Raw genomic sequence first — 72,089 nt, 5'->3', positions numbered from 1 at the left:
AAAAAAAATTTTGAACTTTATAAAAATTTTTTAAAATATAAATAAAAAATAAATTAGGGGAAAAAATAAAAATAAACGAAAAGAAAAAAGTAACAAAGTAAGAAAATAAAAAATTAGCGAATCAAAAAAATATAAAAAGACAAAATGAATAAAAATGAAAAAAACTTTTAGTTTAGAATGTACAAAGAAAAACAAAAAAAAAAAATATAACAAATAGAGGACAAAGATATAAAATATGAAAGATGAAAAATAAAATAAAAGTTAATAAAAAATAAAAATAAAAATAAAAGAAAGTGCACAAAAAAAGAAGTTTGAGGTTTTAAAATTATAAAGAAGAAATAAAAAAAAGTGTGAACAAAAAGATTTAACAAAAAGCAAGAAAAAAAATAAAAAAGGAAAATACAAAATACATAAAATAAATTTTGAGAAAAAAATGAGAAAAAGAAGAAAAAAATAAAAAGTGAAGAGGCAAAAATATGAAAGAAAAGAAAAAGAAAAAAATTTATAGAATATTTTAAAACAAAGGAAAAAGTGAACAAAAAAACATGAAACCACATAAAAAAAAGAAGAAAAATTTGAAAGGAGAAAAAGTTAATGAAAAATTGTAAAAATGCAATAGAAAATAACTGAGAATGATAAAAGAAAAAAAGATAGAAAAAGAAAAAATTCCAAAACTTTATAAAAACTTATGAAACTATAAACAAAGCAAGAAAATAAAAAATAAAAATAAAAAGAGAAAAAAATGAAAGCAAAAGAAAAAAGATAAATAAAGCCCAAAAAAAGAGAAAAAAGAAAAATACAACAAAAAATAAAAAAAGTAAGAAAATAAAAAAGGACAAAAATTGAATAAAAATTTCAAAAATGAAATGGAATGACAAAATGAAAAAAAAATAGTTTAAAAAATACAAAAAATTGAAAAACATATAAGGCCTAACAATATAAAAGGTCATACAAAAAATTAAAAAAGAGAAAAGTTAATGCAAAATAAAAAAAGTATGAGAATTTAAAAATGCAAATAAGAAATGAAAGGAAATTTGCAGGAAGAAAAAAAGAAAAGGAAGAAAAGAATAAAAATGAAAAGACGAAAGATTTGGAATAAAAGACAGAAAAATAAAAAATTTTAAAACAACGAAAAAAGTAAAACAAGAAAAAATGAAAGTATATGAAAAAAAAAAACAAGAAGAAGGAAAATTGTGGAGGGAAAAAGTTATTAAAAAATTTCAAAGTAAAAAAAAAAGTAAAAAAGATTCAAAAAATAAGAAAAAAAACTGAACTTTATAAAAATTTCCTGAAATATAAATAAAAAATAAATGAAAAGATAAATTAAGGAAAAAAATAAAAATTAACAAAAAGAAAAAAGTAACAAAGTAAGAAAATAAAAAAATTAGGGAATCAAAAAAATATCAAAAGACAAAATGAATAAAAATTTGAAATATAAAATGGAAAAAACTTTTAGTTCAGAATGTACAAAAAAAACAAAAAAAAAATATAACAAATAGAGGACAAAGATATAAAATATGAAAGATGAAAAATAAAATAAAAGTTAATAAAAAATATAAATAAAAATAAAGGAAAATGCACAAAAAAAGAAGTTTGAGGTTTTAAAATTATAAAGAAGAAATAAAAAAAAGTGCGAACAAAAAGATTTAAGAAAAAAAATAAAAAAGGAAAATACAAAATACATAAAATAAATTTTGAAAAAAAATGAGAAAAAGAAGAAAAAATAAAAAATGAAGAGGCAAAAATATGAAAGAAAAGAAAAAGAAAAAAATTTATAGAAAATTTTAAAACAAAGGAAAAAGTGAAGAAAAATAAATGAAAGCACATAGAAAAAAGAAGAAAAATTTGAAAGGAGAAAAAGTTAATGAAAAATTATAAAAATGCAATAGAAAATAACCAAGAATGATAAAAGAAAAAAGGTTAGAAAAATAAAAAATTCCAAAACTTTATAAAAATTTATGAAACTATAAACAAAGAAAGAAAATAAAAAACAAAAATACAAAATATACAACAAAAAATATAAAAAGTAAGAAAATAAAAAAGGGCAAAAATTGAATAAAAATTTCAAAATTGAAATGGAATGACAAAATGAAAAAAAATAGTTTAAAAAATACAAAAAATTGAAAAACATATAAGACCTAACAATATAAAAAGTCAGACAAAAAATTAAAAAAGAGAAAAGTTAATGCAAAATAAAAAAAGTATGAGAATTTAAAAGCGCAAATAAGAAATGAAAGGAAATTTGTGGGAAAAAAATAGAATAGCAAGAAAAGAATAAAAATAAAAAGACAAAAGATTTGGAATAAAAAACAAAACAATAAAAAATTTTAAAACAACAAAAAAATTAAAACAAGTAAAAATGAAAGCATATGAAAAAAAAAGCAAGAAGAAGGAAATTTGTGAAGGGAAAAAGTTATTAAAAAATTACAAAGTAGAAAAAAAATAAGAAAATAAAAAAGATTCGAAAAATAAAGAAAAATTGAACTTTATAAAAAATTTTTAAAATATAAATAAAAAATAACTGAAAAAATAAATTAAGAGAAAAAATTAAATAAAATACCAAAAAAGGAAAAAATAAAAATAAACAAAAAAGAAAGTAACAAAGTAAGAAAATAAAAAATTTGCGAATCAAAAAAATATAATGAAACAAAATGAATAAAAATTTCAAATATAAAATGGAAAAATCTTTTAGTTTAGAATGTACAAAGAAAAACAAAAAAAAAAAAAAGCAAAGAGAGGACAAAGATATAAAATATGAAGGATGAAAAATAAAATAAAAGTTAATAAAAAATATAAATAAAAATAAAAGAAAGTGATAAAAAAAGAAGTTTGAGGTTTTAAAATTATAAAGAAGAAATAAAAAAAAAGTGTGAACAAAAAGATTTAAGAAAAAGCAAGAAAAAAATAAAAAAGGAAAATACAAAATACATAATAGATAATACATAAAATAAATTTTGACAAAAAAATGAGAAAAAGAAGAGGCAAAAATATGAAAGAAAAGAAAAAGAAAAAAATTTATGGAAACTTTTAAAACAAAGGAAAAAGTGAACAAAAAAAAAAAATGAAAGCACAAAAAAAAAAAGAATAAAAATTTGAAAGGGGAAAAAGTTAATGAAAAATTATAAAAATGCAATAGAAAATAACCAAGAATGATAAAAGAAAAAAAGATAGAAAAATAAAAAATTCCAAAACTTTATAAAAATTTATGAAACTATAAACAAAGAAAGAAAATAAAAAATAAAAATAGAAAAAGATAAATAATTCCAAAACTTTATAAAAATTTATGAAACTATAAACAAAGAAAGAAAATAAAAAATAAAAATAGAAAAAGATAAATAAAGCACAAAAAAACAAAAGTACAACAAAAAATATAAAAAGGACAAAAATTGAATAAAAATTTCAAAAATGAAATGGAATGACAAAATGAAAAAAAAAATAGTTTAAAAAATACAAAAAATTGAAAAACATATAAGACCTAACAATATAAAAAGTCAGACAAAAAATTAAAAAAGAGAAAAGTTAATGCAAAATAAAAAAAGTATGAGAATGTAAAAACGCAAATAAGAAACGAAAGGAAATTTATAGGAAAAAAAAGAAAAGCAAGAAAAGAATAAAAATGAAAAGACAAAAGATTTGCAATAAAAAATAGAAAAATAAAATATTTAAAATAACGAAGAAATTAAAACAAGTAAAAATGAAAGCATACGAAAAAAAAGAAAGAAGAAAGAAAATTGTGAAGGGAAAAAGTTATTAAAAAATTACAAAGTAGAAAAAAATAAGAAAATAAAAAAATAAAAACAAAAAATTTTGAACTTTATAAAAATGTTTTAAAATATAAATAAAAAATAAATGAAACATTATATAAAATACGAAAAAAGGGAAAAATAAATAAATAAATAAAGAAAAAAGATAAAAAAGCACAAAAAAACAATAAAAAAACAATAAAAAATAAAAAAAGTAAGAAAATAAAAAAGGTCAAAAATTGAATAAAAATTTCAAAAAGGAAATAGAATGACAAAAACAAAAAAAATAGTTTAAAAAATACAAAAAATTGAAAAACATATAAAGACCTAACAATATAAAAAGTCAGACAAAAAATTAAAAAAGAGAAAAGTTAATGCAAAATAAAAAAAAGTATGAGAATTTAAAAACATAAATAAGAAATGAAAGGAAATTTGTAGGAAAAAAAAAAAAGAAAAGCAAGAAAAGAATAAAAATTAAAAGAAAAAAGATTTGGAATAAAAAACAGAAAAATTAAAAATTTTAAAACAATTAAAAATGAAAGCATATGAAAAAAAGCAAAAAGAAGGAAAATTGTGAAGGGAAAAAGTTATTAAAAAATTACAAAGTAGAAAAAAAAATAAAAAAAAATTTTGAACTTTATAAAATTTTTTTAAAATATAAATAAAAAATAAATTAGGGGAAAAAATAAAAATAAACGAAAAGAAAAAAGTAACAAAGTAAGAAAATAAAAAATTAGCGAATCAAAAAAATATAAAAAGACAAAATGAATAAAAATGAAAAAAACTTTTAGTTTAGAATGTACAAAGAAAAACAAAAAAAAAAAATATAACAAATAGAGGACAAAGATATAAAATATGAAAGATGAAAAATAAAATAAAAGTTAATAAAAAATAAAAATAAAAATAAAAGAAAGTGCACAAAAAAAGAAGTTTGAGGTTTTAAAATTATAAAGAAGAAATAAAAAAAAGTGTGAACAAAAAGATTTAACAAAAAGCAAGAAAAAAAAATAAAAAAGGAAAATACAAAATACATAAAATAAATTTTGAGAAAAAAATGAGAAAAAGAAGAAAAAAATAAAAAGTGAAGAGGCAAAAATATGAAAGAAAAGAAAAAGAAAAAAATTTATAGAATATTTTAAAACAAAGGAAAAAGTGAACAAAAAAACATGAAACCACATAAAAAAAAGAAGAAAAATTTGAAAGGAGAAAAAGTTAATGAAAAATTGTAAAAATGCAATAGAAAATAACTGAGAATGATAAAAGAAAAAAAGATAGAAAAAGAAAAAATTCCAAAACTTTATAAAAACTTATGAAACTATAAACAAAGCAAGAAAATAAAAAATAAAAATAAAAAGAGAAAAAAATGAAAGCAAAAGAAAAAAGATAAATAAAGCCCAAAAAAAGAGAAAAAAGAAAAATACAACAAAAAATAAAAAAAGTAAGAAAATAAAAAAGGACAAAAATTGAATAAAAATTTCAAAAATGAAATGGAATGACAAAATGAAAAAAAAATAGTTTAAAAAATACAAAAAATTGAAAAACATATAAGGCCTAACAATATAAAAGGTCATACAAAAAATTAAAAAAGAGAAAAGTTAATGCAAAATAAAAAAAGTATGAGAATTTAAAAATGCAAATAAGAAATGAAAGGAAATTTGCAGGAAGAAAAAAAGAAAAGGAAGAAAAGAATAAAAATGAAAAGACGAAAGATTTGGAATAAAAGACAGAAAAATAAAAAATTTTAAAACAACGAAAAAAGTAAAACAAGAAAAAATGAAAGTATATGAAAAAAAAAAACAAGAAGAAGGAAAATTGTGGAGGGAAAAAGTTATTAAAAAATTTCAAAGTAAAAAAAAAAGTAAAAAAGATTCAAAAAATAAGAAAAAAAACTGAACTTTATAAAAATTTCCTGAAATATAAATAAAAAATAAATGAAAAGATAAATTAAGGAAAAAAATAAAAATTAACAAAAAGAAAAAAGTAACAAAGTAAGAAAATAAAAAAATTAGGGAATCAAAAAAATATCAAAAGACAAAATGAATAAAAATTTGAAATATAAAATGGAAAAAACTTTTAGTTCAGAATGTACAAAAAAAACAAAAAAAAAAATATAACAAATAGAGGACAAAGATATAAAATATGAAAGATGAAAAATAAAATAAAAGTTAATAAAAAATATAAATAAAAATAAAGGAAAATGCACAAAAAAAGAAGTTTGAGGTTTTAAAATTATAAAGAAGAAATAAAAAAAAGTGCGAACAAAAAGATTTAAGAAAAAAAATAAAAAAGGAAAATACAAAATACATAAAATAAATTTTGAAAAAAAATGAGAAAAAGAAGAAAAAATAAAAAATGAAGAGGCAAAAATATGAAAGAAAAGAAAAAGAAAAAAATTTATAGAAAATTTTAAAACAAAGGAAAAAGTGAAGAAAAATAAATGAAAGCACATAGAAAAAAGAAGAAAAATTTGAAAGGAGAAAAAGTTAATGAAAAATTATAAAAATGCAATAGAAAATAACCAAGAATGATAAAAGAAAAAAAGTTAGAAAAATAAAAAATTCCAAAACTTTATAAAAATTTATGAAACTATAAACAAAGAAAGAAAATAAAAAACAAAAATACAAAATATACAACAAAAAATATAAAAAGTAAGAAAATAAAAAAGGGCAAAAATTGAATAAAAATTTCAAAATTGAAATGGAATGACAAAATGAAAAAAAAATAGTTTAAAAAATACAAAAAATTGAAAAACATATAAGACCTAACAATATAAAAAGTCAGACAAAAAATTAAAAAAGAGAAAAGTTAATGCAAAATAAAAAAAGTATGAGAATTTAAAAGCGCAAATAAGAAATGAAAGGAAATTTGTGGGGAAAAAATAGAATAGCAAGAAAAGAATAAAAATAAAAAGACAAAAGATTTGGAATAAAAAACAAAACAATAAAAAATTTTAAAACAACAAAAAAATTAAAACAAGTAAAAATGAAAGCATATGAAAAAAAAAGCAAGAAGAAGGAAATTTGTGAAGGGAAAAAGTTATTAAAAAATTACAAAGTAGAAAAAAAATAAGAAAATAAAAAAGATTCGAAAAATAAAGAAAAATTGAACTTTATAAAAATTTTTTAAAATATAAATAAAAAATAACTGAAAAAATAAATTAAGAGAAAAAATTAAATAAAATACCAAAAAAGGAAAAAATAAAAATAAACAAAAAAGAAAGTAACAAAGTAAGAAAATAAAAAATTTGCGAATCAAAAAAATATAATGAAACAAAATGAATAAAAATTTCAAATATAAAATGGAAAAATCTTTTAGTTTAGAATGTACAAAGAAAAACAAAAAAAAAAAAAAAGCAAAGAGAGGACAAAGATATAAAATATGAAGGATGAAAAATAAAATAAAAGTTAATAAAAAATATAAATAAAAATAAAAGAAAGTGATAAAAAAAGAAGTTTGAGGTTTTAAAATTATAAAGAAGAAATAAAAAAAAAGTGTGAACAAAAAGATTTAAGAAAAAGCAAGAAAAAAATAAAAAAGGAAAATACAAAATACATAATAGATAATACATAAAATAAATTTTGACAAAAAAATGAGAAAAAGAAGAGGCAAAAATATGAAAGAAAAGAAAAAGAAAAAAATTTATGGAAACTTTTAAAACAAAGGAAAAAGTGAACAAAAAAAAAAAATGAAAGCACATAAAAAAAAGAATAAAAATTTGAAAGGGGAAAAAGTTAATGAAAAATTATAAAAATGCAATAGAAAATAACCAAGAATGATAAAAGAAAAAAAGATAGAAAAATAAAAAATTCCAAAACTTTATAAAAATTTATGAAACTATAAACAAAGAAAGAAAATAAAAAATAAAAATAGAAAAAGATAAATAAAGCACAAAAAAACAAAAGTACAACAAAAAATATAAAAAGGACAAAAATTGAATAAAAATTTCAAAAATGAAATGGAATGACAAAATGAAAAAAAAAATAGTTTAAAAAATACAAAAAATTGAAAAACATATAAGACCTAACAATATAAAAAGTCAGACAAAAAATTAAAAAAGAGAAAAGTTAATGCAAAATAAAAAAAGTATGAGAATGTAAAAACGCAAATAAGAAACGAAAGGAAATTTATAGGAAAAAAAAGAAAAGCAAGAAAAGAATAAAAATGAAAAGACAAAAGATTTGCAATAAAAAATAGAAAAATAAAATATTTAAAATAACGAAGAAATTAAAACAAGTAAAAATGAAAGCATACGAAAAAAAAGAAAGAAGAAAGAAAATTGTGAAGGGAAAAAGTTATTAAAAAATTACAAAGTAGAAAAAAATAAGAAAATAAAAAAATAAAAACAAAAAATTTTGAACTTTATAAAAATGTTTTAAAATATAAATAAAAAATAAATGAAACATTATATAAAATACGAAAAAAGGGAAAAATAAATAAATAAATAAAGAAAAAAGATAAAAAAGCACAAAAAAACAATAAAAAAACAATAAAAAATAAAAAAAGTAAGAAAATAAAAAAGGTTAAAAATTGAATAAAAATTTCAAAAAGGAAATAGAATGACAAAAACAAAAAAAATAGTTTAAAAAATACAAAAAATTGAAAAACATATAAAGACCTAACAATATAAAAAGTCAGACAAAAAATTAAAAAAGAGAAAAGTTAATGCAAAATAAAAAAAAGTATGAGAATTTAAAAACATAAATAAGAAATGAAAGGAAATTTGTAGGAAAAAAAAAAAAGAAAAGCAAGAAAAGAATAAAAATTAAAAGAAAAAAGATTTGGAATAAAAAACAGAAAAATTAAAAATTTTAAAACAATTAAAAATGAAAGCATATGAAAAAAAGCAAAAAGAAGGAAAATTGTGAAGGGAAAAAGTTATTAAAAAATTACAAAGTAGAAAAAAAAAATAAAAAAAAATTTTGAACTTTATAAAATTTTTTTAAAATATAAATAAAAAATAAATTAGGGGAAAAAATAAAAATAAACGAAAAGAAAAAAGTAACAAAGTAAGAAAATAAAAAATTAGCGAATCAAAAAAATATAAAAAGACAAAATGAATAAAAATGAAAAAAACTTTTAGTTTAGAATGTACAAAGAAAAACAAAAAAAAAAAATATAACAAATAGAGGACAAAGATATAAAATATGAAAGATGAAAAATAAAATAAAAGTTAATAAAAAATAAAAATAAAAATAAAAGAAAGTGCACAAAAAAAGAAGTTTGAGGTTTTAAAATTATAAAGAAGAAATAAAAAAAAGTGTGAACAAAAAGATTTAACAAAAAGCAAGAAAAAAAAATAAAAAAGGAAAATACAAAATACATAAAATAAATTTTGAGAAAAAAATGAGAAAAAGAAGAAAAAAATAAAAAGTGAAGAGGCAAAAATATGAAAGAAAAGAAAAAGAAAAAAATTTATAGAATATTTTAAAACAAAGGAAAAAGTGAACAAAAAAACATGAAACCACATAAAAAAAAGAAGAAAAATTTGAAAGGAGAAAAAGTTAATGAAAAATTGTAAAAATGCAATAGAAAATAACTGAGAATGATAAAAGAAAAAAAGATAGAAAAAGAAAAAATTCCAAAACTTTATAAAAACTTATGAAACTATAAACAAAGCAAGAAAATAAAAAATAAAAATAAAAAGAGAAAAAAATGAAAGCAAAAGAAAAAAAGATAAATAAAGCCCAAAAAAAGAGAAAAAAGAAAAATACAACAAAAAATAAAAAAAGTAAGAAAATAAAAAAGGACAAAAATTGAATAAAAATTTCAAAAATGAAATGGAATGACAAAATGAAAAAAAAATAGTTTAAAAAATACAAAAAATTGAAAAACATATAAGGCCTAACAATATAAAAGGTCATACAAAAAATTAAAAAAGAGAAAAGTTAATGCAAAATAAAAAAAAAGTATGAGAATTTAAAAATGCAAATAAGAAATGAAAGGAAATTTGCAGGAAGAAAAAAAGAAAAGGAAGAAAAGAATAAAAATGAAAAGACGAAAGATTTGGAATAAAAGACAGAAAGATAAAAAATTTTAAAACAACGAAAAAAGTAAAACAAGAAAAAATGAAAGTATATGAAAAAAAAAAACAAGAAGAAGGAAAATTGTGGAGGGAAAAAGTTATTAAAAAATTTCAAAGTAGAAAAAAAAAGTAAAAAAGATTCAAAAAATAAGAAAAAAAATTGAACTTTATAAAAATTTCCTGAAATATAAATAAAAAATAAATGAAAAGATAAATTAAGGAAAAAAATAAAAATTAACAAAAAGAAAAAAGTAACAAAGTAAGAAAATAAAAAATTAGGGAATCAAAAAAATATCAAAAGACAAAATGAATAAAAATTTGAAATATAAAATGGAAAAAACTTTTAGTTTAGAATGTACAAAAAAAACAAAAAAAAAAAATATAACAAATAGAGGACAAAGATATAAAATATGAAAGATGAAAAATAAAATAAAAGTTAATAAAAAATATAAATAAAAATAAAGGAAAATGCACAAAAAAAGAAGTTTGAGGTTTTAAAATTATAAAGAAGAAATAAAAAAAAAGTGCGAACAAAAAGATTTAAGAAAAAGCAAGAAAAAAATAAAAAAGGAAAATACAAAATACATAAAATAAATTTTGAAAAAAAATGAGAAAAAGAAGAAAAAATAAAAAATGAAGAGGCAAAAATATGAAAGAAAAGAAAAAGAAAAAAATTTATAGAAAATTTTAAAACAAAGGAAAAAGTGAAGAAAATAAATGAAAGCACATAGAAAAAAGAAGAAAAATTTGAAAGGAGAAAAAGTTAATGAAAAATTATAAAAATGCAATAGAAAATAACCAAGAATGATAAAAGAAAAAAAGTTAGAAAAATAAAAAATTCCAAAACTTTATAAAAATTTATGAAACTATAAACAAAGAAAGAAAATAAAATACAAAAATACAAAAATACAACAAAAAATATAAAAAGTAAGAAAATAAAAAAGGGCAAAAATTGAATAAAAATTTCAAAATTGAAATGGAATGACAAAATGAAAAAAAATAGTTTAAAAAATACAAAAAATTGAAAAACATATAAGACCTAACAATATAAAAAGTCAGACAAAAAATTAAAAAAGAGAAAAGTTAATGCAAAATAAAAAAAAGTATGAGAATTTAAAAACATAAATAAGAAATGAAAGGAAATTTGTAGGAAAAAAAAAAAGAAAAGCAAGAAAAGAATAAAAATTAAAAGAAAAAAGATTTGGAATAAAAAACAGAAAAATTAAAAATGAAAGCATATGAAAAAAAGCAAAAAGAAGGAAAATTGTGAAGGGAAAAAGTTATTAAAAAATTACAAAGTAGAAAAAAAAATAAGAAAATAAAAAAATAAAAAAAAATTTTGAACTTTATAAAAATTTTTTAAAATATAAATAAAAAATAAATTAGGGGAAAAAATAAAAATAAACGAAAAGAAAAAAGTAACAAAGTAAGAAAATAAAAAATTAGCGAATCAAAAAAATATAAAAAGACAAAATGAATAAAAATGAAAAAAACTTTTAGTTTAGAATGTACAAAGAAAAACAAAAAAAAAAAATAACAAATAGAGGACAAAGATATAAAATATGAAAGATGAAAAATAAAATAAAAGTTAATAAAAAATAAAAATAAAAATAAAAGAAAGTGCACAAAAAAAGAAGTTTGAGGTTTTAAAATTATAAAGAAGAAATAAAAAAAAGTGTGAACAAAAAGATTTAACAAAAAGCAAGAAAAAAAATAAAAAAGGAAAATACAAAATACATAAAATAAATTTTGAGAAAAAAATGAGAAAAAGAAGAAAAAAATAAAAAGTGAAGAGGCAAAAATATGAAAGAAAAGAAAAAGAAAAAAATTTATAGAATATTTTAAAACAAAGGAAAAAGTGAACAAAAAAACATGAAACCACATAAAAAAAAGAAGAAAAATTTGAAAGGAGAAAAAGTTAATGAAAAATTGTAAAAATGCAATAGAAAATAACTGAGAATGATAAAAGAAAAAAAGATAGAAAAAGAAAAAATTCCAAAACTTTATAAAAACTTATGAAACTATAAACAAAGCAAGAAAATAAAAAATAAAAATAAAAAGAGAAAAAAATGAAAGCAAAAGAAAAAAAGATAAATAAAGCCCAAAAAAAGAGAAAAAAGAAAAATACAACAAAAAATAAAAAAAGTAAGAAAATAAAAAAGGACAAAAATTGAATAAAAATTTCAAAAATGAAATGGAATGACAAAATGAAAAAAAAATAGTTTAAAAAATACAAAAAATTGAAAAACATATAAGGCCTAACAATATAAAAGGTCATACAAAAAATTAAAAAAGAGAAAAGTTAATGCAAAATAAAAAAAAAGTATGAGAATTTAAAAATGCAAATAAGAAATGAAAGGAAATTTGCAGGAAGAAAAAAAGAAAAGGAAGAAAAGAATAAAAATGAAAAGACGAAAGATTTGGAATAAAAGACAGAAAGATAAAAAATTTTAAAACAACGAAAAAAGTAAAACAAGAAAAAATGAAAGTATATGAAAAAAAAAAACAAGAAGAAGGAAAATTGTGGAGGGAAAAAGTTATTAAAAAATTTCAAAGTAGAAAAAAAAAGTAAAAAAGATTCAAAAAATAAGAAAAAAAATTGAACTTTATAAAAATTTCCTGAAATATAAATAAAAAATAAATGAAAAGATAAATTAAGGAAAAAAATAAAAATTAACAAAAAGAAAAAAGTAACAAAGTAAGAAAATAAAAAATTAGGGAATCAAAAAAATATCAAAAGACAAAATGAATAAAAATTTGAAATATAAAATGGAAAAAACTTTTAGTTTAGAATGTACAAAAAAAACAAAAAAAAAAATATAACAAATAGAGGACAAAGATATAAAATATGAAAGATGAAAAATAAAATAAAAGTTAATAAAAAATATAAATAAAAATAAAGGAAAATGCACAAAAAAAGAAGTTTGAGGTTTTAAAATTATAAAGAAGAAATAAAAAAAAGTGCGAACAAAAAGATTTAAGAAAAAGCAAGAAAAAAATAAAAAAGGAAAATACAAAATACATAAAATAAATTTTGAAAAAAAATGAGAAAAAGAAGAAAAAATAAAAAATGAAGAGGCAAAAATATGAAAGAAAAGAAAAAGAAAAAAATTTATAGAAAATTTTAAAACAAAGGAAAAAGTGAAGAAAATAAATGAAAGCACATAGAAAAAAGAAGAAAAATTTGAAAGGAGAAAAAGTTAATGAAAAATTATAAAAATGCAATAGAAAATAACCAAGAATGATAAAAGAAAAAAAGTTAGAAAAATAAAAAATTCCAAAACTTTATAAAAATTTATGAAACTATAAACAAAGAAAGAAAATAAAAAACAAAAATACAAAAATACAACAAAAAATATAAAAAGTAAGAAAATAAAAAAGGGCAAAAATTGAATAAAAATTTCAAAATTGAAATGGAATGACAAAATGAAAAAAAATAGTTTAAAAAATACAAAAAATTGAAAAACATATAAGACCTAACAATATAAAAAGTCAGACAAAAAATTAAAAAAGAGAAAAGTTAATGCAAAATAAAAAAAAGTATGAGAATTTAAAAACATAAATAAGAAATGAAAGGAAATTTGTAGGAAAAAAAAAAAGAAAAGCAAGAAAAGAATAAAAATTAAAAGAAAAAAGATTTGGAATAAAAAACAGAAAAATTAAAAATGAAAGCATATGAAAAAAAGCAAAAAGAAGGAAAATTGTGAAGGGAAAAAGTTATTAAAAAATTACAAAGTAGAAAAAAAAAATAAGAAAATAAAAAAATAAAAAAAAAATTTGAACTTTATAAAAATTTTTTAAAATATAAATAAAAAATAAATTAGGGGAAAAAATAAAAATAAACGAAAAGAAAAAAGTAACAAAGTAAGAAAATAAAAAATTAGCGAATCAAAAAAATATAAAAAGACAAAATGAATAAAAATGAAAAAAACTTTTAGTTTAGAATGTACAAAGAAAAACAAAAAAAAAATAACAAATAGAGGACAAAGATATAAAATATGAAAGATGAAAAATAAAATAAAAGTTAATAAAAAATAAAAATAAAAATAAAAGAAAGTGCACAAAAAAAGAAGTTTGAGGTTTTAAAATTATAAAGAAGAAATAAAAAAAAGTGTGAACAAAAAGATTTAACAAAAAGCAAGAAAAAAAATAAAAAAGGAAAATACAAAATACATAAAATAAATTTTGAGAAAAAAATGAGAAAAAGAAGAAAAAAATAAAAAGTGAAGAGGCAAAAATATGAAAGAAAAGAAAAAGAAAAAAATTTATAGAATATTTTAAAACAAAGGAAAAAGTGAACAAAAAAACATGAAACCACATAAAAAAAAGAAGAAAAATTTGAAAGGAGAAAAAGTTAATGAAAAATTGTAAAAATGCAATAGAAAATAACTGAGAATGATAAAAGAAAAAAAGATAGAAAAAGAAAAAATTCCAAAACTTTATAAAAACTTATGAAACTATAAACAAAGCAAGAAAATAAAAAATAAAAATAAAAAGAGAAAAAAATGAAAGCAAAAGAAAAAAAGATAAATAAAGCCCAAAAAAAGAGAAAAAAGAAAAATACAACAAAAAATAAAAAAAGTAAGAAAATAAAAAAGGACAAAAATTGAATAAAAATTTCAAAAATGAAATGGAATGACAAAATGAAAAAAAAAATAGTTTAAAAAATACAAAAAATTGAAAAACATATAAGGCCTAACAATATAAAAGGTCATACAAAAAATTAAAAAAGAGAAAAGTTAATGCAAAATAAAAAAAAGTATGAGAATTTAAAAATGCAAATAAGAAATGAAAGGAAATTTGCAGGAAGAAAAAAAGAAAAGGAAGAAAAGAATAAAAATGAAAAGACGAAAGATTTGGAATAAAAGACAGAAAAATAAAAAATTTTAAAACAACGAAAAAAGTAAAACAAGAAAAAATGAAAGTATATGAAAAAAAAAAACAAGAAGAAGGAAAATTGTGGAGGGAAAAAGTTATTAAAAAATTTCAAAGTAGAAAAAAAAAGTAAAAAAGATTCAAAAAATAAGAAAAAAAATTGAACTTTATAAAAATTTCCTGAAATATAAATAAAAAATAAATGAAAAGATAAATTAAGGAAAAAAATAAAAATTAACAAAAAGAAAAAAGTAACAAAGTAAGAAAATAAAAAATTAGGGAATCAAAAAAATATCAAAAGACAAAATGAATAAAAATTTGAAATATAAAATGGAAAAAACTTTTAGTTTAGAATGTACAAAAAAAACAAAAAAAAAATATAACAAATAGAGGACAAAGATATAAAATATGAAAGATGAAAAATAAAATAAAAGTTAATAAAAAATATAAATAAAAATAAAGGAAAATGCACAAAAAAAGAAGTTTGAGGTTTTAAAATTATAAAGAAGAAATAAAAAAAAGTGCGAACAAAAAGATTTAAGAAAAAGCAAGAAAAAAATAAAAAAGGAAAATACAAAATACATAAAATAAATTTTGAAAAAAAATGAGAAAAAGAAGAAAAAATAAAAAATGAAGAGGCAAAAATATGAAAGAAAAGAAAAAGAAAAAAATTTATAGAAAATTTTAAAACAAAGGAAAAAGTGAAGAAAATAAATGAAAGCACATAGAAAAAAGAAGAAAAATTTGAAAGGAGAAAAAGTTAATGAAAAATTATAAAAATGCAATAGAAAATAACCAAGAATGATAAAAGAAAAAAAGTTAGAAAAATAAAAAATTCCAAAACTTTATAAAAATTTATGAAACTATAAACAAAGAAAGAAAATAAAAAACAAAAATACAAAAATACAACAAAAAATATAAAAAGTAAGAAAATAAAAAAGGGCAAAAATTGAATAAAAATTTCAAAATTGAAATGGAATGACAAAATGAAAAAAAATAGTTTAAAAAATACAAAAAATTGAAAAACATATAAGACCTAACAATATAAAAAGTCAGACAAAAAATTAAAAAAGAGAAAAGTTAATGCAAAATAAAAAAAAAAGTATGAGAATTTAAAAACATAAATAAGAAATGAAAGGAAATTTGTAGGAAAAAAGAAAAGAAAAGCAAGAAAAGAATAAAAATTAAAAGAAAAAAGATTTGGAATAAAAAACAGAAAAATTAAAAATTTTAAAACAATTAAAAATGAAAGCATATGAAAAAAAGCAAAAAGAAGGAAAATTGTGAAGGGAAAAAGTTATTAAAAAATTACAAAGTAGAAAAAAAAAATAAGAAAATAAAAAAAAATTTTGAACTTTATAAAATTTTTTTAAAATATAAATAAAAAATAAATTAGGGGAAAAAATAAAAATAAACGAAAAGAAAAAAGTAACAAAGTAAGAAAATAAAAAATTAGCGAATCAAAAAAATATAAAAAGACAAAATGAATAAAAATGAAAAAAACTTTTAGTTTAGAATGTACAAAGAAAAACAAAAAAAAAAAAAAATAACAAATAGAGGACAAAGATATAAAATATGAAAGATGAAAAATAAAATAAAAGTTAATAAAAAATAAAAATAAAAATAAAAGAAAGTGCACAAAAAAAGAAGTTTGAGGTTTTAAAATTATAAAGAAGAAATAAAAAAAAGTGTGAACAAAAAGATTTAAGAAAAAGCAAGAAAAAAAATAAAAGAGGAAAATACAAAATACATAAAATAAATTTTGAGAAAAAAATGAGAAAAAGAAGAAAAAAATAAAAAGTGAAGAGGCAAAAATATGAAAGAAAAGAAAAAGAAAAAAATTTATAGAATATTTTAAAACAAAGGAAAAAGTGAACAAAAAAACATGAAACCACATAAAAAAAAGAAGAAAAATTTGAAAGGAGAAAAAGTTAATGAAAAATTGTAAAAATGCAATAGAAAATAACTGAGAATGATAAAAGAAAAAAAGATAGAAAAAGAAAAAATTCCAAAACTTTATAAAAACTTATGAAACTATAAACAAAGCAAGAAAATAAAAAATAAAAATAAAAAGAGAAAAAAATGAAAGCAAAAGAAAAAAAGATAAATAAAGCCCAAAAAAAGAGAAAAAAGAAAAATACAACAAAAAATAAAAAAAGTAAGAAAATAAAAAAGGACAAAAATTGAATAAAAATTTCAAAAATGAAATGGAATGACAAAATGAAAAAAAAAATAGTTTAAAAAATACAAAAAATTGAAAAACATATAAGGCCTAACAATATAAAAGGTCATACAAAAAATTAAAAAAGAGAAAAGTTAATGCAAAATAAAAAAAAGTATGAGAATTTAAAAATGCAAATAAGAAATGAAAGGAAATTTGCAGGAAGAAAAAAAGAAAAGGAAGAAAAGAATAAAAATGAAAAGACGAAAGATTTGGAATAAAAGACAGAAAAATAAAAAATTTTAAAACAACGAAAAAAGTAAAACAAGAAAAAATGAAAGTATATGAAAAAAAAAAACAAGAAGAAGGAAAATTGTGGAGGGAAAAAGTTATTAAAAAATTTCAAAGTAGAAAAAAAAAGTAAAAAAGATTCAAAAAATAAGAAAAAAAATTGAACTTTATAAAAATTTCCTGAAATATAAATAAAAAATAAATGAAAAGATAAATTAAGGAAAAAAATAAAAATTAACAAAAAGAAAAAAGTAACAAAGTAAGAAAATAAAAAATTAGGGAATCAAAAAAATATCAAAAGACAAAATGAATAAAAATTTGAAATATAAAATGGAAAAAACTTTTAGTTTAGAATGTACAAAAAAAACAAAAAAAAAATATAACAAATAGAGGACAAAGATATAAAATATGAAAGATGAAAAATAAAATAAAAGTTAATAAAAAATATAAATAAAAATAAAGGAAAATGCACAAAAAAAGAAGTTTGAGGTTTTAAAATTATAAAGAAGAAATAAAAAAAAGTGCGAACAAAAAGATTTAAGAAAAAGCAAGAAAAAAATAAAAAAGGAAAATACAAAATACATAAAATAAATTTTGAAAAAAAATGAGAAAAAGAAGAAAAAATAAAAAATGAAGAGGCAAAAATATGAAAGAAAAGAAAAAGAAAAAAATTTATAGAAAATTTTAAAACAAAGGAAAAAGTGAAGAAAATAAATGAAAGCACATAGAAAAAAGAAGAAAAATTTGAAAGGAGAAAAAGTTAATGAAAAATTATAAAAATGCAATAGAAAATAACCAAGAATGATAAAAGAAAAAAAGTTAGAAAAATAAAAAATTCCAAAACTTTATAAAAATTTATGAAACTATAAACAAAGAAAGAAAATAAAAAACAAAAATACAAAAATACAACAAAAAATATAAAAAGTAAGAAAATAAAAAAGGGCAAAAATTGAATAAAAATTTCAAAATTGAAATGGAATGACAAAATGAAAAAAAATAGTTTAAAAAATACAAAAAATTGAAAAACATATAAGACCTAACAATATAAAAAGTCAGACAAAAAATTAAAAAAGAGAAAAGTTAATGCAAAATAAAAAAAAAAGTATGAGAATTTAAAAACATAAATAAGAAATGAAAGGAAATTTGTAGGAAAAAAGAAAAGAAAAGCAAGAAAAGAATAAAAATTAAAAGAAAAAAGATTTGGAATAAAAAACAGAAAAATTAAAAATTTTAAAACAATTAAAAATGAAAGCATATGAAAAAAAGCAAAAAGAAGGAAAATTGTGAAGGGAAAAAGTTATTAAAAAATTACAAAGTAGAAAAAAAAAATAAGAAAATAAAAAAAAATTTTGAACTTTATAAAATTTTTTTAAAATATAAATAAAAAATAAATTAGGGGAAAAAATAAAAATAAACGAAAAGAAAAAAGTAACAAAGTAAGAAAATAAAAAATTAGCGAATCAAAAAAATATAAAAAGACAAAATGAATAAAAATGAAAAAAACTTTTAGTTTAGAATGTACAAAGAAAAACAAAAAAAAAAAAAATAACAAATAGAGGACAAAGATATAAAATATGAAAGATGAAAAATAAAATAAAAGTTAATAAAAAATAAAAATAAAAATAAAAGAAAGTGCACAAAAAAAGAAGTTTGAGGTTTTAAAATTATAAAGAAGAAATAAAAAAAAGTGTGAACAAAAAGATTTAAGAAAAAGCAAGAAAAAAAATAAAAGAGGAAAATACAAAATACATAAAATAAATTTTGAGAAAAAAATGAGAAAAAGAAGAAAAAAATAAAAAGTGAAGAGGCAAAAATATGAAAGAAAAGAAAAAGAAAAAAATTTATAGAATATTTTAAAACAAAGGAAAAAGTGAACAAAAAAACATGAAACCACATAAAAAAAAGAAGAAAAATTTGAAAGGAGAAAAAGTTAATGAAAAATTGTAAAAATGCAATAGAAAATAACTGAGAATGATAAAAGAAAAAAAGATAGAAAAAGAAAAAATTCCAAAACTTTATAAAAACTTATGAAACTATAAACAAAGCAAGAAAATAAAAAATAAAAATAAAAAGAGAAAAAAATGAAAGCAAAAGAAAAAAAGATAAATAAAGCCCAAAAAAAGAGAAAAAAGAAAAATACAACAAAAAATAAAAAAAGTAAGAAAATAAAAAAGGACAAAAATTGAATAAAAATTTCAAAAATGAAATGGAATGACAAAATGAAAAAAAAAATAGTTTAAAAAATACAAAAAATTGAAAAACATATAAGGCCTAACAATATAAAAGGTCATACAAAAAATTAAAAAAGAGAAAAGTTAATGCAAAATAAAAAAAAGTATGAGAATTTAAAAATGCAAATAAGAAATGAAAGGAAATTTGCAGGAAGAAAAAAAGAAAAGGAAGAAAAGAATAAAAATGAAAAGACGAAAGATTTGGAATAAAAGACAGAAAAATAAAAAATTTTAAAACAACGAAAAAAGTAAAACAAGAAAAAATGAAAGTATATGAAAAAAAAAAACAAGAAGAAGGAAAATTGTGGAGGGAAAAAGTTATTAAAAAATTTCAAAGTAGAAAAAAAAAGTAAAAAAGATTCAAAAAATAAGAAAAAAAATGGAACTTTATAAAAATTTCCTGAAATATAAATAAAAAATAAATGAAAAGATAAATTAAGGAAAAAAATAAAAATTAACAAAAAGAAAAAAGTAACAAAGTAAGAAAATAAAAAATTAGGGAATCAAAAAAATATCAAAAGACAAAATGAATAAAAATTTGAAATATAAAATGGAAAAAACTTTTAGTTTAGAATGTACAAAAAAAACAAAAAAAAAATATAACAAATAGAGGACAAAGATATAAAATATGAAAGATGAAAAATAAAATAAAAGTTAATAAAAAATATAAATAAAAATAAAGGAAAATGCACAAAAAAAGAAGTTTGAGGTTTTAAAATTATAAAGAAGAAATAAAAAAAAGTGCGAACAAAAAGATTTAAGAAAAAGCAAGAAAAAAATAAAAAAGGAAAATACAAAATACATAAAATAAATTTTGAAAAAAAATGAGAAAAAGAAGAAAAAATAAAAAATGAAGAGGCAAAAATATGAAAGAAAAGAAAAAGAAAAAAATTTATAGAAAATTTTAAAACAAAGGAAAAAGTGAAGAAAATAAATGAAAGCACATAGAAAAAAGAAGAAAAATTTGAAAGGAGAAAAAGTTAATGAAAAATTATAAAAATGCAATAGAAAATAACCAAGAATGATAAAAGAAAAAAAGTTAGAAAAATAAAAAATTCCAAAACTTTATAAAAATTTATGAAACTATAAACAAAGAAAGAAAATAAAAAACAAAAATACAAAAATACAACAAAAAATATAAAAAGTAAGAAAATAAAAAAGGGCAAAAATTGAATAAAAATTTCAAAATTGAAATGGAATGACAAAATGAAAAAAAATAGTTTAAAAAATACAAAAAATTGAAAAACATATAAGACCTAACAATATAAAAAGTCAGACAAAAAATTAAAAAAGAGAAAAGTTAATGCAAAATAAAAAAAAAAGTATGAGAATTTAAAAACATAAATAAGAAATGAAAGGAAATTTGTAGGAAAAAAGAAAAGAAAAGCAAGAAAAGAATAAAAATTAAAAGAAAAAAGATTTGGAATAAAAAACAGAAAAATTAAAAATTTTAAAACAATTAAAAATGAAAGCATATGAAAAAAAGCAAAAAGAAGGAAAATTGTGAAGGGAAAAAGTTATTAAAAAATTACAAAGTAGAAAAAAAAAATAAGAAAATAAAAAAAAATTTTGAACTTTATAAAATTTTTTTAAAATATAAATAAAAAATAAATTAGGGGAAAAAATAAAAATAAACGAAAAGAAAAAAGTAACAAAGTAAGAAAATAAAAAATTAGCGAATCAAAAAAATATAAAAAGACAAAATGAATAAAAATGAAAAAAACTTTTAGTTTAGAATGTACAAAGAAAAACAAAAAAAAAAAAAATAACAAATAGAGGACAAAGATATAAAATATGAAAGATGAAAAATAAAATAAAAGTTAATAAAAAATAAAAATAAAAATAAAAGAAAGTGCACAAAAAAAGAAGTTTGAGGTTTTAAAATTATAAAGAAGAAATAAAAAAAAGTGTGAACAAAAAGATTTAAGAAAAAGCAAGAAAAAAAATAAAAGAGGAAAATACAAAATACATAAAATAAATTTTGAGAAAAAAATGAGAAAAAGAAGAAAAAAATAAAAAGTGAAGAGGCAAAAATATGAAAGAAAAGAAAAAGAAAAAAATTTATAGAATATTTTAAAACAAAGGAAAAAGTGAACAAAAAAACATGAAACCACATAAAAAAAAGAAGAAAAATTTGAAAGGAGAAAAAGTTAATGAAAAATTGTAAAAATGCAATAGAAAATAACTGAGAATGATAAAAGAAAAAAAGATAGAAAAAGAAAAAATTCCAAAACTTTATAAAAACTTATGAAACTATAAACAAAGCAAGAAAATAAAAAATAAAAATAAAAAGAGAAAAAAATGAAAGCAAAAGAAAAAAAGATAAATAAAGCCCAAAAAAAGAGAAAAAAGAAAAATACAACAAAAAATAAAAAAAGTAAGAAAATAAAAAAGGACAAAAATTGAATAAAAATTTCAAAAATGAAATGGAATGACAAAATGAAAAAAAAAATAGTTTAAAAAATACAAAAAATTGAAAAACATATAAGGCCTAACAATATAAAAGGTCATACAAAAAATTAAAAAAGAGAAAAGTTAATGCAAAATAAAAAAAAGTATGAGAATTTAAAAATGCAAATAAGAAATGAAAGGAAATTTGCAGGAAGAAAAAAAGAAAAGGAAGAAAAGAATAAAAATGAAAAGACGAAAGATTTGGAATAAAAGACAGAAAAATAAAAAATTTTAAAACAACGAAAAAAGTAAAACAAGAAAAAATGAAAGTATATGAAAAAAAAAAACAAGAAGAAGGAAAATTGTGGAGGGAAAAAGTTATTAAAAAATTTCAAAGTAGAAAAAAAAAGTAAAAAAGATTCAAAAAATAAGAAAAAAAATGGAACTTTATAAAAATTTCCTGAAATATAAATAAAAAATAAATGAAAAGATAAATTAAGGAAAAAAATAAAAATTAACAAAAAGAAAAAAGTAACAAAGTAAGAAAATAAAAAATTAGGGAATCAAAAAAATATCAAAAGACAAAATGAATAAAAATTTGAAATATAAAATGGAAAAAACTTTTAGTTTAGAATGTACAAAAAAAACAAAAAAAAAATATAACAAATAGAGGACAAAGATATAAAATATGAAAGATGAAAAATAAAATAAAAGTTAATAAAAAATATAAATAAAAATAAAGGAAAATGCACAAAAAAAGAAGTTTGAGGTTTTAAAATTATAAAGAAGAAATAAAAAAAAGTGCGAACAAAAAGATTTAAGAAAAAGCAAGAAAAAAATAAAAAAGGAAAATACAAAATACATAAAATAAATTTTGAAAAAAAATGAGAAAAAGAAGAAAAAATAAAAAATGAAGAGGCAAAAATATGAAAGAAAAGAAAAAGAAAAAAATTTATAGAAAATTTTAAAACAAAGGAAAAAGTGAAGAAAATAAATGAAAGCACATAGAAAAAAGAAGAAAAATTTGAAAGGAGAAAAAGTTAATGAAAAATTATAAAAATGCAATAGAAAATAACCAAGAATGATAAAAGAAAAAAAGTTAGAAAAATAAAAAATTCCAAAACTTTATAAAAATTTATGAAACTATAAACAAAGAAAGAAAATAAAAAACAAAAATACAAAAATACAACAAAAAATATAAAAAGTAAGAAAATAAAAAAGGGCAAAAATTGAATAAAAATTTCAAAATTGAAATGGAATGACAAAATGAAAAAAAATAGTTTAAAAAATACAAAAAATTGAAAAACATATAAGACCTAACAATATAAAAAGTCAGACAAAAAATTAAAAAAGAGAAAAGTTAATGCAAAATAAAAAAAAAAGTATGAGAATTTAAAAACATAAATAAGAAATGAAAGGAAATTTGTAGGAAAAAAAAAAAGAAAAGCAAGAAAAGAATAAAAATTAAAAGAAAAAAGATTTGGAATAAAAAACAGAAAAATTAAAAATTTTAAAACAATTAAAAATGAAAGCATATGAAAAAAAGCAAAAAGAAGGAAAATTGTGAAGGGAAAAAGTTATTAAAAAATTACAAAGTAGAAAAAAAAAATAAGAAAATAAAAAAAAATTTTGAACTTTATAAAATTTTTTTAAAATATAAATAAAAAATAAATTAGGGGAAAAAATAAAAATAAACGAAAAGAAAAAAGTAACAAAGTAAGAAAATAAAAAATTAGCGAATCAAAAAAATATAAAAAGACAAAATGAATAAAAATGAAAAAAACTTTTAGTTTAGAATGTACAAAGAAAAACAAAAAAAAAAAAAATAACAAATAGAGGACAAAGATATAAAATATGAAAGATGAAAAATAAAATAAAAGTTAATAAAAAATAAAAATAAAAATAAAAGAAAGTGCACAAAAAAAGAAGTTTGAGGTTTTAAAATTATAAAGAAGAAATAAAAAAAAGTGTGAACAAAAAGATTTAAGAAAAAGCAAGAAAAAAAATAAAAGAGGAAAATACAAAATACATAAAATAAATTTTGAGAAAAAAATGAGAAAAAGAAGAAAAAAATAAAAAGTGAAGAGGCAAAAATATGAAAGAAAAGAAAAAGAAAAAAATTTATAGAATATTTTAAAACAAAGGAAAAAGTGAACAAAAAAACATGAAACCACATAAAAAAAAGAAGAAAAATTTGAAAGGAGAAAAAGTTAATGAAAAATTGTAAAAATGCAATAGAAAATAACTGAGAATGATAAAAGAAAAAAAGATAGAAAAAGAAAAAATTCCAAAACTTTATAAAAACTTATGAAACTATAAACAAAGCAAGAAAATAAAAAATAAAAATAAAAAGAGAAAAAAATGAAAGCAAAAGAAAAAAAGATAAATAAAGCCCAAAAAAAGAGAAAAAAGAAAAATACAACAAAAAATAAAAAAAGTAAGAAAATAAAAAAGGACAAAAATTGAATAAAAATTTCAAAAATGAAATGGAATGACAAAATGAAAAAAAAAATAGTTTAAAAAATACAAAAAATTGAAAAACATATAAGGCCTAACAATATAAAAGGTCATACAAAAAATTAAAAAAGAGAAAAGTTAATGCAAAATAAAAAAAAGTATGAGAATTTAAAAATGCAAATAAGAAATGAAAGGAAATTTGCAGGAAGAAAAAAAGAAAAGGAAGAAAAGAATAAAAATGAAAAGACGAAAGATTTGGAATAAAAGACAGAAAAATAAAAAATTTTAAAACAACGAAAAAAGTAAAACAAGAAAAAATGAAAGTATATGAAAAAAAAAAACAAGAAGAAGGAAAATTGTGGAGGGAAAAAGTTATTAAAAAATTTCAAAGTAGAAAAAAAAAGTAAAAAAGATTCAAAAAATAAGAAAAAAAATTGAACTTTATAAAAATTTCCTGAAATATAAATAAAAAATAAATGAAAAGATAAATTAAGGAAAAAAATAAAAATTAACAAAAAGAAAAAAGTAACAAAGTAAGAAAATAAAAAATTAGGGAATCAAAAAAATATCAAAAGACAAAATGAATAAAAATTTGAAATATAAAATGGAAAAAACTTTTAGTTTAGAATGTACAAAAAAAACAAAAAAAAAATATAACAAATAGAGGACAAAGATATAAAATATGAAAGATGAAAAATAAAATAAAAGTTAATAAAAAATATAAATAAAAATAAAGGAAAATGCACAAAAAAAGAAGTTTGAGGTTTTAAAATTATAAAGAAGAAATAAAAAAAAGTGCGAACAAAAAGATTTAAGAAAAAGCAAGAAAAAAATAAAAAAGGAAAATACAAAATACATAAAATAAATTTTGAAAAAAAATGAGAAAAAGAAGAAAAAATAAAAAATGAAGAGGCAAAAATATGAAAGAAAAGAAAAAGAAAAAAATTTATAGAAAATTTTAAAACAAAGGAAAAAGTGAAGAAAATAAATGAAAGCACATAGAAAAAAGAAGAAAAATTTGAAAGGAGAAAAAGTTAATGAAAAATTATAAAAATGCAATAGAAAATAACCAAGAATGATAAAAGAAAAAAAGTTAGAAAAATAAAAAATTCCAAAACTTTATAAAAATTTATGAAACTATAAACAAAGAAAGAAAATAAAAAACAAAAATACAAAAATACAACAAAAAATATAAAAAGTAAGAAAATAAAAAAGGGCAAAAATTGAATAAAAATTTCAAAATTGAAATGGAATGACAAAATGAAAAAAAATAGTTTAAAAAATACAAAAAATTGAAAAACATATAAGACCTAACAATATAAAAAGTCAGACAAAAAATTAAAAAAGAGAAAAGTTAATGCAAAATAAAAAAAAAAGTATGAGAATTTAAAAACATAAATAAGAAATGAAAGGAAATTTGTAGGAAAAAAAAAAAGAAAAGCAAGAAAAGAATAAAAATTAAAAGAAAAAAGATTTGGAATAAAAAACAGAAAAATTAAAAATTTTAAAACAATTAAAAATGAAAGCATATGAAAAAAAGCAAAAAGAAGGAAAATTGTGAAGGGAAAAAGTTATTAAAAAATTACAAAGTAGAAAAAAAAAATAAGAAAATAAAAAAAAATTTTGAACTTTATAAAATTTTTTTAAAATATAAATAAAAAATAAATTAGGGGAAAAAATAAAAATAAACGAAAAGAAAAAAGTAACAAAGTAAGAAAATAAAAAATTAGCGAATCAAAAAAATATAAAAAGACAAAATGAATAAAAATGAAAAAAACTTTTAGTTTAGAATGTACAAAGAAAAACAAAAAAAAAAAAATAACAAATAGAGGACAAAGATATAAAATATGAAAGATGAAAAATAAAATAAAAGTTAATAAAAAATAAAAATAAAAATAAAAGAAAGTGCACAAAAAAAGAAGTTTGAGGTTTTAAAATTATAAAGAAGAAATAAAAAAAAGTGTGAACAAAAAGATTTAAGAAAAAGCAAGAAAAAAAATAAAAGAGGAAAATACAAAATACATAAAATAAATTTTGAGAAAAAAATGAGAAAAAGAAGAAAAAAATAAAAAGTGAAGAGGCAAAAATATGAAAGAAAAGAAAAAGAAAAAAATTTATAGAATATTTTAAAACAAAGGAAAAAGTGAACAAAAAAACATGAAACCACATAAAAAAAAGAAGAAAAATTTGAAAGGAGAAAAAGTTAATGAAAAATTGTAAAAATGCAATAGAAAATAACTGAGAATGATAAAAGAAAAAAAGATAGAAAAAGAAAAAATTCCAAAACTTTATAAAAACTTATGAAACTATAAACAAAGCAAGAAAATAAAAAATAAAAATAAAAAGAGAAAAAAATGAAAGCAAAAGAAAAAAAGATAAATAAAGCCCAAAAAAAGAGAAAAAAGAAAAATACAACAAAAAATAAAAAAAGTAAGAAAATAAAAAAGGACAAAAATTGAATAAAAATTTCAAAAATGAAATGGAATGACAAAATGAAAAAAAAAATAGTTTAAAAAATACAAAAAATTGAAAAACATATAAGGCCTAACAATATAAAAGGTCATACAAAAAATTAAAAAAGAGAAAAGTTAATGCAAAATAAAAAAAAGTATGAGAATTTAAAAATGCAAATAAGAAATGAAAGGAAATTTGCAGGAAGAAAAAAAGAAAAGGAAGAAAAGAATAAAAATGAAAAGACGAAAGATTTGGAATAAAAGACAGAAAAATAAAAAATTTTAAAACAACGAAAAAAGTAAAACAAGAAAAAATGAAAGTATATGAAAAAAAAAAACAAGAAGAAGGAAAATTGTGGAGGGAAAAAGTTATTAAAAAATTTCAAAGTAGAAAAAAAAAGTAAAAAAGATTCAAAAAATAAGAAAAAAAATTGAACTTTATAAAAATTTCCTGAAATATAAATAAAAAATAAATGAAAAGATAAATTAAGGAAAAAAATAAAAATTAACAAAAAGAAAAAAGTAACAAAGTAAGAAAATAAAAAATTAGGGAATCAAAAAAATATCAAAAGACAAAATGAATAAAAATTTGAAATATAAAATGGAAAAAACTTTTAGTTTAGAATGTACAAAAAAAACAAAAAAAAAATATAACAAATAGAGGACAAAGATATAAAATATGAAAGATGAAAAATAAAATAAAAGTTAATAAAAAATATAAATAAAAATAAAGGAAAATGCACAAAAAAAGAAGTTTGAGGTTTTAAAATTATAAAGAAGAAATAAAAAAAAGTGCGAACAAAAAGATTTAAGAAAAAGCAAGAAAAAAATAAAAAAGGAAAATACAAAATACATAAAATAAATTTTGAAAAAAAATGAGAAAAAGAAGAAAAAATAAAAAATGAAGAGGCAAAAATATGAAAGAAAAGAAAAAGAAAAAAATTTATAGAAAATTTTAAAACAAAGGAAAAAGTGAAGAAAATAAATGAAAGCACATAGAAAAAAGAAGAAAAATTTGAAAGGAGAAAAAGTTAATGAAAAATTATAAAAATGCAATAGAAAATAACCAAGAATGATAAAAGAAAAAAAGTTAGAAAAATAAAAAATTCCAAAACTTTATAAAAATTTATGAAACTATAAACAAAGAAAGAAAATAAAAAACAAAAATACAAAAATACAACAAAAAATATAAAAAGTAAGAAAATAAAAAAGGGCAAAAATTGAATAAAAATTTCAAAATTGAAATGGAATGACAAAATGAAAAAAAATAGTTTAAAAAATACAAAAAATTGAAAAACATATAAGACCTAACAATATAAAAAGTCAGACAAAAAATTAAAAAAGAGAAAAGTTAATGCAAAATAAAAAAAAAAGTATGAGAATTTAAAAACATAAATAAGAAATGAAAGGAAATTTGTAGGAAAAAAAAAAAGAAAAGCAAGAAAAGAATAAAAATTAAAAGAAAAAAGATTTGGAATAAAAAACAGAAAAATTAAAAATTTTAAAACAATTAAAAATGAAAGCATATGAAAAAAAGCAAAAAGAAGGAAAATTGTGAAGGGAAAAAGTTATTAAAAAATTACAAAGTAGAAAAAAAAAATAAGAAAATAAAAAAAAATTTTGAACTTTATAAAATTTTTTTAAAATATAAATAAAAAATAAATTAGGGGAAAAAATAAAAATAAACGAAAAGAAAAAAGTAACAAAGTAAGAAAATAAAAAATTAGCGAATCAAAAAAATATAAAAAGACAAAATGAATAAAAATGAAAAAAACTTTTAGTTTAGAATGTACAAAGAAAAACAAAAAAAAAAAAATAACAAATAGAGGACAAAGATATAAAATATGAAAGATGAAAAATAAAATAAAAGTTAATAAAAAATAAAAATAAAAATAAAAGAAAGTGCACAAAAAAAGAAGTTTGAGGTTTTAAAATTATAAAGAAGAAATAAAAAAAAGTGTGAACAAAAAGATTTAAGAAAAAGCAAGAAAAAAAATAAAAGAGGAAAATACAAAATACATAAAATAAATTTTGAGAAAAAAATGAGAAAAAGAAGAAAAAAATAAAAAGTGAAGAGGCAAAAATATGAAAGAAAAGAAAAAGAAAAAAATTTATAGAATATTTTAAAACAAAGGAAAAAGTGAACAAAAAAACATGAAACCACATAAAAAAAAGAAGAAAAATTTGAAAGGAGAAAAAGTTAATGAAAAATTGTAAAAATGCAATAGAAAATAACTGAGAATGATAAAAGAAAAAAAGATAGAAAAAGAAAAAATTCCAAAACTTTATAAAAACTTATGAAACTATAAACAAAGCAAGAAAATAAAAAATAAAAATAAAAAGAGAAAAAAATGAAAGCAAAAGAAAAAAAGATAAATAAAGCCCAAAAAAAGAGAAAAAAGAAAAATACAACAAAAAATAAAAAAAGTAAGAAAATAAAAAAGGACAAAAATTGAATAAAAATTTCAAAAATGAAATGGAATGACAAAATGAAAAAAAAATAGTTTAAAAAATACAAAAAATTGAAAAACATATAAGGCCTAACAATATAAAAGGTCATACAAAAAATTAAAAAAGAGAAAAGTTAATGCAAAATAAAAAAAAGTATGAGAATTTAAAAATGCAAATAAGAAATGAAAGGAAATTTGCAGGAAGAAAAAAAGAAAAGGAAGAAAAGAATAAAAATGAAAAGACGAAAGATTTGGAATAAAAGACAGAAAAATAAAAAATTTTAAAACAACGAAAAAAGTAAAACAAGAAAAAATGAAAGTATATGAAAAAAAAAAACAAGAAGAAGGAAAATTGTGGAGGGAAAAAGTTATTAAAAAATTTCAAAGTAGAAAAAAAAAGTAAAAAAGATTCAAAAAATAAGAAAAAAAATTGAACTTTATAAAAATTTCCTGAAATATAAATAAAAAATAAATGAAAAGATAAATTAAGGAAAAAAATAAAAATTAACAAAAAGAAAAAAGTAACAAAGTAAGAAAATAAAAAATTAGGGAATCAAAAAAATATCAAAAGACAAAATGAATAAAAATTTGAAATATAAAATGGAAAAAACTTTTAGTTTAGAATGTACAAAAAAAACAAAAAAAAAATATAACAAATAGAGGACAAAGATATAAAATATGAAAGATGAAAAATAAAATAAAAGTTAATAAAAAATATAAATAAAAATAAAGGAAAATGCACAAAAAAAGAAGTTTGAGGTTTTAAAATTATAAAGAAGAAATAAAAAAAAGTGCGAACAAAAAGATTTAAGAAAAAGCAAGAAAAAAATAAAAAAGGAAAATACAAAATACATAAAATAAATTTTGAAAAAAAATGAGAAAAAGAAGAAAAAATAAAAAATGAAGAGGCAAAAATATGAAAGAAAAGAAAAAGAAAAAAATTTATAGAAAATTTTAAAACAAAGGAAAAAGTGAAGAAAATAAATGAAAGCACATAGAAAAAAGAAGAAAAATTTGAAAGGAGAAAAAGTTAATGAAAAATTATAAAAATGCAATAGAAAATAACCAAGAATGATAAAAGAAAAAAAGTTAGAAAAATAAAAAATTCCAAAACTTTATAAAAATTTATGAAACTATAAACAAAGAAAGAAAATAAAAAACAAAAATACAAAAATACAACAAAAAATATAAAAAGTAAGAAAATAAAAAAGGGCAAAAATTGAATAAAAATTTCAAAATTGAAATGGAATGACAAAATGAAAAAAAATAGTTTAAAAAATACAAAAAATTGAAAAACATATAAGACCTAACAATATAAAAAGTCAGACAAAAAATTAAAAAAGAGAAAAGTTAATGCAAAATAAAAAAAAAAGTATGAGAATTTAAAAACATAAATAAGAAATGAAAGGAAATTTGTAGGAAAAAAAAAAAAGAAAAGCAAGAAAAGAATAAAAATTAAAAGAAAAAAGATTTGGAATAAAAAACAGAAAAATTAAAAATTTTAAAACAATTAAAAATGAAAGCATATGAAAAAAAGAAAAAAGAAGGAAAATTGTGAAGGGAAAAAGTTATTAAAAAATTACAAAGTAGAAAAAAAAAAAAGAAAAAAAAAAAAATTTTTTTTTGAACTTTATAAAAATTTTTTAAAATATAAATAAAAAATAAATTAGGGGAAAAAATAAAAATAAACGAAAAGAAAAAAGTAACAAAGTAAGAAAATAAAAAATTAGCGAATCAAAAAAATATAAAAAGACAAAATGAATAAAAATGAAAAAAATTTTTAGTTTAGAATGTACAAAGAAAAACAAAAAAAAAAAATATAACAAATAGAGGACAAAGATATAAAATATGAAAGATGAAAAATAAAATAAAAGTTAATAAAAAATAAAAATAAAAATAAAAGAAAGTGCACAAAAAAAGAAGTTTGAGGTTTTAAAATTATAAAGAAGAAATAAAAAAAAGTGTGAACAAAAAGATTTAAGAAAAAGCAAGAAAAAAAATAAAAAAGGAAAATACAAAATACATAAAATAAATTTTGAGAAAAAAATGAGAAAAAGAAGAAAAAAATAAAAAGTGAAGAGGCAAAAATATGAAAGAAAAGAAAAAGAAAAAAATTTATAGAATATTTTAAAACAAAGGAAAAAGTGAACAAAAAAACATGAAACCACATAAAAAAAAGAAGAAAAATTTGAAAGGAGAAAAAGTTAATGAAAAATTGTAAAAATGCAATAGAAAATAACTGAGAATGATAAAAGAAAAAAAGATAGAAAAAGAAAAAATTCCAAAACTTTATAAAAACTTATGAAACTATAAACAAAGCAAGAAAATAAAAAATAAAAATAAAAAGAGAAAAAAATGAAAGCAAAAGAAAAAAAGATAAATAAAGCCCAAAAAAAGAGAAAAAAGAAAAATACAACAAAAAATAAAAAAAGTAAGAAAATAAAAAAGGACAAAAATTGAATAAAAATTTCAAAAATGAAATGGAATGACAAAATGAAAAAAAAATAGTTTAAAAAATACAAAAAATTGAAAAACATATAAGGCCTAACAATATAAAAGGTCATACAAAAAATTAAAAAAGAGAAAAGTTAATGCAAAATAAAAAAAAGTATGAGAATTTAAAAATGCAAATAAGAAATGAAAGGAAATTTGCAGGAAGAAAAAAAGAAAAGGAAGAAAAGAATAAAAATGAAAAGACGAAAGATTTGGAATAAAAGACAGAAAAATAAAAAATTTTAAAACAACGAAAAAAGTAAAACAAGAAAAAATGAAAGTATATGAAAAAAAAAAACAAGAAGAAGGAAAATTGTGGAGGGAAAAAGTTATTAAAAAATTTCAAAGTAGAAAAAAAAAGTAAAAAAGATTCAAAAAATAAGAAAAAAAATTGAACTTTATAAAAATTTCCTGAAATATAAATAAAAAATAAATTAGGGGAAAAAATAAAAATAAACGAAAAGAAAAAAGTAACAAAGTAAGAAAATAAAAAATTAGGGAATCAAAAAAATATCAAAAGACAAAATGAATAAAAATTTGAAATATAAAATGGAAAAAACTTTTAGTTTAGAATGTACAAAAAAAACAAAAAAAAAATATAACAAATAGAGGACAAAGATATAAAATATGAAAGATGAAAAATAAAATAAAAGTTAATAAAAAATATAAATAAAAATAAAGGAAAATGCACAAGAAAAGAAGTTTGAGGTTTTAAAATTATAAAGAAGAAATAGAAAAAAGTGCGAACAAAAAGATTTAAGAAAAAGCAAGAAAAAAATAAAAAAGGAAAATACAAAATACATAAAATAAATTTTGAAAAAAAATGAGAAAAAGAAGAAAAAATAAAAAATGAAGAGGCAAAAATATGAAAGAAAAGAAAAAGAAAAAAATTTATAGAAAATTTTAAAACAAAGGAAAAAGTGAAGAAAATAAATGAAAGCACATAGAAAAAAGAAGAAAAATTTGAAAGGAGAAAAAGTTAATGAAAAATTATAAAAATGCAATAGAAAATAACCAAGAATGATAAAAGAAAAAAAGTTAGAAAAATAAAAAATTCCAAAACTTTATAAAAATTTATGAAACTATAAACAAAGAAAGAAAATAAAAAACAAAAATACAAAAATACAACAAAAAATATAAAAAGTAAGAAAATAAAAAAGGGCAAAAATTGAATAAAAATTTCAAAATTGAAATGGAATGACAAAATGAAAAAAAATAGTTTAAAAAATACAAAAAATTGAAAAACATATAAGACCTAACAATATAAAAAGTCAGACAAAAAATTAAAAAAGAGAAAAGTTAATGCAAAATAAAAAAAAGTATGAGAATTTAAAAACATAAATAAGAAATGAAAGGAAATTTGTAGGAAAAAAAAAAAGAAAAGCAAGAAAAGAATAAAAATTAAAAGAAAAAAGATTTGGAATAAAAAACAGAAAAATTAAAAATTTTAAAACAATTAAAAATGAAAGCATATGAAAAAAAGCAAAAAGAAGGAAAATTGTGAAGGGAAAAAGTTATTAAAAAATTACAAAGTAGAAAAAAAAAATAAAAAAATAAAAAAATAAAAAAAAATTTTGAACTTTATAAAAATTTTTTAAAATATAAATAAAAAATAAATTAGGGGAAAAAATAAAAATAAACGAAAAGAAAAAAGTAACAAAGTAAGAAAATAAAAAATTAGCGAATCAAAAAAATATAAAAAGACAAAATGAATAAAAATGAAAAAAACTTTTAGTTTAGAATGTACAAAGAAAAACAAAAAAAAAAAAAATAACAAATAGAGGACAAAGATATAAAATATGAAAGATGAAAAATAAAATAAAAGTTAATAAAAAATAAAAATAAAAATAAAAGAAAGTGCACAAAAAAAAAGTTTGAGGTTTTAAAATTATAAAGAAGAAATAAAAAAAAGTGTGAACAAAAAGATTTAACAAAAAGCAAGAAAAAAAATAAAAAAGGAAAATACAAAATACATAAAATAAATTTTGAGAAAAAAATGAGAAAAAGAAGAAAAAAATAAAAAGTGAAGAGGCAAAAATATGAAAGAAAAGAAAAAGAAAAAAATTTATAGAATATTTTAAAACAAAGGAAAAAATGAACAAAAAAACATGAAACCACATAAAAAAAAAGAAGAAAAATTTGAAAGGAGAAAAAGTTAATGAAAAATTGTAAAAATGCAATAGAAAATAACTGAGAATGATAAAAGAAAAAAAGATAGAAAAAGAAAAAATTCCAAAACTTTATAAAAACTTATGAAACTATAAACAAAGCAAGAAAATAAAAAATAAAAATAAAAAGAGAAAAAAATGAAAGCAAAAGAAAAAAAGATAAATAAAGCCCAAAAAAAGAGAAAAAAGAAAAATACAACAAAAAATAAAAAAAGTAAGAAAATAAAAAAGGACAAAAATTGAATAAAAATTTCAAAAATGAAATGGAATGACAAAATGAAAAAAAAATAGTTTAAAAAATACAAAAAATTGAAAAACATATAAGGCCTAACAATATAAAAGGTCATACAAAAAATTAAAAAAGAGAAAAGTTAATGCAAAATAAAAAAAAGTATGAGAATTTAAAAATGCAAATAAGAAATGAAAGGAAATTTGCAGGAAGAAAAAAAGAAAAGGAAGAAAAGAATAAAAATGAAAAGACGAAAGATTTGGAATAAAAGACAGAAAAATAAAAAATTTTAAAACAACGAAAAAAGTAAAACAAGAAAAAATGAAAGTATATGAAAAAAAAAAACAAGAAGAAGGAAAATTGTGGAGGGAAAAAGTTATTAAAAAATTTCAAAGTAGAAAAAAAAAGTAAAAAAGATTCAAAAAATAAGAAAAAAATTTGAACTTTATAAAAATTTCCTGAAATATAAATAAAAAATAAATGAAAAGATAAATTAAGGAAAAAAATAAAAATTAACAAAAAGAAAAAAGTAACAAAGTAAGAAAATAAAAAATTAGGGAATCAAAAAAATATCAAAAGACAAAATGAATAAAAATTTGAAATATAAAATGGAAAAAACTTTTAGTTTAGAATGTACAAAAAAAACAAAAAAAAAATATAACAAATAGAGGACAAAGATATAAAATATGAAAGATGAAAAATAAAATAAAAGTTAATAAAAAATATAAATAAAAATAAAGGAAAATGCACAAAAAAAGAAGTTTGAGGTTTTAAAATTATAAAGAAGAAATAAAAAAAAGTGCGAACAAAAAGATTTAAGAAAAAGCAAGAAAAAAATAAAAAAGGAAAATACAAAATACATAAATAAATTTTGAAAAAAAATGAGAAAAAGAAGAAAAAATAAAAAATGAAGAGGCAAAAATATGAAAGAAAAGAAAAAGAAAAAAATTTATAGAAAATTTTAAAACAGAGGAAAAAGTGAAGAAAATAAATGAAAGCACATAGAAAAAAGAAGAAAAATTTGAACGGAGAAAAAGTTAATGAAAAATTATAAAAATGCAATAGAAAATAACCAAGAATGATAAAAGAAAAAAAGTTAGAAAAATAAAAAATTCCAAAACTTTATAAAAATTTATGAAACTATAAACAAAGAAAGAAAATAAAAAACAAAAATACAAAAATACAACAAAAAATATAAAAAGTAAGAAAATAAAAAAGGGCAAAAATTGAATAAAAATTTCAAAATTGAAATGGAATGACAAAATGAAAAAAAATAGTTTAAAAAATACAAAAAATTGAAAAACATATAAGACCTAACATAAAAAGTCAGACAAAAAATTAAAAAAGAGAAAAGTTAATGCAAAATAAAAAAAAAGTATGAGAATTTAAAAACATAAATAAGAAATGAAAGGAAATTTGTAGGAAAAAAAAAAAGAAAAGCAAGAAAAGAATAAAAATTAAAAGAAAAAAGATTTGGAATAAAAAACAGAAAAATTAAAAATTTTAAAACAATTAAAAATGAAAGCATATGAAAAAAAGCAAAAAGAAGGAAAATTGTGAAGGGAAAAAGTTATTAAAAAATTACAAAGTAGAAAAAAAAATAAGAAAATAAAAAAATAAAAAAAAATTTTGAACTTTATAAAAATTTTTTAAAATATAAATAAAAAATAAATTAGGGGAAAAAATAAAAATAAACGAAAAGAAAAAAGTAAAAAGTAAGAAAATAAAAAATTAGCGAATCAAAAAAATATAAAAAGACAAAATGAATAAAAATGAAAAAAACTTTTAGTTTAGAATGTACAAAGAAAAACAAAAAAAAAATATATAACAAATAGAGGACAAAGATATAAAATATGAAAGATGAAAAATAAAATAAAAGTTAATAAAAAATAAAAATAAAAATAAAAGAAAGTGCACAAAAAAAGAAGTTTGAGGTTTTAAAATTATAAAGAAGAAATAAAAAAAAGTGTGAACAAAAAGATTTAAGAAAAAGCAAGAAAAAAAATAAAAAAGGAAAATACAAAATACATAAAATAAATTTTGAGAAAAAAATGAGAAAAAGAAGAAAAAAATAAAAAGTGAAGAGGCAAAAATATGAAAGAAAAGAAAAAGAAAAAAATTTATAGAATATTTTAAAACAAAGGAAAAAGTGAACAAAAAAACATGAAACCACATAAAAAAAAGAAGAAAAATTTGAAAGGAGAAAAAGTTAATGAAAAATTGTAAAAATGCAATAGAAAATAACTGAGAATGATAAAAGAAAAAAAGATAGAAAAAGAAAAAATTCCAAAACTTTATAAAAACTTATGAAACTATAAACAAAGCAAGAAAATAAAAAATAAAAATAAAAAGAGAAAAAAATGAAAGCAAAAGAAAAAAAGATAAATAAAGCCCAAAAAAAGAGAAAAAAGAAAAATACAACAAAAAATAAAAAAAGTAAGAAAATAAAAAAGGACAAAAATTGAATAAAAATTTCAAAAATGAAATGGAATGACAAAATGAAAAAAAAATAGTTTAAAAAATACAAAAAATTGAAAAACATATAAGGCCTAACAATATAAAAGGTCATACAAAAAATTAAAAAAGAGAAAAGTTAATGCAAAATAAAAAAAAGTATGAGAATTTAAAAATGCAAATAAGAAATGAAAGGAAATTTGCAGGAAGAAAAAAAGAAAAGGAAGAAAAGAATAAAAATGAAAAGACGAAAGATTTGGAATAAAAGACAGAAAAATAAAAAATTTTAAAACAACGAAAAAAGTAAAACAAGAAAAAATGAAAGTATATGAAAAAAAAAAACAAGAAGAAGGAAAATTGTGGAGGGAAAAAGTTATTAAAAAATTTCAAAGTAGAAAAAAAAAGTAAAAAAGATTCAAAAAATAAGAAAAAAAATTGAACTTTATAAAAATTTCCTGAAATATAAATAAAAAATAAATGAAAAGATAAATTAAGGAAAAAAATAAAAATTAACAAAAAGAAAAAAGTAACAAAGTAAGAAAATAAAAAATTAGGGAATCAAAAAAATATCAAAAGACAAAATGAATAAAAATTTGAAATATAAAATGGAAAAAACTTTTAGTTTAGAATGTACAAAAAAAACAAAAAAAAAATATAACAAATAGAGGACAAAGATATAAAATATGAAAGATGAAAAATAAAATAAAAGTTAATAAAAAATATAAATAAAAATAAAGGAAAATGCACAAAAAAAGAAGTTTGAGGTTTTAAAATTATAAAGAAGAAATAAAAAAAAGTGCGAACAAAAAGATTTAAGAAAAAGCAAGAAAAAAATAAAAAAGGAAAATACAAAATACATAAAATAAATTTTGAAAAAAAATGAGAAAAAGAAGAAAAAATAAAAAATGAAGAGGCAAAAATATGAAAGAAAAGAAAAAGAAAAAAATTTATAGAAAATTTTAAAACAAAGGAAAAAGTGAAGAAAATAAATGAAAGCACATAGAAAAAAGAAGAAAAATTTGAAAGGAGAAAAAGTTAATGAAAAATTATAAAAATGCAATAGAAAATAACCAAGAATGATAAAAGAAAAAAAGTTAGAAAAATAAAAAATTCCAAAACTTTATAAAAATTTATGAAACTATAAACAAAGAAAGAAAATAAAAAACAAAAATACAACAAAAAATATAAAAAGTAAGAAAATAAAAAAGGGCAAAAATTGAATAAAAATTTCAAAATTGAAATGGAATGACAAAATGAAAAAAAATAGTTTAAAAAATACAAAAAATTGAAAAACATATAAGACCTAACAATATAAAAAGTCAGACAAAAAATTAAAAAAGAGAAAAGTTAATGCAAAATAAAAAAAAAAGTATGAGAATTTAAAAACATAAATAAGAAATGAAAGGAAATTTGTAGGAAAAAAAAAAAGAAAAGCAAGAAAAGAATAAAAATTAAAAGAAAAAAGATTTGGAATAAAAAACAGAAAAATTAAAAATTTTAAAACAATTAAAAATGAAAGCATATGAAAAAAAGCAAAAAGAAGGAAAATTGTGAAGGGAAAAAGTTATTAAAAAATTACAAAGTAGAAAAAAAAAATAAGAAAATAAAAAAAAATTTTGAACTTTATAAAAATTTTTTAAAATATAAATAAAAAATAAATTAGGGGAAAAAATAAAAATAAACGAAAAGAAAAAAGTAACAAAGTAAGAAAATAAAAAATTAGCGAATCAAAAAAATATAAAAAGACAAAATGAATAAAAATGAAAAAAACTTTTAGTTTAGAATGTACAAAGAAAAACAAAAAAAAAAAAATAACAAATAGAGGACAAAGATATAAAATATGAAAGATGAAAAATAAAATAAAAGTTAATAAAAAATAAAAATAAAAATAAAAGAAAGTGCACAAAAAAAGAAGTTTGAGGTTTTAAAATTATAAAGAAGAAATAAAAAAAAAGTGTGAACAAAAAGATTTAAGAAAAAGCAAGAAAAAAAATAAAAAAGGAAAATACAAAATACATAAAATAAATTTTGAGAAAAAAATGAGAAAAAGAAGAAAAAAATAAAAAGTGAAGAGGCAAAAATATGAAAGAAAAGAAAAAGAAAAAAAATTATAGAATATTTTAAAACAAAGGAAAAAGTGAACAAAAAAACATGAAACCACATAAAAAAAAGAAGAAAAATTTGAAAGGAGAAAAAGTTAATGAAAAATTGTAAAAATGCAATAGAAAATAACTGAGAATGATAAAAGAAAAAAAGATAGAAAAAGAAAAAATTCCAAAACTTTATAAAAACTTATGAAACTATAAACAAAGCAAGAAAATAAAAAATAAAAATAAAAAGAGAAAAAAATGAAAGCAAAAGAAAAAAAGATAAATAAAGCCCAAAAAAAGAGAAAAAAGAAAAATACAACAAAAAATAAAAAAAGTAAGAAAATAAAAAAGGACAAAAATTGAATAAAAATTTCAAAAATGAAATGGAATGACAAAATGAAAAAAAAATAGTTTAAAAAATACAAAAAATTGAAAAACATATAAGGCCTAACAATATAAAAGGTCATACAAAAAATTAAAAAAGAGAAAAGTTAATGCAAAATAAAAAAAAGTATGAGAATTTAAAAATGCAAATAAGAAATGAAAGGAAATTTGCAGGAAGAAAAGAATAAAAATGAAAAGACGAAAGATTTGGAATAAAAGACAGAAAAATAAAAAATTTTAAAACAACGAAAAAAGTAAAACAAGAAAAAATGAAAGTATATGAAAAAAAAAAACAAGAAGAAGGAAAATTGTGGAGGGAAAAAGTTATTAAAAAATTTCAAAGTAGAAAAAAAAAGTAAAAAAGATTCAAAAAATAAGAAAAAAATTTGAACTTTATAAAAATTTCCTGAAATATAAATAAAAAATAAATGAAAAGATAAATTAAGGAAAAAAATAAAAATTAACAAAAAGAAAAAAGTAACAAAGTAAGAAAATAAAAAATTAGGGAATCAAAAAAATATCAAAAGACAAAATGAATAAAAATTTGAAATATAAAATGGAAAAAACTTTTAGTTTAGAATGTACAAAAAAAACAAAAAAAAAATATAACAAATAGAGGACAAAGATATAAAATATGAAAGATGAAAAATAAAATAAAAGTTAATAAAAAATATAAATAAAAATAAAGGAAAATGCACAAAAAAAGAAGTTTGAGGTTTTAAAATTATAAAGAAGAAATAAAAAAAAGTGCGAACAAAAAGATTTAAGAAAAAGCAAGAAAAAAATAAAAAAGGAAAATACAAAATACATAAAATAAATTTTGAAAAAAAATGAGAAAAAGAAGAAAAAATAAAAAATGAAGAGGCAAAAATATGAAAGAAAAGAAAAAGAAAAAAATTTATAGAAAATTTTAAAACAAAGGAAAAAGTGAAGAAAAATAAATGAAAGCACGTAGAAAAAAGAAGAAAAATTTGAAAGGAGAAAAAGTTAATGAAAAATTATAAAAATGCAATAGAAAATAACCAAGAATGATAAGAGAAAAAAAGTTAGAAAAATAAAAAATTCCAAAACTTTATAAAAATTTATGAAACTATAAACAAAGAAAGAAAATAAAAAACAAAAATACAACAAAAAATATAAAAAGTAAGAAAATAAAAAAGGGCAAAAATTGAATAAAAATTTCAAAATTGAAATGGAATGACAAAACGAAAAAAAATAGTTTAAAAAATACAAAAAATTGAAAAACATATAAGACCTAACAATATAAAAAGTCAGACAAAAAATTAAAAAAGAGAAAAGTTAATGCAAAATAAAAAAAGTATGAGAATTTAAAAACGCAAATAAGAAATGAAAAGAAATTTGTGGGAAAAAAATAGAATAAAAATAAAAAGACAAAAGATTTGGAATAAAAAACAAAATAATAAAAAATTTTAAAACAACAAAAAAATTAAAACAAGTAAAAATGAAAGCATATGAAAAAAAAAGCAAGAAGAAGGAAATTTGTGAAGGGAAAAAGTTATTAAAAAATTACAAAGTAGAAAAAAATTAAGAAAATAAAAAAGATTCAAAAAATAAAAAAAATTGAACTTTATAAAATTTTTTTAAAATATAAATAAAAAATAAATGAAAAAATAAATTAAGAGAAAAAAATTAAATAAAATAACAAAAAAGGAAAAAATAAAAATAAACAAAAACAAAAAAGTAACAAAGTAAGAAAATAATAAATTCGCGAATCAAAAAAATATATTAAGACAAAATGAATAAAAATTTCAAATATAAAATGGAAAAAACTTTTAGTTTAGAATGTACAAAGAAAAACAAAAAAAAAAATATAGCAAAGAGAGGACAAAGATATAAAATATGAAAGATGAAAAATAAAATAAAAGTTAATAAAAAATATAAATAAATAAAAAAAAAGTGACAAAAAAAGAAGTTTGAGGTTTTAAAATTATAAAGAAGAAATAAAAAAAAAGTGGGAACAAAAAGATTTAAGAAAAAGCAAGAAAAAAATAAAAAAGGAAAATACAAAATACATAATAGATAACACATAAAATAAATTTTGACAAAAAAATGAGAAAAAGAAGAAAAAAATAAAAAATGAAGAGGCAAAAATATGAAAGAAAAGAAAAAGAAAAAAATTTATGGAAACTTTTAAAACAAAGGAAAAAGTGAACAAAAAAAAAAATGAAAGCACATAAAAAAAGAATAAAAATTTGAAAAGGGAAAAAGTTAATGAAAAATTATAAAAATGCAATAGAAAATAACCAAGAATGATAAAAGAAAAAAAGATAGAAAAATAAAAAATTCCAAAACTTTATAAAAATTTATGAAACTATAAACAAAGAAAGAAAATAAAAAATAAAAATAGAAAAAGATAAAAAAAAGCACAAAAATACAACAAAAATACAACAAAAAATATAAAAAGGACAAAAATTGAATAAAATTTTCAAAAATGAAATGGAATGACAAAATGAAAAAAAAATAGTTTAAAAAATACAAAAAATTGAAAAACATATAAGACCTAACAATATAAAAAGTCAGACAAAAAATTAAAAAAGAGAAAAGTTAATGCAAAATAAAAAAAAGTATGAGAATTTAAAAACGCAAATAAGAAACGAAAGGAAATTTATAGGAAAAAAAGGAAAAGCAAGAAAAGATTAAAAATGAAAAGAGAAAAGATTTGCAATAAAAAATAGAAAAATAAAATATTTAAAATAACGAAGAAATTAAAACAAGTAAAAATGAAAGCATACAAAAAAAAAGAAAGAAGAAAGAAAATTGTGAAGGGAAAAAGTTATTAAAAAATTACAAAGTAGAAAAAAATAAGAAAATAAAAAAATAAAAACAAAAAAATTTTGAACTTTATAAAAATGTTTTAAAATATAAATAAAAAATAAATGAAAAATTATATAAAATACGAAAAAAGGGAAAAATAAATAAATAAATAAAGAAAAAAGATAAATAAAGCACAAAAAAAACAAAAAAAAACAATAAAACAATAAAAAATATAAAAAGTAAGAAAATAAAAAAGGTCAAAAATTGAATAAAAATTTCTAAAAGGAAATAGAATGACAAAAAGAAAAAAAAATAGTTTAAAAAATACAAAAAATTGAAAAACATATAAAGACCTAACAATATAAAAAGTCAGACAAAAAATTAAAAAAGAGAAAAGTTAATGCAAAATAAAAAAAAGTATGAGAATTTAAAAACATAAATAAGAAATGAAAGGAAATTTGTAGGAAAAAAAAAAAAAAGAAAAGCAAGAAAAGAATAAAAATTAAAAGAAAAAAGATTTGGAATAAAAAACAGAAAAACTAAAAATTTTAAAACAATTAAAAATGAAAGCATATGAAAAAAAGCAAAAAGAAGGAAAATTGTGAAGGGAAAAAGTTATTAAAAAATTACAAAGTACAAAAAAAATAAGAAAATAAAAAAATAAAAAAAAATTTTGAACTTTATAAAATTTTTTTAAAATATAAATAAAAAATAAATTAGGGGGAAAAATAAAAATAAACGAAAAGAAAAAAGTAACAAAGTAAGAAAATAAAAAATTAGCGAATCAAAAAAATATAAAAAGACAAAATGAGTAAAAATGAAAAAAACTTTTAGTTTAGAATGTACAAAGAAAAACAAAAAAAAAATATAACAAATAGAGGACAAAGATATAAAATATGAAAGATGAAAAATAAAATAAAAGTTAATAAAAAATAAAAATAAAAATAAAAGAAAGTGCACAAAAAAAGAAGTTTGAGGTTTTAAAATTATAAAGAAGAAATAAAAAAAAGTGTGAACAAAAAGATTTAAGAAAAAGCAAGAAAAAAAATAAAAAAGGAAAATACAAAATACATAAAATAAATTTTGAGAAAAAAATGAGAAAAAGAAGAAAAAAATAAAAAGTGAAGAGGCAAAAATATGAAAGAAAAGAAAAAGAAAAAAATTTATAGAATATTTTAAAACAAAGGAAAAAGTGAACAAAAAAACATGAAACCACATAAAAAAAAGAAGAAAAATTTGAAAGGAGAAAAAGTTAATGAAAAATTGTAAAAATGCAATAGAAAATAACTGAGAATGATAAAAGAAAAAAAGATAGAAAAAGAAAAAATTCCAAAACTTTATAAAAATTTATGAAACTATAAACAAAGCAAGAAAATAAAAAATAAAAATAAAAAGAGAAAAAAATGAAAGCAAAAGAAAAAAGATAAATAAAGCCCAAAAAAAGAGAAAAAAGAAAAATACAACAAAAAATAAAAAAAGTAAGAAAATAAAAAAGGACAAAAATTGAATAAAAATTTCAAAAATGAAATGGAATGACAAAATGAAAAAAAAAATAGTTTAAAAAATACAAAAAATTGAAAAACATATAAGGCCTAACAATATAAAAGGTCATACAAAAAATTAAAAAAGAGAAAAGTTAATGCAAAATAAAAAAAGTATGAGAATTTAAAAATGCAAATAAGAAATGAAAGGGAATTTGCAGGAGGAAAAAAAGAAAAGGAAGAAAAGACGAAAGATTTGGAATAAAAGACAGAAAAATAAAAAATTTTAAAGCGACGAAAAAAGTAAAACAAGAAAAAATGAAAGTATAAGAAAAAAAAAAACAAGAAGAAGGAAAATTGTGGAGGGAAAAAGTTATTAAAAAATTTTAAAGTAGAAAAAAGAGTAAAAAAGATTCAAAAAATAAGAAAAAAAAATTGAACTTTATAAAAATTTCCTGAAATATAAATAAAAAATAAATGAAAAGATAAATTAAGGAAAAAAATAAAAATTAACAAAAAGAAAAAAGTAACAAAGTAAGAAAATAAAAAAATTAGGGAATCACAAAAATATCAAAAGACAAAATGAATAAAAATTTGAAATATAAAATGGAAAAAGCTTTTAGTTTAGAATGTACAAAAAAAAATATAACAAATAGAGGACAAAGATATAAAATATGAAAGATGAAAAATAAAATAAAAGTTAATAAAAATAAAGGAAAATGCACAAAAAAAGAGGTTTGAGGTTTTAAAATTATAAAGAAGAAATAAAAAAAAGTGCGAACAAAAAGATTTAAGAAAAAGCAAGAAAAAAATAAAAAAGGAAAATACAAAATACAGAAAATAAATTTTGAAAAAAAATGAGAAAAAGAAGAAAAAATAAAAAATGAAGAGGCAAAAATATGAAAGAAAAGAAAAAGAAAAAAATTTATAGAAAATTTTAAAACAAAGGAAAAAGTGAAGAAAAATAAATGAAAGCACGTAGAAAAAAGAAGAAAAATTTGAAAGGAGAAAAAGTTAATGAAAAATTATAAAAATGCAATAGAAAATAACCAAGAATGATAAGAGAAAAAAAGTTAGAAAAATAAAAAATTCCAAAACTTTATAAAAATTTATGAAACTATAAACAAAGAAAGAAAATAAAAAACAAAAAGATAAAAGATAAATAAAGCACAAAAAAACAAAAATACAACAAAAAATATAAAAAGTAAGAAAATAAAAAAGGGCAAAAATTGAATAAAAATTTCAAAATTGAAATGGAATGACAAAACGAAAAAAAATAGTTTAAAAAATACAAAAAATTGAAAAACATATAAGACCTAACAATATAAAAAGTCAGACAAAAAATTAAAAAAGAGAAAAGTTAATGCAAAATAAAAAAAGTATGAGAATTTAAAAACGCAAATAAGAAATGAAAAGAAATTTGTGGGAAAAAAATAGAATAAAAATAAAAAGACAAAAGATTTGGAATAAAAAACAAAATAATAAAAAATTTTAAAACAACAAAAAAATTAAAACAAGTAAAAATGAAAGCATATGAAAAAAAAAGCAAGAAGAAGGAAATTTGTGAAGGGAAAAAGTTATTAAAAAATTACAAAGTAGAAAAAAAATAAGAAAATAAAAAAGATTCAAAAAATAAAAAAAATTGAACTTTATAAAATTTTTTTAAAATATAAATAAAAAATAAATGAAAAAATAAATTAAGAGAAAAAAATTAAATAAAATAACAAAAAAGGAAAAAATAAAAATAAACAAAAACAAAAAAGTAACAAAGTAAGAAAATAATAAATTCGCGAATCAAAAAAATATATTAAGACAAAATGAATAAAAATTTCAAATATAAAATGGAAAAAACTTTTAGTTTAGAATGTACAAAGAAAAACAAAAAAAAAATATAGCAAAGAGAGGACAAAGATATAAAATATGAAAGATGAAAAATAAAATAAAAGTTAATAAAAAATATAAATAAAAAAAAAAAGTGACAAAAAAAGAAGTTTGAGGTTTTAAAATTATAAAGAAGAAATAAAAAAAAAGTGGGAACAAAAAGATTTAAGAAAAAGCAAGAAAAAAATAAAAAAGGAAAATACAAAATACATAATAGATAACACATAAAATAAATTTTGACAAAAAAATGAGAAAAAGAAGAAAAAAATAAAAAATGAAGAGGCAAAAATATGAAAGAAAAGAAAAAGAAAAAAATTTATGGAAACTTTTAAAACAAAGGAAAAAGTGAACAAAAAAAAATGAAAGCACATAAAAAAAAGAATAAAAATTTGAAAAGGGAAAAAGTTAATGAAAAATTATAAAAATGCAATAGAAAATAACCAAGAATGATAAAAGAAAAAAAGATAGAAAAATAAAAAATTCCAAAACTTTATAAAAATTTATGAAACTATAAACAAAGAAAGAAAATAAAAAAGATAAATAGAAAAAGATAAATAAAGCACAAAAAAACAAAAATACAACAAAAAATATAAAAAGGACAAAAATTGAATAAAAATTTCAAAAATGAAATGGAATGACAAAATGAAAAAAAAATAGTTTAAAAAATACAAAAAATTGAAAAACATATAAGACCTAACAATATAAAAAGTCAGACAAAAAATTAAAAAAGAGAAAAGTTAATGCAAAATAAAAAAAAGTATGAGAATTTAAAAACGCAAATAAGAAACGAAAGGAAATTTATAGGAAAAAAAAGAAAAGCAAGAAAAGAATAAAAATGAAAAGACAAAAGATTTGCAATAAAAAATAGAAAAATAAAATATTTAAAATAACGAAGAAATTAAAACAAGTAAAAATGAAAGCATACGAAAAAAAAGAAAGAAGAAAGAAAATTGTGAAGGGAAAAAGTTATTAAAAAATTACAAAGTAGAAAAAAATAAGAAAATAAAAACAAAAAAACAAAAAAATTTTGAACTTTATAAAAATGTTTTAAAATATAAATAAAAAATAAATGAAAAATTATATAAAATACGAAAAAAGGGAAAAATAAATAAATAAATAAAGAAAAAAGATAAATAAAGCACAAAAAAAACAAAAAAAACAATAAAACAATAAAAAATATAAAAAGTAAGAAAATAAAAAAGGTCAAAAATTGAATAAAAATTTCAAAAAGGAAATAGAATGACAAAAACAAAAAAAAATAGTTTAAAAAATACAAAAAATTGAAAAACATATAAAGACCTAACAATATAAAAAGTCGGACAAAAAATTAAAAAAGAGAAAAGTTAATGCAAAATAAAAAAAAGTATGAGAATTTAAAAACATAAATAAGAAATGAATGGAAATTTGTAGGAAAAAAAAAAGAAAAGCAAGAAAAGAATAAAAATTAAAAGAAAAAAGATTTGGAATAAAAAATAGAAAAACTAAAAATTTTAAAACAATTAAAAATGAAAGCATATGAAAAAAAGCAAAAAGAAGGAAAATTGTGAAGGGAAAAAGTTATTAAAAAATTACAAAGTAGAAAAAAAATAAGAAAATAAAAAAATAAAAAAAATTTTGAACTTTATAAAATTTTTTTAAAATATAAATAAAAAATAAATTAGGGGAAAAAATAAAAATAAACGAAAAGAAAAAAGTAACAAAGTAAGAAAATAAAAAATTAGCGAATCAAAAAAATATAAAAAGACAAAATGAATAAAAATGAAAAAAACTTTTAGTTTAGAATGTACAAAGAAAAACAAAAAAAAAATATAACAAATAGAGGACAAAGATATAAAATATGAAAGATGAAAAATAAAATAAAAGTTAATAAAAAATAAAAATAAAAATAAAAGAAAGTGCACAAAAAAAGAAGTTTGAGGTTTTAAAATTATAAAGAAGAAATAAAAAAAAGTGTGAACAAAAAGATTTAACAAAAAGCAAGAAAAAAAATAAAAAAGGAAAATACAAAATACATAAAATAAATTTTGAGAAAAAAATGAGAAAAAGAAGAAAAAAATAAAAAGTGAAGAGGCAAAAATATGAAAGAAAAGAAAAAGAAAAAAATTTATAGAATATTTTAAAACAAAGGAAAAAGTGAACAAAAAAACATGAAACCACATAAAAAAAAGAAGAAAAATTTGAAAGGAGAAAAAGTTAATGAAAAATTGTAAAAATGCAATAGAAAATAACTGAGAATGATAAAAGAAAAAAAGATAGAAAAAGAAAAAATTCCAAAACTTTATAAAAATTTATGAAACTATAAACAAAGCAAGAAAATAAAAAATAAAAATAAAAAGAGAAAAAAATGAAAGCAAAAGAAAAAAGATAAATAAAGCCCAAAAAAAGAGAAAAAACAAAAATACAACAAAAAATAAAAAAAGTAAGAAAATAAAAAAGGACAAAAATTGAATAAAAATTTCAAAAATGAAATGGAATGACAAAATGAAAAAAAAAATAGTTTAAAAAATACAAAAAATTGAAAAACATATAAGGCCTAACAATATAAAAGGTCATACAAAAAATTAAAAAAGAGAAAAGTTAATGCAAAATAAAAAAAGTATGAGAATTTAAAAATGCAAATAAGAAATGAAAGGGAATTTGCAGGAGGAAAAAAAGAAAAGGAAGAAAAGACGAAAGATTTGGAATAAAAGACAGAAAAATAAAAAATTTTAAAGCGACGAAAAAAGTAAAACAAGAAAAAATGAAAGTATAAGAAAAAAAAAAACAAGAAGAAGGAAAATTGTGGAGGGAAAAAGTTATTAAAAAATTTTAAAGTAGAAAAAAGAGTAAAAAAGATTCAAAAAATAAGAAAAAAAAATTGAACTTTATAAAAATTTCCTGAAATATAAATAAAAAATAAATGAAAAGATAAATTAAGGAAAAAAATAAAAATTAACAAAAAGAAAAAAGTAACAAAGTAAGAAAATAAAAAAATTAGGGAATCACAAAAATATCAAAAGACAAAATGAATAAAAATTTGAAATATAAAATGGAAAAAGCTTTTAGTTTAGAATGTACAAAAAAAACAAAAAAAAATATAACAAATAGAGGACAAAGATATAAAATATGAAAGATGAAAAATAAAATAAAAGTTAATAAAAATAAAGGAAAATGCACAAAAAAAGAAGTTTGAGGTTTTAAAATTATAAAGAAGAAATAAAAAAAAGTGCGAACAAAAAGATTTAAGAAAAAGCAAGAAAAAAATAAAAAAGGAAAATACAAAATACATAAAATAAATTTTGAAAAAAAATGAGAAAAAGAAGAAAAAATAAAAAATGAAGAGGCAAAAATATGAAAGAAAAGAAAAAGAAAAAAATTTATAGAAAATTTTAAAACAAAGGAAAAAGTGAAGAAAAATAAATGAAAGCACGTAGAAAAAAGAAGAAAAATTTGAAAGGAGAAAAAGTTAATGAAAAATTATAAAAATGCAATAGAAAATAACCAAAAATGATAAGAGAAAAAAAGTTAGAAAAATAAAAAATTCCAAAACTTTATAAAAATTTATGAAACTATAAACAAAGAAAGAAAATAAAAAACAAAAAGATAAAAGATAAATAAAGCACAAAAAAACAAAAATAAAACAAAAAATATAAAAAGTAAGAAAATAAAAAAGGGCAAAAATTGAATAAAAATTTCAAAATTGAAATGGAATGACAAAACGAAAAAAAATAGTTTAAAAAATACAAAAAATTGAAAAACATATAAGACCTAACAATATAAAAAGTCAGACAAAAAATTAAAAAAGAGAAAAGTTAATGCAAAATAAAAAAAGTATGAGAATTTAAAAACGCAAATAAGAAATGAAAAGAAATTTGTGGGAAAAAAATAGAATAAAAATAAAAAGACAAAAGATTTGGAATAAAAAACAAAATAATAAAAAATTTTAAAACAACAAAAAAATTAAAACAAGTAAAAATGAAAGCATATGAAAAAAAAAGCAAGAAGAAGGAAATTTGTGAAGGGAAAAAGTTATTAAAAAATTACAAAGTAGAAAAAAAATAAGAAAATAAAAAAGATTCAAAAAATAAAAAAAATTGAACTTTATAAAAATTTTTTAAAATATAAATAAAAAATAAATGAAAAAATAAATTAAGAGAAAAAAATTAAATAAAATAACAAAAAAGGAAAAAATAAAAATAAACAAAAACAAAAAAGTAACAAAGTAAGAAAATAATAAATTCGCGAATCAAAAAAATATATTAAGACAAAATGAATAAAAATTTCAAATATAAAATGGAAAAAACTTTTAGTTTAGAATGTACAAAGAAAAACAAAAAAAAAAATATAGCAAAGAGAGGACAAAGATATAAAATATGAAAGATGAAAAATAAAATAAAAGTTAATAAAAAATATAAATAAAAATAAAAAAAAGTGACAAAAAAAGAAGTTTGAGGTTTTAAAATTATAAAGAAGAAATAAAAAAAAAAAAGTGGGAACAAAAAGATTTAAGAAAAAGCAAGAAAAAAATAAAAAAGGAAAATACAAAATACATAATAGATAACACATAAAATAAATTTTGACAAAAAAATGAGAAAAAGAAGAAAAAAATAAAAAATGAAGAGGCAAAAATATGAAAGAAAAGAAAAAGAAAAAAATTTATGGAAACTTTTAAAACAAAGGAAAAAGTGAACAAAAAAAAATGAAAGCACATAAAAAAAAGAATAAAAATTTGAAAAGGGAAAAAGTTAATGAAAAATTATAAAAATGCAATAGAAAATAACCAAGAATGATAAAAGAAAAAAAGATAGAAAAATAAAAAATTCCAAAACTTTATAAAAATTTATGAAACTATAAACAAAGAAAGAAAATAAAAAATAAAAATAGAAAAAGATAAATAAAGCACAAAAAAACAAAAATACAACAAAAAATATAAAAAGGACAAAATTGAATAAAAATTTCAAAAATGAAATGGAATGACAAAATGAAAAAAAAAATAGTTTAAAAAATACAAAAAATTGAAAAACATATAAGACCTAACAATATAAAAAGTCAGACAAAAAATTAAAAAAGAGAAAAGTTAATGCAAAATAAAAAAAGTATGAGAATTTAAAAACGCAAATAAGAAACGAAAGGAAATTTATAGGAAAAAAAAGAAAAGCAAGAAAAGAATAAAAATGAAAAGACAAAAGATTTGCAATAAAAAATAGAAAAATAAATTATTTAAAATAACGAAGAAATTAAAACAAGTAAAAATGAAAGCATACGAAAAAAAAGAAAGAAGAAAGAAAATTGTGAAGGGAAAAAGTTATTAAAAAATTACAAAGTAGAAAAAAATAAGAAAATAAAAAAATAAAAACAAAAAATTTTGAACTTTATAAAAATGTTTTAAAATATAAATAAAAAATAAATGAAAAATTATATAAAAGACGAAAAAAGATAAATAAAGCACAAAAAAAAAAAAAAACAATAAAACAATAAAAAATATAAAAAGTAAGAAAATAAAAAAGGTCAAAAATTGAATAAAAATTTCAAAAAGGAAATAGAATGACAAAAACAAAAAAAAAATAGTTTAAAAAATACAAAAAATTGAAAAACATATAAAGACCTAACAATATAAAAAGTCAGACAAAAAATTAAAAAAGAGAAAAGTTAATGCAAAATAAAAAAAAGTATGAGAATTTAAAAACATAAATAAGAAATGAAAGGAAATTTGTAGGAAAAAAAAAAGAAAAGCAAGAAAAGAATAAAAATTAAAAGAAAAAAGATTTGGAATAAAAAACAGAAAAATTAAAAATTTTAAAACAATTAAAAATGAAAGCATATGAAAAAAAGCAAAAAGAAGGAAAATTGTGAAGGGAAAAAGTTATTAAAAAATTACAAAGTAGAAAAAAAATAAGAAAATAAAAAAATAAAAAAAAAATTTTGAACTTTATAAAATTTTTTCAAAATATAAATAAAAAATAAATTAGGGGAAAAAATAAAAATAAACGAAAAGAAAAAAGTAACAAAGTAAGAAAATAAAAAATTAGCGAATCAAAAAATATAAAAAGACAAAATGAATAAAAATGAAAAAAACTTTTAGTTTAGAATGTACAAAGAAAAACAAAAAAAAAATATAACAAATAGAGGACAAAGATATAAAATATGAAAGATGAAAAATAAAATAAAAGTTAATAAAAAATATAAATAAAAATAAAAGAAAGTGCACAAAAAAAGAAGTTTGAGGTTTTAAAATTATAAAGAAGAAATAAAAAAAAGTGGGAACAAAAAGATTTAAGAAAAAGCAAGAAAAAAATAAAAAAGGAAAATACAAAATACATAAAATAAATTTTGAGAAAAAAATGAGAAAAAGAAGAAAAAAAATAAAAAGTGAAGAGGCAAAAATATGAAAGAAAAGAAAAAGAAAAAAATTTATAGAATATTTTAAAACAAAGGAAAAAGTGAACAAAAAAACATGAAACCACATAAAAAAAAGAAGAAAAATTTGAAAGGAGAAAAAGTTAATGAAAAATTGTAAAAATGCAATAGAAAATAACTGAGAATGATAAAAGAAAAAAAGATAGAAAAAGAAAAAATTCCAAAACTTTATAAAAATTTATGAAACTATAAACAAAGCAAGAAAATAAAAAATAAAAATAAAAAGAGAAAAAAATGAAAGCAAAAGAAAAAAGATAAATAAAGCCCAAAAAAAGAGAAAAAACAAAAATACAACAAAAAATAAAAAAAGTAAGAAAATAAAAAAGGACAAAAATTGAATAAAAATTTCAAAAATGAAATGGAATGACAAAATGAAAAAAAAAATAGTTTAAAAAATACAAAAAATTGAAAAACATATAAGGCCTAACAATATAAAAGGTCATACAAAAAATTAAAAAAGAGAAAAGTTAATGCAAAATAAAAAAAGTATGAGAATTTAAAAATGCAAATAAGAAATGAAAGGAAATTTGCAGGAAGAAAAAAAGAAAAGGAAGAAAAGAATAAAAATGAAAAGACGAAAGATTTGGAATAAAAGACAGAAAAATAAAAAATTTTAAAACAATGAAAAAAGTAAAACAAGAAAAAATGAAAGTATATGAAAAAAAAAAAAACAAGAAGAAGGAAAATTGTGGAGGGAAAAAGTTATTAAAAAATTTCAAAGTAGAAAAAAAAGTAAAAAAGATTCAAAAAATAAGAAAAAAAATTGAACTTTATAAAAATTTCCTGAAATATAAATAAAAAATAAATGAAAAGATAAATTAAGGAAAAAAATAAAAATTAACAAAAAGAAAAAAGTAACAAAGTAAGAAAATAAAAAATTAGGGAATCACAAAAATATCAAAAGACAAAATGAATAAAAATTTGAAATATAAAATGGAAAAAACTTTTAGTTTAGAATGTACAAAAAAAACAAAAAAAAAAATATAACAAATAGAGGACAAAGATATAAAATATGAAAGATGAAAAATAAAATAAAAGTTAATAAAAAATATAAATAAAAATAAAGGAAAATGCACAAAAAAAGAAGTTTGAGGTTTTAAAATTATAAAGAAGAAATAAAAAAAAGTGGGAACAAAAAGATTTAAGAAAAAACAAGAAAAAAATAAAAAAGGAAAATACAAAATACATAAAATAAATTTTGAAAAAAAATGAGAAAAAGAAGAAAAAATAAAAAATGAAGAGGCAAAAATATGAAAGAAAAGAAAAAGAAAAAAATTTATAGAAAATTTTAAAACAAAGGAAAAAGTGAAGAAAAATAAATGAAAGCACGTAGAAAAAAGAAGAAAAATTTGAAAGGAGAAAAAGTTAATGAAAAATTATAAAAATGCAATAGAAAAAACCAAGAATGATAAGAGAAAAAAAGTTAGAAAAATAAAAAATTCCAAAACTTTATAAAAATTTATGAAACTATAAACAAAGAAAGAAAATAAAAAACAAAAAGATAAAAGATAAATAAAGCACAAAAAAACAAAAATACAACAAAAAATATAAAAAGTAAGAAAATAAAAAAAGGCAAAAATTGAATAAAAATTTCAAAATTGAAATGGAACGACAAAATGAAAAAAAATAGTTTAAAAAATACAAAAAATTGAAAAACATATAAGACCTAACAATATAAAAAGTCAGACAAAAAATTAAAAAAGAGAAAAGTTAATGCAAAATAAAAAAAGTATGAGAATTTAAAAACGCAAATAAGAAATGAAAAGAAATTTGTGGGAAAAAAATAGAATAGCAAGAAAAGAATAAAAATAAAAAATTTTAAAACAACAAAAAAATTAAAACAAGTAAAAATGAAAGCATATGAAAAAAAAAAAAGCAAGAAGAAGGAAATTTGTGAAGGGAAAAAGTTATTAAAAAATTACAAAGTAGAAAAAAAATAAGAAAATAAAAAAGATTCAAAAAATAAAAAAAATTGAACTTTATAAAAATTTTAAAAAATATAAATAAAAAATAAATGAAAAAATAAATTAAGAGAAAAAAATTAAATAAAATAACAAAAAAGGAAAAAATAAAAATAAACAAAAACAAAAAAGTAACAAAGTAAGAAAATAATAAATTCGCGAATCAAAAAAATATATTAAGACAAAATGAATAAAAATTTCAAATATAAAATGGAAAAAACTTTTAGTTTAGAATGTACAAAGAAAAACAAAAAAAAAAATATAGCAAAGAGAGGACAAAGATATAAAATATGAAAGATGAAAAATAAAATAAAAGTTAATAAAAAATATAAATAAAAATAAAAAAAAGTGACAAAAAAAGAAGTTTGAGGTTTTAAAATTATAAAGAAGAAATAAAAAAAAAAGTGGGAACAAAAAGATTTAAGAAAAAGCAAGAAAAAAATAAAAAAGGAAAATACAAAATACATAATAGATAACACATAAAATAAATTTTGACAAAAAAATGAGAAAAAGAAGAAAAAAATAAAAAATGAAGAGGCAAAAATATGAAAGAAAAGAAAAAGAAAAAAATTTATGGAAACTTTTAAAACAAAGGAAAAAGTGAACAAAAAAAAATGAAAGCACATAAAAAAAAGAATAAAAATTTGAAAAGGGAAAAAGTTAATGAAAAATTATAAAAATGCAATAGAAAATAACCAAGAATGATAAAAGAAAAAAAGATAGAAAAAGAAAAAATTCCAAAACTTTATAAAAATTTAGGAAACTATAAACAAAGCAGGAAAATAAAAAATAAAAATAAAAAGAGAAAAAAATGAAAGCAAAAGAAAAAAGATAAATAAAGCCCAAAAAAAGAGAAAAAACAAAAATACAACAAAAAATAAAAAAAGTAAGAAAATAAAAAAGGACAAAAATTGAATAAAAATTTCAAAAATGAAATGGAATGACAAAATGAAAAAAAAAATAGTTTAAAAAATACAAAAAATTGAAAAACATATAAGGCCTAACAATATAAAAGGTCATACAAAAAATTAAAAAAGAGAAAAGTTAATGCAAAATAAAAAAAGTATGAGAATTTAAAAATGCAAATAAGAAATGAAAGGAAATTTGCAGGAAGAAAAAAAGAAAAGGAAGAAAAGAATAAAAATGAAAAGACGAAAGATTTGGAATAAAAGACAGAAAAATAAAAAATTTTAAAACAACGAAAAAAGTAAAACAAGAAAAAATGAAAGTATATGAAAAAAAAAAAACAAGAAGAAGGAAAATTGTGGAGGGAAAAAGTTATTAAAAAATTTCAAAGTAGAAAAAAAAAGTAAAAAAGATTCAAAAAATAAGAAAAAAAATTGAACTTTATAAAAATTTCCTGAAATATAAATAAAAAATAAATGAAAAGATAAATTAAGGAAAAAAATAAAAATTAACAAAAAGAAAAAAGTAACAAAGTAAGAAAATAAAAAATTAGGGAATCACAAAAATATCAAAAGACAAAATGAATAAAAATTTGAAATATAAAATGGAAAAAACTTTTAGTTTAGAATGTACAAAAAAAACAAAAAAAAAATATAACAAATAGAGGACAAAGATATAAAATATGAAAGATGAAAAATAAAATAAAAGTTAATAAAAAATATAAATAAAAATAAAGGAAAATGCACAAAAAAAGAAGTTTGAGGTTTTAAAATTATAAAGAAGAAATAAAAAAAAAGTGGGAACAAAAAGATTTAAGAAAAAGCAAGAAAAAAATAAAAAAGGAAAATACAAAATACATAAAATAAATTTTGAAAAAAAATGAGAAAAAGAAGAAAAAATAAAAAATGAAGAGGCAAAAATATGAAAGAAAAGAAAAAGAAAAAAATTTATAGAAAATTTTAAAACAAAGGAAAAAGTGAAGAAAAATAAATGAAAGCACGTAGAAAAAAGAAGAAAAATTTGAAAGGAGAAAAAGTTAATGAAAAATTATAAAAATGCAATAGAAAATAACCAAGAATGATAAGAGAAAAAAAGTTAGAAAAATAAAAAATTCCAAAACTTTATAAAAATTTATGAAACTATAAACAAAGAAAGAAAATAAAAAACAAAAAGATAAAAGATAAATAAAGCACAAAAAAACAAAAATACAACAAAAAATATAAAAAGTAAGAAAATAAAAAAGGGCAAAAATTGAATAAAAATTTCAAAATTGAAATGGAACGACAAAATGAAAAAAAATAGTTTAAAAAATACAAAAAAATGAAAAACATATAAGACCTAACAATATAAAAAGTCAGACAAAAAATTAAAAAAGAGAAAAGTTAATGCAAAATAAAAAAAGTATGAGAATTTAAAAACGCAAATAAGAAATGAAAAGAAATTTGTGGGAAAAAAAATAGAATAGCAAGAAAAGAATAAAAATAAAAAATTTTAAAACAACAAAAAAATTAAAACAAGTAAAAATGAAAGCATATGAAAAAAAAAGCAAGAAGAAGGAAATTTGTGAAGGGAAAAAGTTATTAAAAAATTACAAAGTAGAAAAAAAATAAGAAAATAAAAAAGATTCAAAAAATAAAAAAAATTGAACTTTATAAAAATTTTAAAAAATATAAATAAAAAATAAATGAAAAAATAAATTAAGAGAAAAAAATTAAATAAAATAACAAAAAAGGAAAAAATAAAAATAAACAAAAACAAAAAAGTAACAAAGTAAGAAAATAATAAATTCGCGAATCAAAAAAATATATTAAGACAAAATGAATAAAAATTTCAAATATAAAATGGAAAAAACTTTTAGTTTAGAATGTACAAAGAAAAACAAAAAAAAAAATATATAGCAAGGAGAGGACAAAGATATAAAATATGAAAGATGAAAAATAAAATAAAAGTTAATAAAAAATATAAATAAAAATAAAAAAAAGTGACAAAAAAAGAAGTTTGAGGTTTTAAAATTATAAAGAAGAAATAAAAAAAAAAAGTGGGAACAAAAAGATTTAAGAAAAAGCAAGAAAAAAATAAAAAAGGAAAATACAAAATACATAATAGATAACACATAAAATAAATTTTGACAAAAAAATGAGAAAAAGAAGAAAAAAATAAAAACTGAAGAGGCAAAAATATGAAAGAAAAGAAAAAGAAAAAAATTTATGGAAACTTTTAAAACAAAGGAAAAAGTGAACAAAAAAAAAAATGAAAGCACATAAAAAAAAGAATAAAAATTTGAAAAGGGAAAAAGTTAATGAAAAATTATAAAAATGCAATAGAAAATAACCAAGAATGATAAAAGAAAAAAAAGATAGAAAAATAAAAAATTCCAAAACTTTATAAAAATTTATGAAACTATAAACAAAGAAAGAAAATAAAAAATAAAAATAGAAAAAGATAAATAAAGCACAAAAAAACAAAAATACAACAAAAAATATAAAAAGGACAAAAATTGAATAAAAATTTCAAAAATGAAATGGAATGACAAAATGAAAAAAAAAATAGTTTAAAAAATACAAAAAATTGAAAAACATATAAGACCTAACAATATAAAAAGTCAGACAAAAAATTAAAAAAGAGAAAAGTTAATGCAAAATAAAAAAAATATGAGAATTTAAAAACGCAAATAAGAAACGAAAGGAAATTTATAGGAAAAAAAAGAAAAGCAAGAAAAGAATAAAAATGAAAAGACAAAAGATTTGCAATAAAAAATAGAAAAATAAAATATTTAAAATAACGAAGAAATTAAAACAAGTAAAAATGAAAGCATACGAAAAAAAAAGAAAGAAGAAAGAAAATTGTGAAGGGAAAAAGTTATTAAAAAATTACAAAGTAGAAAAAAATAAGAAAATAAAAAAATAAAAACAAAAAATTTTGAACTTTATAAAAATGTTTTAAAATATAAATAAAAAATAAATGAAAAATTATATAAAAGACGAAAAAAGATAAATAAAGCACAAAAAAAAAAACAATAAAACAATAAAAAATATAAAAAGTAAGAAAATAAAAAAGGTCAAAAATTGAATAAAAATTTCAAAAAGGAAATAGAATGACAAAAACAAAAAAAAAATAGTTTAAAAAATACAAAAAATTGAAAAACATATAAAGACCTAACAATATAAAAAGTCAGACAAAAAATTAAAAAAGAGAAAAGTTAATGCAAAATAAAAAAAAGTATGAGAATTTAAAAACATAAATAAGAAATGAAAGGAAATTTGTAGGAAAAAAAAAGGAAAAGCAAGAAAAGAATAAAAATTAAAAGAAAAAAGATTTGGAATAAAAAACCGAAAAATTAAAAATTTTAAAACAATTAAAAATGAAAGCATATGAAAAAAAGCAAAAAGAAGGAAAATTGTGAAGGGAAAAAGTTATTAAAAAATTACAAAGTAGAAAAAAAATAAGAAAATAAAAAAATAAAAAAAAAATTTTGAACTTTATAAAATTTTTTTAAAATATAAATAAAAAATAAATTAGGGGAAAAAATAAAAATAAACGAAAAGAAAAAAGTAACAAAGTAAGAAAATAAAAAATTAGCGAATCAAAAAAATATAAAAAGACAAAATGAATAAAAATGAAAAAAACTTTTAGTTTAGAATGTACAAAGAAAAACAAAAAAAAAAATATAACAAATAGAGGACAAAGATATAAAATATGAAAGATGAAAAATAAAATAAAAGTTAATAAAAAATATAAATAAAAATAAAAGAAAGTGCACAAAAAAAGAAGTTTGAGGTTTTAAAATTATAAAGAAGAAATAAAAAAAAGTGTGAACAAAAAGATTTAACAAAAAGCAAGAAAAAAAATAAAAAAGGAAAATACAAAATACATAAAATAAATTTTGAGAAAAAAATGAGAAAAAGAAGAAAAAAATAAAAAGTGAAGAGGCAAAAATATGAAAGAAAAGAAAAAGAAAAAAATTTATAGAATATTTTAAAACAAAGGAAAAAGTAAACAAAAAAACATGAAACCACATAAAAAAAAGAAGAAAAATTTGAAAGGAGAAAAAGTTAATGAAAAATTGTAAAAATGCAATAGAAAATAACTGAGAATGATAAAAGAAAAAAAGATAGAAAAAGAAAAAATTCCAAAACTTTATAAAAATTTATGAAACTATAAACAAAGCAAGAAAATAAAAAATAAAAATAAAAAGAGAAAAAAATGAAAGCAAAAGAAAAAAGATAAATAAAGCCCAAAAAAAGAGAAAAAACAAAAATACAACAAAAAATAAAAAAAGTAAGAAAATAAAAAAGGACAAAAATTGAATAAAAATTTCAAAAATGAAATGGAATGACAAAATGAAAAAAAAAATAGTTTAAAAAATACAAAAAATTGAAAAACATATAAGGCCTAACAATATAAAAGGTCATACAAAAAATTAAAAAAGAGAAAAGTTAATGCAAAATAAAAAAAGTATGAGAATTTAAAAATGCAAATAAGAAATGAAAGGAAATTTGCAGGAAGAAAAAAAGAAAAGGAAGAAAAGAATAAAAATGAAAAGACGAAAGATTTGGAATAAAAGACAGAAAAATAAAAAATTTTAAAACAACGAAAAAAGTAAAACAAGAAAAAATGAAAGTATATGAAAAAAAAAAAACAAGAAGAAGGAAAATTGTGGAGGGAAAAAGTTATTAAAAAATTTCAAAGTAGAAAAAAAAGTAAAAAAGATTCAAAAAGTAAGAAAAAAAATTGAACTTTATAAAAATTTCCTGAAATATAAATAAAAAATAAATGAAAAGATAAATTAAGGAAAAAAATAAAAATTAACAAAAAGAAAAAAGTAACAAAGTAAGAAAATAAAAAATTAGGGAATCACAAAAATATCAAAAGACAAAATGAATAAAAATTTGAAATATAAAATGGAAAAAACTTTTAGTTTAGAATGTACAAAAAAAACAAAAAAAAAATATAACAAATAGAGGACAAAGATATAAAATATGAAAGATGAAAAATAAAATAAAAGTTAATAAAAAATATAAATAAAAATAAAGGAAAATGCACAAAAAAAGAAGTTTGAGGTTTTAAAATTATAAAGAAGAAATAAAAAAAAAGTGGGAACAAAAAGATTTAAGAAAAAGCAAGAAAAAAATAAAAAAGGAAAATACAAAATACATAAAATAAATTTTGAAAAAAAATGAGAAAAAGAAGAAAAAATAAAAAATGAAGAGGCAAAAATATGAAAGAAAAGAAAAAGAAAAAAATTTATAGAAAATTTTAAAACAAAGGAAAAAGTGAAGAAAAATAAATGAAAGCACGTAGAAAAAAGAAGAAAAATTTGAAAGGAGAAAAAGTTAATGAAAAATTATAAAAATGCAATAGAAAATAACCAAGAATGATAAGAGAAAAAAAGTTAGGAAAATAAAAAATTCCAAAATTTTATAAAAATTTATGAAACTATAAACAAAGAAAGAAAATAAAAAACAAAAAGATAAAGGATAAATAAAGCACAAAAAAACAAAAATACAACAAAAAAGGGCAAAAATTGAATAAAAATTTCAAAATTGAAATGGAATGACAAAATGAAAAAAAATAGTTTAAAAAATACAAAAAATTGAAAAACATATAAGACCTAACAATATAAAAAGTCAGACAAAAAATTAAAAAAGAGAAAAGTTAATGCAAAATAAAAAAAGTATGAGAATTTAAAAACGCAAATAAGAAATGAAAAGAAATTTGTGGGAAAAAAATAGAATAGCAAGAAAAGAATAAAAATAAAAAATTTTAAAACAACAAAAAAATTAAAACAAGTAAAAATGAAAAGCATATGAAAAAAAAAGCAAGAAGAAGGAAATTTGTGAAGGGAAAAAGTTATTGAAAAATTACAAAGTAGAAAAAAAATAAGAAAATAAAAAAGATTCAAAAAATAAAAAAAAATTGAACTTTATAAAAATTTTTTAAAATATAAATAAAAAATAAATGAAAAAATAAATTAAGAGAAAAAAATTAAATAAAATAACAAAAAAGGAAAAAATAAAAATAAACAAAAACAAAAAAGTAACAAAGTAAGAAAATAATAAATTCGCGAATCAAAAAAATATATTAAGACAAAATGAATAAAAATTTCAAATATAAAATGGAAAAAACTTTTAGTTTAGAATGTACAAAGAAAAACAAAAAAAAATATAGCAAAGAGAGGACAAAGATATAAAATATGAAAGATGAAAAATAAAATAAAAGTTAATAAAAAATATAAATAAAAATAAAAAAAAGTGACAAAAAAAGAAGTTTGAGGTTTTAAAATTATAAAGAAGAAATAAAAAAAAAAAGTGGGAACAAAAAGATTTAAGAAAAAGCAAGAAAAAAATAAAAAAGGAAAATACAAAATACATAATAGATAACACATAAAATAAATTTTGACAAAAAAATGAGAAAAAGAAGAAAAAAATAAAAAATGAAGAGGCAAAAATATGAAAGAAAAGAAAAAGAAAAAAATTTATGGAAACTTTTAAAACAAAGGAAAAAGTGAACAAAAAAAAATGAAAGCACATAAAAAAAAGAATAAAAATTTGAAAAGGGAAAAAGTTAATGAAAAATTATAAAAATGCAATAGAAAATAACCAAGAATGATAAAAGAAAAAAAGATAGAAAAATAAAAAATTCCAAAACTTTATAAAAATTTATGAAACTATAAACAAAGAAAGAAAATAAAAAATAAAAATAGAAAAAGATAAATAAAGCACAAAAAAACAAAAATACAACAAAAAATATAAAAAGGACAAAAATTGAATAAAAATTTCAAAAATGAAATGGAATGACAAAATGAAAAAAAAAATAGTTTAAAAAATACAAAAAATTGAAAAACATATAAGACCTAACAATATAAAAAGTCAGACAAAAAATTAAAAAAGAGAAAAGTTAATGCAAAATAAAAAAAGTATGAGAATTTAAAAACGCAAATAAGAAACGAAAGGAAATTTATAGGAAAAAAAAGAAAAGCAAGAAAAGAATAAAAATGAAAAGACAAAAGATTTGCAATAAAAAATAGAAAAATAAAATATTTAAAATAACGAAGAAATTAAAACAAGTAAAAATGAAAGCATACGAAAAAAAAGAAAGAAGAAAGAAAATTGTGAAGGGAAAAAGTTATTAAAAAATTACAAAGTAGAAAAAAATAAGAAAATAAAAAAATAAAAACAAAAAATTTTGAACTTTATAAAAATGTTTTAAAATATAAATAAAAAATAAATGAAAAATTATATAAAATACGAAAAAAGATAAATAAAGCACAAAAAAAAAAAACAATAAAACAATAAAAAATATAAAAAGTAAGAAAATAAAAAAGGTCAAAAATTGAATAAAAATTTCAAAAAGGAAATAGAATGACAAAAACAAAAAAAAAAATAGTTTAAACAATACAAAAAATTGAAAAACATATAAAGACCTAACAATATAAAAAGTCAGACAAAAAATTAAAAAAGAGAAAAGTTAATGCAAAATAAAAAAAAGTATGAGAATTTAAAAACATAAATAAGAAATGAAAGGAAATTTGTAGGAAAAAAAAAGGAAAAGCAAGAAAAGAATAAAAATTAAAAGAAAAAAGATTTGGAATAAAAAACAGAAAAATTAAAAATTTTAAAACAATTAAAAATGACAGCATATGAAAAAAAAGCAAAAAGAAGGAAAATTGTGAAGGGAAAAAGTTATTAAAAAATTACAAAGTAGAAAAAAAATAAGAAAATAAAAAAAAAAATTTGAACTTTATAAAATTTTTTTAAAATATAAATAAAAAATAAATTAGGGGAAAAAATAAAAATAAACGAAAAGAATAAAAATGAAAAGACAAAAGATTTGCAATAAAAAATAGAAAAATAAAATATTTAAAATAACAAAGAAATTAAAACAAGTAAAAATGAAAGCATACGAAAAAAAAGAAAGAAGAAAGAAAATTGTGAAGGGAAAAGGTTATTAAAAAATTACAAAGTAGAAAAAAATAAGAAAATAAAAAAATAAAAACAAAAAATTTTGAACTTTATAAAAATGTTTTAAAATATAAATAAAAAATAAATGAAAAATTATATAAAATACGAAAACAGATAAATAAAACACAAAAAAACAAAAAAAAAACAATAAAACAATAAAAAATATAAAAAGTAAGAAAATAAAAAAGGTCAAAAATTGAATAAAAATTTCAAAAAGGAAATAGAATGACAAAAACAAAAAAAAAATAGTTTAAAAAATACAAAAAATTGAAAAACATATAAAGACCTAACAATATAAAAAGTCAGACAAAAAATTAAAAAAGAGAAAAGTTAATGCAAAATAAAAAAAAGTATGAGAATTTAAAAACATAAATAAGAAATGAAAGGAAATTTGTAGGAAAAAAAAAGGAAAAGCAAGAAAAGAATAAAAATTAAAAGAAAAAAGATTTGGAATAAAAAACAAAAAAAATAAAAATTTTAAAACAATTAAAAATGAAAGCATATGAAAAAAAGCAAAAAGAAGGAAAATTGTGAAGGGAAAAAGTTATTAAAAAATTACAAAGTAGAAAAAAAATAAGAAAATAAAAAAAAAAAATTTGAACTTTATAAAATTTTTTTAAAATATAAATAAAAAATAAATTAGGGGAAAAAATAAAAATAAACGAAAAGAAAAAAGTAACAAAGTAAGAAAATAAAAAATTAGCGAATCAAAAAAATATAAAAAGACAAAATGAATAAAAATGAAAAAAACTTTTAGTTTGGAATGTACAAAGAAAAACAAAAAAAAAAAATATAACAAATGGAGGACAAAGATATAAAATATGAAAGATGAAAAATAAAATAAAAGTTAATAAAAAATATAAATAAAAATAAAAGAAAGTGCACAAAAAAAGAAGTTTGAGGTTTTAAAATTATAAAGAAGAAATAAAAAAAAGTGTGAACAAAAAGATTTAACAAAAAGCAAGAAAAAAAATAAAAAAGGAAAATACAAAATACATAATAGATAACACATAAAATAAATTTTGAGAAAAAAATGAGAAAAAGAAGAAAAAACTAAAAAGTGAAGAGGCAAAAATATGAAAGAAAAGAAAAAGAAAAAAATTTATAGAAAATTTTAAAACAAAGGAAAAAGTGAAGAAAAATAAATGAAAGCACGTAGAAAAAAGAAGAAAAATTTGAAAGGAGAAAAAGTTAATGAAAAATTATAAAAATGCAATAGAAAATAACCAAGAATGATAAGAGAAAAAAAGTTAGAAAAATAAAAAATTCCAAAACTTTATAAAAATTTATGAAACTATAAACAAAGAAAGAAAATAAAAAACAAAAAGATAAAAGATAAATAAAGCACAAAAATACAACAAAAATACAACAAAAAATATAAAAAGTAAGAAAATAAAAAAGGGCAAAAATTGAATTAAAATTTCAAAATTGAAATGGAATGACAAAATGAAAAAAAAAATAGTTTAAAAAATACAAAAAATTGAAAAACATATAAGACCTAACAATATAAAAAGTCAGACAAAAAATTAAAAAAGAGAAAAGTTAATGCAAAATAAAAAAAGTATGAGAATTTAAAAACGCAAATAAGAAATGAAAAGAAATTTGTGGGAAAAAAATAGAATAGCAAGAAAAGAATAAAAATAAAAAATTTTAAAACAACAAAAAAATTAAAACAAGTAAAAATGAAAAGCATATGAAAAAAAAAGCAAGAAGAAGGAAATTTGTGAAGGGAAAAAGTTATTAAAAAATTACAAAGTAGAAAAAAAATAAGAAAATAAAAAAGATTCAAAAAATAAAAAAAATTGAACTTTATAAAAAATTTTTAAAATATAAATAAAAAATAAATGAAAAAATAAATTAAGAGAAAAAAATTAAATAAAATAACAAAAAAGGAAAAAATAAAAATAAACAAAAACAAAAAAGTAACAAAGTAAGAAAATAATAAATTCGCGAATCAAAAAAATATATTAAGACAAAATGAATAAAAATTTCAAATATAAAATGGAAAAAACTTTTAGTTTAGAATGTACAAAGAAAAACAAAAAAAAATATAGCAAAGAGAGGACAAAGATATAAAATATGAAAGATGAAAAATAAAATAAAAGTTAATAAAAAATATAAATAAAAATAAAAAAAAGTGACAAAAAAAGAAGTTTGAGGTTTTAAAATTATAAAGAAGAAATAAAAAAAAAAGTGGGAACAAAAAGATTTAAGAAAAAGCAAGAAAAAAAATAAAAAAGGAAAATACAAAATACATAATAGATAACACATAAAATAAATTTTGACAAAAAAATGAGAAAAAGAAGAAAAAAATAAAAAATGAAGAGGCAAAAATATGAAAGAAAAGAAAAAGAAAAAAATTTATGGAAACTTTTAAAACAAAGGAAAAAGTGAACAAAAAAAAATGAAAGCACATAAAAAAAAGAATAAAAATTTGAAAAGGGAAAAAGTTAATGAAAAATTATAAAAATGCAATAGAAAATAACCAAGAATGATAAAAGAAAAAAAGATAGAAAAATAAAAAATTCCAAAACTTTATAAAAATTTATGAAACTATAAACAAAGAAAGAAAATAAAAAATAAAAATAGAAAAAGATAAATAAAGCACAAAAAAACAAAAATACAACAAAAAATATAAAAAGGACAAAATTGAATTCAAAAATGAAATGGAATGACAAAATGAAAAAAAAATAGTTTAAAAAATACAAAAAATTGAAAAACATATAAGACCTAACAATATAAAAAGTCAGACAAAAAATTAAAAAAGAGAAAAGTTAATGCAAAATAAAAAAAGTATGAGAATTTAAAAACGCAAATAAGAAACGAAAGGAAATTTATAGGAAAAAAAAGAAAAGCAAGAAAAGAATAAAAATGAAAAGACAAAAGATTTGCAATAAAAAATAGAAAAATAAAATATTTAAAATAACGAAGAAATTAAAACAAGTAAAAATGAAAGCATACGAAAAAAAAGAAAGAAGAAAGAAAATTGTGAAGGGAAAAAGTTATTAAAAAATTACAAAGTAGAAAAAAATAAGAAAATAAAAAAATAAAAACAAAAAATTTTTGAACTTTATAAAAATGTTTTAAAATATAAATAAAAAATAAATGAAAAATTATATAAAATACGAAAAAAGATAAATAAAGCAAAAAAAAAAAAACAATAAAACAATAAAAAATATAAAAAGTAAGAAAATAAAAAAGGTTAAAAATTGAATAAAAATTTCAAAAAGGAAATAGAATGACAAAAACAAAAAAAAAAATAGTTTAAACAATACAAAAAATTGGAAAACATATAAAGACCTAACAATATAAAAAGTCAGACAAAAAATTAAAAAAGAGAAAAGTTAATGCAAAATAAAAAAAAAGTTTGAGAATTTAAAAACATAAATAAGAAATGAAAGGAAATTTGTAGGAAAAAAAAAGGAAAAGCAAGAAAAGAATAAAAATTAAAAGAAAAAAGATTTGGAATAAAAAACAGAAAAATTAAAAATTTTAAAACAATTAAAAATGAAAGCATATGAAAAAAAAGCAAAAAGAAGGAAAATTGTGAAGGGAAAAAGTTATTAAAAAATTACAAAGTAGAAAAAAATAAGAAAATAAAAAAAAAAAATTTTGAACTTTATAAAATTTTTTTAAAATATAAATAAAAAATAAATTAGGGGAAAAAATAAAAATAAACGAAAAGAATAAAAATGAAAAGACAAAAGATTTGCAATAAAAAATAGAAAAATAAAATATTTAAAATAACGAAGAAATTAAAACAAGTAAAAATGAAAGCATACGAAAAAAAAGAAAGAAGAAAGAAAATTGTGAAGGGAAAAAGTTATTAAAAAATTACAAAGTAGAAAAAAATAAGAAAATAAAAAAATAAAAACAAAGTTATTTTGAACTTTATAAAAATGTTTTAAAATATAAATAAAAAATAAATGAAAAATTATATAAAATACGAAAAAAGATAAATAAAGCACAAAAAAACAAAAAAAAACAATAAAACAACAAAAAATATAAAAAGTAAGAAAATAAAAAAGGTCAAAAATTGAATAAAAATTTCAAAATTGAAATGGAATGACAAAATGAAAAAAAATAGTTTAAAAAATACAAAAAATTGAAAAACATATAAGACCTAACAATATAAAAAGTCAGACAAAAAATTAAAAAAGAGAAAAGTTAATGCAAAATAAAAAAAAGTATGAGAATTTAAAAACGCAAATAAGAAATGAAAAGAAATTTGTGGGAAAAAAAATAGAATAGCAAGAAAAGAATAAAAATAAAAAGACAAAAGATTTGGAATAAAAAACAAAATAATAAAAAATTTTAAAACAACAAAAAAATTAAAACAAGTAAAAATGAAAGCATATGAAAAAAAAAAGCAAGAAGAAGGAAATTTGTGAAGGTAAAAAGTTATTAAAAAATTACAAAGTAGAAAAAAAATAAGAAAATAAAAAAGATTCAAAAAATAAAAAAAATTGAACTTTATAAAAATTTTTTAAAATATAAATAAAAAATAAATGAAAAAATAAATTAAGAGAAAAAAATTAAATAAAATAACAAAAAAGGAAAAAATAAAAATAAACAAAAACAAAAAAGTAACAAAGTAAGAAAATAATAAATTCGCGAATCAAAAAAATATATTAAGACAAAATGAATAAAAATTTCAAATATAAAATGGAAAAAACTTTTAGTTTAGAATGTACAAAGAAAAACAAAAAAAAATATAGCAAAGAGAGGACAAAGATATAAAATATGAAAGATGAAAAATAAAATAAAAGTTAATAAAAAAAAGTGACAAAAAAAGAAGTTTGAGGTTTTAAAATTATAAAGAAGAAATAAAAAAAAAAGTGGGAACAAAAAGATTAAGAAAAAAATAAAAAAGGAAAATACAAAATACATAATAGATAACACATAAAATAAATTTTGACAAAAAAATGAGAAAAAGAAGAAAAAAATAAAAAATGAAGAGGCAAAAATATGAAAGAAAAGAAAAAGAAAAAAAATTATGGAAACTTTTAAAACAAAGGAAAAAGTGAACAAAAAAAAATGAAAGCACATAAAAAAAAGAATAAAAATTTGAAAAGGGAAAAAGTTAATGAAAAATTATAAAAATGCAATAGAAAATAACCAAGAATGATAAAAGAAAAAAAGATAGAAAAATAAAAAATTCCAAAACTTTATAAAAATTTATGAAACTATAAACAAAGAAAGAAAATAAAAAATAAAAATAGAAAAAGATAAATAAAGCACAAAAAAACAAAAATACAACAAAAAAATATAAAAAGGACAAAAATTGAATAAATATTTCAAAAATGAAATGGAATGACAAAATGAAAAAAAAATAGTTTAAAAAATACAAAAAATTGAAAAACATATAAGACCTAACAATATAAAAAGTCAGACAAAAAATTAAAAAAGAGAAAAGTTAATGCAAAATAAAAAAAAAGTATGAGAATTTAAAAACATAAATAAGAAATGAAAGGAAATTTGTAGGAAAAAAAAAGGAAAAGCAAGAAAAGAATAAAAATTAAAAGAAAAAAGATTTGGAATAAAAAACAGAAAAATTAAAAATTTTAAAACAATTAAAAATGAAAGCATATGAAAAAAAGCAAAAAGAAGGAAAATTGTGAAGGGAAAAAGTTAATAAAAAATTACAAAGTAGAAAAAAAATAAGAAAAGAAAAAAATAAAAAAAAATTTTGAACCTTATAAAATTTTTTTAAAATATAAATAAAAAATAAATTAGGGGAAAAAATAAAAATAAACGAAAAGAAAAAAGTAACAAAGTAAGAAAATAAAAAATTAGCGAATCAAAAAAATATAAAAAGACAAAATGAATAAAAATGAAAAAAACTTTTAGTTTAGAATGTACAAAGAAAAACAAAAAAAAAAAAAATAGCAAAGAGAGGACAAAGATATAAAATATGAAAGATGAAAAATAAAATAAAAGTTAATAAAAAATATAAATAAAAATAAAAAAAAGTGACAAAAAAAGAAGTTTGAGGTTTTAAAATTATAAAGAAGAAATAAAAAAAAAAGTGGGAACAAAAAGATTTAAGAAAAAGCAAGAAAAAAATAAAAAAGGAAAATACAAAATACATAATAGATAACACATAAAATAAATTTTGACAAAAAAATGAGAAAAAGAAGAAAAAAATAAAAAATGAAGAGGCAAAAATATGAAAGAAAAGAAAAAGAAAAAAATTTATGGAAACTTTTAAAACAAAGGAAAAAGTGAACAAAAAAAAATGAAAGCACATAAAAAAAAGAATAAAAATTTGAAAAGGGAAAAAGTTAATGAAAAATTATAAAAATGCAATAGAAAATAACCAAGAATGATAAAAGAAAAAAAGATAGAAAAATAAAAAATTCCAAAACTTTATAAAAATTTATGAAACTATAAACAAAGAAAGAAAATAAAAAATAAAAATAGAAAAAGATAAATAAAGCACAAAAAAACAAAAATACAACAAAAAATATAAAAAGGACAAAAATTGAATAAAAATTTCAAAAATGAAATGGAATGAAAAAATGAAAAAAAAATAGTTTAAAAAATACAAAAAATTGAAAAACATATAAGACCTAACAATATAAAAAGTCAGACAAAAAATTAAAAAAGAGAAAAGTTAATGCAAAATAAAAAAAAGTATGAGAATTTAAAAACGCAAATAAGAAACGAAAGGAAATTTATAGGAAAAAAAAGAAAAGCAAGAAAAGAATAAAAATGAAAAGACAAAAGATTTGCAATAAAAAATAGAAAAATAAAATATTTAAAATAACGAAGAAATTAAAACAAGTAAAAATGAAAGCATACGAAAAAAAAGAAAGAAGAAAGAAAATTGTGAAGGGAAAAAGTTATTAAAAAATTACAAAGTAGAAAAAAATAAGAAAATAAAAACAAAAAAACAAAAAAATTTTGAACTTTATAAAAATGTTTTAAAATATAAATAAAAAATAAATGAAAAATTATATAAAATACGAAAAAAGGGAAAAATAAATAAATAAATAAAGAAAAAAGATAAATAAAGCACAAAAAAAACAAAAAAAAACAATAAAACAATAAAAAATATAAAAAGTAAGAAAATAAAAAAGGTCAAAAATTGAATAAAAATTTCAAAAAGGAAATAGAATGACAAAAACAAAAAAAAAATAGTTTAAAAAATACAAAAAATTGAAAAACATATAAAGACCTAACAATATAAAAAGTCAGACAAAAAATTAAAAAAGAGAAAAGTTAATGCAAAATAAAAAAAAAGTATGAGAATTTAAAAACATAAATAAGAAATGAAAGGAAATTTGTAGGAAAAAAAAAAGAAAAGCAAGAAAAGAATAAAAATTAAAAGAAAAAAGATTTGGAATAACAAAACAGAAAAACTAAAAATTTTAAAACAATTAAAAATGAAAGCATATGAAAAAAAGCAAAAAGAAGGAAATTTGTGAAGGGAAAAAGTTATTAAAAAATTACAAAGTAGAAAAAAAATAAGAAAATAAAAAAATAAAAAAAAATTTTGAACTTTATAAAATTTTTTTAAAATATAAATAAAAAATAAATTAGGGGAAAAAATAAAAATAAACGAAAAGAAAAAAGTAACAAAGTAAGAAAATAAAAAATTAGCGAATCAAAAAAATATAAAAAGACAAAATGAATAAAAATGAAAAAAACTTTTAGTTTAGAATGTACAAAGAAAAACAAAAAAAAAATATAACAAATAGAGGACAAAGATATAAAATATGAAAGATGAAAAATAAAATAAAAGTTAATAAAAAATATAAATAAAAATAAAAGAAAGTGCACAAAAAAAGAAGTTTGAGGTTTTAAAATTATAAAGAAGAAATAAAAAAAAGTGTGAACAAAAAGATTTAACAAAAAGCAAGAAAAAAAATAAAAAAGGAAAATACAAAATACATAAAATAAATTTTGAGAAAAAAATGAGAAAAAGAAGAAAAAAATAAAAAGTGAAGAGGCAAAAATATGAAAGAAAAGAAAAAGAAAAAAATTTATAGAATATTTTAAAACAAAGGAAAAAGTGAACAAAAAAACATGAAACCACATAAAAAAAAGAAGAAAAATTTGAAAGGAGAAAAAGTTAATGAAAAATTGTAAAAATGCAATAGAAAATAACTGAGAATGATAAAAGAAAAAAAGATAGAAAAAGAAAAAATTCCAAAACTTTATAAAAATTTATGAAACTATAAACAAAGCAAGAAAATAAAAAATAAAAATAAAAAGAGAAAAAAATGAAAGCAAAAGAAAAAAGATAAATAAAGCCCACAAAAAGAGAAAAAACAAAAATACAACAAAAAATAAAAAAAGTAAGAAAATAAAAAAGGACAAAAATTGAATAAAAATTTCAAAAATGAAATGGAATGACAATATGAAAAAAAAAATAGTTTAAAAAATACAAAAAATTGAAAAACATATAAGGCCTAACAATATAAAAGGTCATACAAAAAATTAAAAAAGAGAAAAGTTAATGCAAAATAAAAAAAGTATGAGAATTTAAAAATGCAAATAAGAAATGAAAGGAAATTTGCAGGAGGAAAAAAAGAAAAGGAAGAAAAGACGAAAGATTTGGAATAAAAGACAGAAAAATAAAAAATTTTAAAGCAACGAAAAAAGTAAAACAAGAAAAAATGAAAGTATAAGAAAAAAAAAAACAAGAAGAAGGAAAATTGTGGAGGGAAAAAGTTATTAAAAAATTTCAAAGTAGAAAAAAGAGTAAAAAAGATTCAAAAAATAAGAAAAAAAATTGAACTTTATAAAAATTTCCTGAAATATAAATAAAAAATAAATGAAAAGATAAATTAAGGAAAAAAATAAAAATTAACAAAAAGAAAAAAGTAACAAAGTAATAAAATAAAAAAATTAGGGAATCACAAAAATATCAAAAGACAAAATGAATAAAAATTTGAAATATAAAATGGAAAAAGCTTTTAGTTTAGAATGTACAAAAAAAACAAAAAAAAATATAACAAATAGAGGACAAAGATATAAAATATGAAAGATGAAAAATAAAATAAAAGTTAATAAAAATAAAGGAAAATGCACAAAAAAAGAAGTTTGAGGTTTTAAAATTATAAAGAAGAAATAAAAAAAAGTGCGAAAAAAAAAGATTTAAGAAAAAGCAAGAAAAAAATAAAAAAGGAAAATACAAAATACATAAAAAAAAATGAGAAAAAAAATGAGAAAAAGAAGAAAAAAATTTATAGAAAATTTTAAAACAAAGGAAAAAGTGAAGAAAAATAAATGAAAGCACGTAGAAAAAAGAAGAAAAATTTGAAAGGAGAAAAAGTTAATGAAAAATTATAAAAATGCAATAGAAAATAACCAAGAATGATAAGAGAAAAAAAGTTAGAAAAATAAAAAATTCCAAAACTTTATAAAAATTTATGAAACTATAAACAAAGAAAGAAAATAAAAAACAAAAAGATAAAAGATAAATAAAGCAAAAAAAAACAAAAATACAACAAAAAATATAAAAAGTAAGAAAATAAACAAGGGCAAAAATTGAATAAAAATTGCAAAATTGAAATGGAATGACAAAACGAAAAAAAATAGTTTAAAAAATACAAAAAATTGAAAAACATATAAGACCTAACAATATAAAAAGTCAGACAAAAAATTAAAAAAGAGAAAAGTTAATGCAAAATAAAAAAAGTATGAGAATTCAAAAACGCAAATAAGAAATGAAAAGAAATTTGTGGGAAAAAAAATAGAATAAAAATAAAAAGACAAAAGATTTGGAATAAAAAACAAAATAATAAAAAATTTTAAAACAACAAAAAAATTAAAACAAGTAAAAATGAAAGCATATGAAAAAAAAAGCAAGAAGAAGGAAATTTGTG

Source organism: Durio zibethinus, chromosome 17 (genome assembly GCF_047325235.1).
Source record: "Durio zibethinus cultivar Kanyao isolate XHJ-2024 chromosome 17, ASM4732523v1, whole genome shotgun sequence".
Taxonomy (NCBI): Eukaryota; Viridiplantae; Streptophyta; class Magnoliopsida; order Malvales; family Malvaceae; genus Durio; species Durio zibethinus.
Note: the sequence above shows the minus strand (reverse complement) of the source record.